We start from the raw sequence: 71,229 nt of genomic DNA, 5'->3' as shown, positions 1-71,229 counted from the left end.
CTGTGAGATAAGTCATATACAACATTTTATCAAATCCATAATGCATTCCAATTATTATCAGTAATATATACACATTCGTCTATAACTCTTGATTCGGACATTCAAGAACTCTAAGCAACAAGACAGCGAGAAATTAAAAAAAAATGCAATATTCAAAGGTCTAACCTCCCGTTCTTGTGAGGAACCACAGCCGCATGCTGGCGAGAAACAGACTGGTGATCAAGCACAAAGTCACAAGTAGGAATCTGCCTCCCAAATATATGCCTTCGCTTGTCCAGATTGATACGATCAAGAACCTCCCCATCCTTCACCACCTCCAAATAGTAAACCCCGGCTCGCGGCTCTATTGCCCAGTCCGGCGGTTGCCAGGTGGACTGGCCGCCACCTAGCTGAGTCACATGCTGAGGTGGCACGGCCGGTTCAGGAACTGCCGGTCTCTGAGCAGCATTTTGTGGGTTTTGATGTTTGAGGGATTTTACGGGAGGTTGGGTATCTGTTTTAGGAGCTGAATTAGTTTTGGAAGCCGAATTGTTGGACACAGAGAAGGGTTCAAGAGATTGAGCTTTCTTGAATCTGTCGAGGCCTCCTCTATACATCTCCGTACAATAAACGAGCTCTTATTATTAGATTTGTTCTATCTCATGCTTCACAAGATTAAGAGCTCCCACCCACATAATTCCTTTCAATATAATAATAACTCGAGTTAGTGCAAAACACTTGCTTTGCTATGTGAGAACACTGACAAGCTGCATTTTGAAAAGAAAAAAAACAAACGACGCAGATTTTATTCATTGACAAACCAAAACACAATTAGTGGGAACAGCTCAGCTAAAAATTCACTACAAAAGTCAAGTTCGAACTTTTGAGATGCAATTTTCAACAGCCAACAGCCTACGAACTACAAACCTACGCTTCAAACAAAAACAAAAACAAAAAAAAAACGTTTTTTTCAGGGAAAAAGGAGTAGTCGCAGACAGATCAAAGTCTACAAACTATAAATCTATGCTCCGTAGCTTAATCATGTACTAAATAGTTTGTAATAAGATTGAGATTAAACAGGGTGCAAATCGAAAACATATCAAATTAGATAGAAAGAAATGAAATTTGTACGAAATCGAGGGGTTTTCGATGGATGAAAAAGAGGAAAGGTACCTGTTTTGAAGTTTGGGGGGACGAGAGCGAGCGCTTCGATTTTAGGGCTTCTATTGAGAGCTCAGGAGGTGGGAGATAGAAGTCCAATTGGTTCTCCATGTCATGTGGGCCCTTTTTTTTTAATTAAAAAAAAGTTATTTGCAATTAAATACCCGAAGTCTGCCCGTTTTCAACATTAATACCCTGAAGTTTCTTTTCCCCCCTCCCTCTTCCGGTGTCTTAAAGTTCAACAAAATTTAATTTAAATACCCTCGTTAATTGTTATAATTCGGAGGAGACTACACACATCAATTTTGGTAGTTAATATAATAAAAGAAGGTTGTCTACTAGGTGGACTCTCCTTCTTCTTTTGCTTCCTTGGCTCCTATTGCAGATGAAGTTCGTGTTGGTCTGACTATTACTGGCTGCTCTAAAGTTTCTTATGTAAGGCGCACTGGTAATGATATTGCTCATTCCCTAGCTAAGTCGGTTGACTGTTTGTCCTCTTGTTTTATGTATGTTCATGTCCCTTTGTTTTTGAGACAGAGTGTTGTTGATGACTTGGCTGGTTAGGTTACCCTATCTGCCTTTTCAAAAAAAAAAGAGCGATTTGATGATTTTGAAATTTCGCGCCAATGGAAGTGAAAGAAGAAACTTATATCATCACAAACCTTAAGGTAATGAAGAAGTCTATTATTAACAGATTACACAGACATAGAAAATTGTTGCTAGCTTTTCAAAAAAAAAAAATTGTTGCTAGCAAATGGAATGAAGGTTTATGTTCTAAGGTACAAGCTAAGCTACGAGAGTTGTGATGAAACTTACTTTTTGTATTCTCTAGTAGCCTCCTTCGGTTATCTTAATTAACAACAACGTCAAAGTTAAATTTTATTGAACCTTGGTGTATTTTTTTGGCAAGAAAACCTTCGGGGTATCAAAGTTAAAAAATGGGTAACTTTGGTTCTCCCTTCAAAAACTTAAATTACGGATCTATACTACAATTGTTGTTAAAATTGCAAATTTTTAAGGGGGTTTTGCTTAAGAATGAGAGAGAAAGAGTGGGGTGGGGGTGGGGGGATAATTAATCTGAAACATATGATCACATTCATCCTCAACTCACTTTTTCTCTCTCCTTCTTAGCCATTAGCGATGGTTAGCAAAACCTTTTTAAAACTAAACCGATTAAAGCAATGAAAACTATAGTTGACAGAAGGTGTAAGTATTTGTACTTACGGTTGCAACAAACCAAACATATATACCTAAAGGTGTTACGTCACGAGTACACGATCAAATTTGTCTGCAGAAGGTGTAAGTATTTGTGCTTAGAATTTTCAAATCCGAATACAAATTCAAATATCACTTTCTGTATTTTGCGAGGTTGATCGAATACTATGGTGTATTTATTTGATTAATAATTTTACTTATGTATGTTAAATTACGTAAGTAAAAAAAGGATATTTTTATTCAAAGTTAGTGTAGAACTTAAACTACAAAATGTAAATGGGGCAAGAATATGACATCATTTTCAAGTAAGAATACGAACTATACGGAATAAAACTTTAAATGAATATTTGCTAATAAATTGAACACACGTCTGATTAAAATCTATTTATTTATGAACCAAGTACAAAAAATTCGAGCCACCAAAACGGACATAACAGACTGGTTAGAGGAACAATTAGCGAACTATTTGTTACTTATTTGGTTCGTTTCCACCCCTAGCTTGTTAGAACATCTACACGTTTTAAGGGCAGCACGTCCATACTGCATACATATAAGACAAACGAGTCGTTAAAGCATGCATTAGAACAGAAACATGAACAGCCCAAAGTTCGGGTACATACACAACATTCCCAAGAAAAATACAAGTCGTGATGTCCTATATCTTCAAGTAATTGAACTTGTTCAAAACAAAGACTAATGAAATTTTACCGATCCTTTTAAAAACACATATCATCCACCGATCCTTTTAAAAACACATATCATCCTCTCTCTCTCTCTCTCTCTCTCTCTCTCTCTCTCTCTCTCTTGCCCCCTATCTATCTATTTTGCTTGCACAAGCTCCTTCTCAACTTCACGAAACATCTCAGTCAGGCAAAGTGTGGTCTGAGACATCACGTTCTTGGCTATCTTCTTCTCATGTTTGCTGCTCCTCAGCCAAGAAACACCTAAGAATACATGAACACTGCATGTTGTCGGTTTCAAGGAGAGACTTTGTACCTGATGTTTCAGTTGAAGCTGCAGGAAACACACAAAAAAAGAAGAAGAAAAATTGTTTCAGGGAGAAATTTGTTTAGATAAAAATAAACTTCTTCTAGAAAAACCAGGAGGTACCATCGTATAGTCAACGTAGTAGCTTCTCATGTACATATTGAAGTTTGTAAATTAGGATGATGTTTTGATACTTCTTTTCATTTAGGCTTCGGATCCTACTTGCCCATAAACTATTAAAGTCTTCAATCTCATGTTACCCTCCAAACTATTTTCAGTCTCACTTTATCCTTCCTTAATTGTCACTTTTAGTACCTAGTTACCACATTTTGTTTTCTATTTTGTGGGTACTCAAATGGATTTATGAGAGGAGACTGATAGTTTAGGGGATAAGGTGGGACCGAACATTGTTCAGAGGGTAAGTAGGTACAAATTTTATGGTTTTGGAGGCAAAGTGGGATTGAAAATAGTTCGGGAATAAGCAAAGACAAATTTATAGTTTAGAGAATGAGTAGGGACTGAAGCGCGTTACTATTTCATGGGTTTTCCTCATGTGTCCTTGAAAATCCTTAAACTATACTGCTAGAAAATCATTCAGTCGTGACAAATATCAAATACAAGACTTTTGTGCTTGGGTATAGAAATGGGCTTCATTATGTACGTATGAAGCGTTCTCAAGGCTCTAATAAATTAATGATAACCAATTAGCTGAAATCAAGTTTCACCGTATCTTCCAGAACCCATTTGTTTCCGTTAGCTGAGCAAGATCTTTGTTGCGTGGAGTTCACTTCCCCTTTATAACCAATCACACTCTTGTCAAGTCTATAACTAACTTGTCGCTGATATACATGGGCCTCGATGGCTTGCCACGGTGCTGGTGAGTAGTCCAAGAAACCTATGCTCTTCATTAGTTTATGTTCCAAAGAGCCTCCTTCGAATATCTCCATCAATGATTTCGCCTGGTGATTGAATCAAAATTAAGACATGTAAATAAATAATCGTTTGGGTTTTTCTCATTGATGCTCTAAAATCTTAATTATTCTGTCCTATGGTTTGTGTTTTGATACAAATCACAAAAATATTTAATTTAAAGTTTATTTCACAAAAGGCCCATGAACTTTGGGGGGTTTTGCACACAACCCCCTGATTTTTTTATCTCGCATAACCACTGAAATTTGGGGTGTCACAAAACCCCCCTGAACTTTAAACTTTTCTCACAGGCACTCTCCCCCAAACCCTCTAACCACCTGTAATTTGCAAATTACTAAAATTTCATTGAGAGAAAAAAAAACGTCGAGTGAGATGAGGGCAGCGTGTTGCCTGTAAATTACAAATGGCTAAATTTGGGGTTTTTCCCTCAAACACATTTTAGTTATATGCAAATAGAGATGGGGATCCGGTGAGAAAAGATTTAAATTCAGGGGATTTTGTGAGACAAGAAAAAGTTCGGATTATGTGTAAAGCCCCCCAAAAGCTTAGGGATGTTTATATACTCACTTCAATTTATTTCAAATAAATCTCAAAATGGCTGAAATACCATAGGTTTTTTAGTGTTATTTATCAATACTTTCAAGTCATTTTGAGGATATTGAGTCGCTTTAGGTAACTTCAAACAACTGAAAAGGTTTTGTAAATTAGCTATGATTTGGTGGGCATATCTTAAAATTCCTAAATGTCTGACAGACAAACTGTTGAGCGGTTGAAGAGCAGAGGAAAACCTCACCGATACAGGAAGTGATAAGGAGAAAATTTCTGACATGTTGGCATTTTCTGCCCCTAAGGAAGACCCACTTTCTTCATTTTGTAGGCTTCCTATATCAGATTCTTCCACAATTTGCATCTTTTGTTCGGGGCTCAACAACCTTGCCTTCCATAAAGCCTTGATAGTCCTATTAAGCAAAAACAGTGGAACTTTAATCAAACTCAAAACCGAGATATGACCTTTGATCATAAAACAGGAAGGAGAGAGCGAAACAAAAGGAATTATTACCTATAAGCACCATTGAAGTAAACAAATGTCTGGAAGCGGAACTTTAATCTGCCTTTCCTATCTACAGACTTTGCTCCATGCCTAGCTTCTTCCCCTCTACCCTTGCAGAGGATGATCATCAGAGAGGGACTGCAACCAGATGCAAAAGACGGTGCTATGTGTTGAATATCTTTTATGTCTTCCCACAGAAAGAAAAACTTAGTCCTGTGACCAAACAGATTCGCATGAAAACCAATAATTCTTGGAGATAGAAAGAGGCGACCCTGAAAAAGAGACAATGGTACAGTATTTGTCATGATCCTTAAAAATGATGTGAATATGTTTAAAATTATCTGAGATTGAATTAAAATTTAGAGGAAAGGAAAATGTCACTACTACCAATTCATCTTGGTAAATTAACCAAAATGGCAAGGTGACTATGAATGATTATATAAATTTACACATTTGTAAATAAGCTATAGGTTTCCAACTATGAATTTCTTTTAATTTGTTTGGTTCGAGAGAACAGATAAATCAGGAAATGATATATTGGCAATGAAGATGGGCCTATTTCATGACTTCAGGGTCGTCAAATTTTCTCATCCCACAGAGAAAACAGCAAAAGAAAAGCAAAGTTTAAGAAGTTACCTGCAAAGGCATTTTACGCTTTAAGTAACAAGTATAGTCACTGATGAGAAATTCTTCTGGTGGGAGCTCAAATAGTTTCTGAAATGCTGCATTTTGTTGAGGTGACCGCAGGTTTATCTACAATTAGTTGACATTAAATTTTTAAAGATAAGTTCACGTAACTAATTTCCAGGGCAGCATGATAAAACACAAAGCATATGTTGGTTTGGTGCTATAATTTCTTACCTTCTTCCCCACTTCTCTTCCCATCTTTGTAAGATACTCTATGACAACTTCATTCCCTCGCGTGTTATCCAAAAATATCCTTAAATGCAACTCACACTTGCTTGCTTGTATACACTTTCCTTGAAGAGGAACCCACACGTTGGCAAGGTCTGATAAATTGGATTTCACAAAGTTGACTTCAGAATAACCAAGAGGAATTGCTTCATCAAAAGGCCCATCAAAATCATAAACTGTCACTTCCATCCTCGATGGAGGATCACATGTGGCATCAAATTCAAATACTTCTGCACTTTAAATAGGAAAATCAAATAACTATTTTTATCCTAAAAGCTAAAATCAAATGAAAGTAGTATAAAAATTTGTGTAGAAGATCACCATTCCACTGAGGATTTGCTGTTTGGAACTTGATTGAGCTGGTTTTTGTTTTACCGTTGCAGGTAAAAACTACATATGGAGAAGAGGACGCTGATTGACCTCTTGTTGGTATGTTACTTCCCTCAATCAAGGCTACAGTTAACACCCAACCATCCCCTTGTGCTTTGACTCCATGGTCCTTGCCTGTTATAAACATATCACTAACACGTCTACAGTTATATGAAATAATCTATAAGCAACAACGTGTCCAAGAGAATAAGTATATTTTTTCTTACAAACTTTTGATATACAATTTCGGTTATTCACAGAGCGACATATGTTAAAGGGATTTTCCAGGTTTATTAACAGAGATACCCCCACTGTATGTATTGGTGGTCAAAAGGTCATCCATTTATAATCCTGAGTAAATTGCATGTCAGATTAAGGGTAAGTTAACATATAGTGAACAAGAAGTAGATGTTACTCCATGAAGCTCATCAATGTGAAAATATATAGACCTGACACATGCTTAAGAAGATCACAATCATCTATACTTGAAGAAGCAGATCCGCAGACGGTGTGTTTTGATTGAGTAGAAAATGTAGGATAGACGGACTTGATACTAATAAGGGCCAAGCTTAGTTATTATGTCAGTTTTACTCAATCAGATACGGGAATTAATCCTGATGTTTGGAAATGAACATGTCGCGTTCAAATCAGCTGCAAACAGATTAATTCATGAGCATATAATGAGATGAAAACTTCTGGTTTACATAGCATGGGTACTTTTGCCATGAAGCCATGTGACATTCCAACATCCATGCTGGGACAACGATACTTCTTTGGACACTCCTTAGATATGGGCATACAATTATGCAATTGTGTCCTCAATTATATAACATATATGTTAATTTAAAAAGCCATCATACACTTCTCGGATATATATCTTACACTTCGCATAACTTCTTTATTAATATCACATATTTGATATATTTTGTTTATTTTGGTTTGTAAATCAATGATGATAGTGGAAAATGCTACAAGATATGGACTCATACAGAATTACATTTAGGTATCTCTACCATTATTTTTTGTAAAACTGAAAAGCAATTTCACGTTCCTTTTCCAAGTCATAACAAAAATGAATTTTAGGCACAAAATAGACATAAACATATGGTTATATGTGTTAGATAATACCAGCCACCCTATATGTGTATAGCCGCCTCCGCTGCCTCCTAACCAGCCTCAACCGCCTCCTAGTGTGCCTACTACTGATTGTATATGTGGGCTACTAATTGTGTATATATAACCTATAAATTTGATCATCAAATATAAGAGTTCTCTTGAATACCAATTTAACATGGTATCAGAGCTCTAGATTCAATCCCTAGCTTCAATCCCTAAATCAATTCCAATCCTACATCGTCAAATCAAATCTAACCACAGAAACACTCATAGCCAGAGGTCTTACCTGTCGCTGTCGCCGCCTCTGATCGTTGTTCACTCGAATCTGATCAACACTACTTATTCAGCCATCGTCATCATCATCTCCAGGCAGCCTCTGAGCTCAACCTTGATCTCATGTCGAACTCCTGACCGACATCCCAACCTCGCTTGAGTGTCGATCTCTCAAGCCTGAGATCTCGCGTCGAACTCTCCCCCTCTTCTTTCGACGACAGCCTCTTCTCCGCCTTCGGCTTCTTGCCAACAGGGGTTTTCTCCGCCTTTAGCTCCTCGTCTGGCTTCTCTGCCACCGGTTTCTTCTCCGCAGGCTTCTTCTCGACCTTTGGCGCCATCGGACGGGATTTTTCTAGGGTTTTGATATTTGGGGGATTATTTGTAGAGTTGGGGGATCTGGGGTTCAGATTCCCCCTCTTCTTTGGTTTGGTTCTGTTCTAGGGTTTCATCTCTCTTTTATTTCAGGCCCATCTTTTATCTAACAAAAAAAACAGGCCCATGGATAAGAAATGACTCTACACCTTTTCACCCCTTAATGTGCAACATACAAATATTGAAAATTACACTGCATGGTCTCTTACAATGTAATATAATCTTTGAGCTTTGACACTTATTTGAAGGATCTCTTCGTTTTCTATCCAAAACTGTTATTGTGCATTCGTTATCTACATCCTCCATATCAGAAGTCACTTCTGTTATTCCACTACTGATGATTCTCAGATCACTTATTCTCAGTGGCTACTGATCAACAGATCAAGGCATATATTGTGCGTTCTGTAGCCATTCCTATTCGGCTCTCTCTTGGACGAACATCTTCATCTCGTGAGCAGTGGCTAGCTCTCAGTCGCATGTTTGTTCAGACTTGTGCTGCTCGTGAGTATCAATTCACCAAGCTCTTTAAAATGCACGTCAGGGTGATCAGTCTATTCAAGATTTCTATTTCTTATTATCAGGCTATTGGGATGAATTACAGATGATGGAGGAACTTATTCCTAAGACGCTTCCAAACTTTGTCATAGCATTTCAAAAAACAATGTGATCGTCAACAGTTATATCACTTTGTCATGCACCTTCACTCTGAGTTCGAAAGCTTACGTAGACACATTCTTCATCGCAGTCCTCTCCCCAGTCTCCGTGAAGCCGTGGCTGAGTTCATGTCTGAAGAGACGCGCCTTCAGATGTTCTCCCCTCTAGTTATTGCATCTCAGTCATTACTCTCATCACATACTGTTCTAGCTACTCCTTAGCAGTTCTCTTTTTATCAGGGTCCTTCTAACAGTACATTGATTCCTCTCGGCAACTCTACTATCGTTATTGTAAGAAGCTGGGTCATCTTATTAATAAATATCGTAAAAGACCGCCTCATCCGACACTCGAGAAGACTCGACCTCTATTTGCTGTTTCGGCTGATGTTAGCCCTACTCCTCAAGGGCCGCAGACTTCTAGCCCTCTCTTTTCTGAGCAATTGTCAGAAATTACTGTATTAATAACCAAGAATCTTAGGCTAAATGGAGCTGCCTCCAGCTCAGATTTTACTGTCTTGTCTACTCATTCTAGTACTTCTACTCCTTGGATATTCGATTCAAGTGCATATCATCATATGACCTTTCATAACCCTGTTCTTACAAATTGTTTACCCGCTCCCTTTATATTATGTATTTATACTGCTGATGACACTCCCCTTGCAGTCTCTCAATTAGGTCTCTCAATTAGGTGATATTACTCCAAATTCTGATAGTTCTACTCGTCTAACATTATCATCTGTTCTTCATATTCCCAAATTATCTATGCAACTTTTATCTATTGGGAAAATTATAGATTCTGGATGTACTATCTTATTTAATGTTAAATCTTGTGTTGTCCAGAATCACACTGGTCAGAAAATTAGGACAGGTCGTAGAGTTAATGAACTTTATCAGTTAGAGTATCTACATCTTTTCACTCCATCCAATATTGGTCATGGGCTCTTTATTTCTGATCTGTGGTACCGTCGCTTGGGTCATATCTCTGGTTCTCGCTTAAAACTTTTATCTGAATCAGGTGTATTAGAAAATTTAAAATTCTCTATTTTATCAAACTGTACTGTGTGTCGATTAGTTAAACAAATTGCTCTATCATTTTCATCCAGTAACAAAATTGCTTTAACCCCATTTAATTGGATTCATTCTAATATCTGGGGACGTGCCCTATTACCATCATTGTTCGGTTATCGATATTATGTCAGTTTTATTAATTACTATTCTCGCTACACCTAGGTATATCTCATGCGTGCTCGTTCTGATATTTTAAATATTTATAAAGACTTTACAAATATGATTCACACCTAGTTTCATAAACGTATAAAGATATTTCGCTCTGATGGTGCCTGTGAATATATCTCTTCGGCAATGTAATCTATTTTAAAATCACATGGCACTCTCTCAGCAGTCTTGTCCACACACTCATAAACAAAATGATGTTGCTAAGAGAAAACATCATCACATTCTCGACACCACTAGAGTTCTTCTGCTATCAGCATATGTAGCTCGATATCACTGGGCAGAAGCACTTCTGGCTGCTGTTTATCTTATCAATATTACTCCATCTTCTGCATTAGTTGACACCTCTCCATATTTTCAACTTTTCAAGTCTCAGTTTCGCTACTCTCTTCTTCGCACTTTTGGATATGTCTGTTTTGCGCTGCTTCCAACTCATGAACGAGATAAACTATCTCCACGCACTACACGATGTATCTTTCTTGGCTATAACACCGTTCATAAGGGGTATCGTTGTTATTAACCTACTACTCGAAGGTTTTGTATGCCCATCATGTGACCTTCTTTGAGAATATTTCCTATTATACTATTTCAGATTCAGATCTCTCCTTTCTTCAACCCCTTTCATTACCTTTCACTACTATACATGTATCAATGGCACTTGTACCTTCGTCCGCTCAACCGACTCCCTCCTTCACTCCAGTGGCATCAAACGATAGTGTTCTTGATTCATGCACACCTCCTGAACATCCGCCGACTACATCCCTTTTGCAACAAGATACTCCTACTGATGTCCCCTCTACATATGTGTCAGCTTCTCCTGATGTGACTCCTCCCCCTCGTCGAAATCCTCCACGAGATCGTCATCTCCCTGCTCTGTATGCTCAATGTGTCACTAGCACATATTCTCCTGAGTTTATCTATTTTCTTGATGTTATTCACTCTATACATGAACTTAACTCATATTCTGAGACAGTTAAGTATCCAGAATGGCAACAAGTAATGAAAAAAGAGTTGGAGGCTTTTCGTCGAACTAATACTTGAGACCTTGTTCCTCTGCCTTTCGGTGTTAAACCGGTAAGCTGCAAATGGATTTATAAGGTCAAGACTCCTCCTCTCGTTACTTCTTGAATCCCTTCGTTACTTCTTGGGATAAAGGATCTTGAATCTCTTCTTTACTTCTTGGGTATTGAGGTTGCTTCCTCCTCTCGTGGCTATCTTCTCTCTCAGTAGAAGTACACTGCAGATATTCTTGAATGTGCTACTCTTAGTGATCCTTCCATTGCTACCACTCCTCTCTTCAAACTGATGGAAATGAACTTGAAGCTTCGACATGATAATGACGATCCCTTACCTCAGCCTACTCGTTATCAAGAACTTGTCGGAGCATTGATTTATCTTTCAGCAACATGTTCGGATATCACCTATGCAGTACACATCTTGAGCCAGTTTGTCAGTAGTCTGACTTCCATTCACTATGCAGTTCTCATTTGGGTTCTTCGATATCTCCGTGGTAGTATAACTTAATCATTATTTTTCCCCTCAGACTCTTCTTTGTCTCTTCGTCAATATTCTGATGCTAGATGGGCTGATGATGCAGACACTTGACGTTCCACTACTGGCTTTTGTATTATTCTGGGTTCATCTCTCATCTCTTGGCGTAGTAAGCGTCAAGCCGTTGTCTCTTGTTCTAGTACAGAGTCTGAGTACAAGGCGTTGGCAGACACCACAATTGAGCTCAAATGGCTCCGCACTCTTCTACGAGATCTCGATATCTTTGTTACTTTCTCTTTCACTTTATACTGTGATAATCAGAGTATCATCTTCATTTCTACAAATCCGACATTTCATGAGCGTACCAAACATATTGAGATGGATTGTCATGTGGTTCGACAGGAGCATGTTGCTGGAAACATTATACTCCCATATGTTCCTTCTAAGGAACAAGTGGCAGATTTATTTACCAAGGCTCAAACTATTTCTGCGTTTCGCTATTTCTTATCCAAACTCTCGGTGTTCGATCCACCGTGAGTTTGAAGGGGGTGTTAGATAATACCAACCACCTTATATGTGTATAGCCACCTCAGCCGGCTCCTAACCCGCCTCAGCCGCCTCCTAGTATGCCTACTACTGATTGTGTATGTGAGCTCCTAATTGTGTATATATAACTTCTAAATATGATCATCAAATATAAGAGTTCTCTTGAATACCAATTTAACAATATGTTTTGTATTATTATGAATAATAATATAGACTCTTGAATGCCTGAGCATGTGTATATGTGCATGTATATGAACTCTCTCTTTATTATCATAATTGTTATTATAATATGAGTGTGTATATAACATGTGTATATCTGCTTATTTTCATTTACACACCAAGGACTATAGTGGAAAATGCTAGAAAATATTGACTCGTACAGAATTAACTTTAAAGTTTAAATATGTCAAACATTTTTTAGAAGTCATAAAAAATGTAACATAGGTCTAAGAATTGGCATACATGTACCATTTTATGTATTATATTATTTTAAACAATAATTTAGAGACTTGAATGCCTGAACATGTGTATACATGCATGTTTATAAACTCTCTTTATTGTCATAATTGTTATTATAATATATGATTGTGTGTGTTCGTGTATTTTATGTGCAGGTGTTTATTCTAATTTCACTTTTGACGTGTTGACACGTCTTATTTTTTTGAAGATTTTCCTATCCCATGTCCTTGTTCATGTCCATGCTACTACGCTTCTAACCGACTATGTTTTCAAATCAGAAATGGATCTAATACCCTATTCCAAACCTAACCAGTGTAAATCCAAAATGTTTATGAATGTTGTATGGATCAAGTTAATCTGATTCATTGAGAAAGGAAACATATCACATGCAACAACAGAGCTTGGAACTAGTATTCATAAAATATCACTTTAATGGAAAGCATAAATAGACCTGAACTAATTAAAAACAAATAAATTTTACATTTGAATCAAAAGTGTATTGCTTCTGTCAATGGATGTTAAATAACTGGGATCCAGAAAGCTGCAAAATGCATTATAGACATTTCATTCTTAAAACTAATATTGTGATGTAGGAAAGTTACGCTATAACCAATGCATTCTTCATCATATGGGCATGAAGTAGAAAGGAAATTTGTCTCAGTAATTCCAAATAGACTGTAACTTTAAAACCGAAGCTATAATGTACACAAGTAGCAAGGCAATTTTGCAAGCAAATATTTTACCTCCTTGCTTCCTGGCATGGAAGAAGCGTCCTATTTTGTTCCAAACATGTTGTCCTTGGAAAATTAAAAGGCCGCACACCACAATTTCCCCAAATGAGTCAGGCAAATCTAGGCCAAAAAACTCAAGCCCCGGACTAGTTTTGGCTACAATGATGTGTATAAGAATATACAGTACTATGATAGTAAAGAAAACGAAACTGACATCTCCAAATGTTTGAAATGACAGCTTCCAAGGTGACTCCTCCTCAGTCTGCAATGAAGCTAATATTTGCTCTTTGTTGGAACCAGTGCTTTCCAAGTCAACTGGTTTAGCATATTGCGAGAGCTTGTCAGTGATCAATGTGAAACTTTCTGTAAGGCCTTGCTTTGCTCCATTTTCAATCATACTCTTCATCATTGTACTTTGAAGAAAATTCATGCGCCAGGAAATTATCAGATGACATGATGGATCTTCTGACGGCAATTCAGGTCCCGGTGTCATACAGTAGAGGATCTCTGTCTTAAAATAGCTACCAAAAGGAGCATCAGGAGTGCTCACGCTGGCTAAAACTGCATATGATTTTCCATCAGCTTTCAAATATATCTGCTCATCTGTAGCTTTCATTGCCTTAACCATTTTTGTTGCAGCCTTTACGTAGGTAATCACTCTTCTCAAATTTTCTCCTTTAACTTCATGTCCCCAAGCCTCAATTTGCACATCGGTAGTCCCCTGGAGCTCTGGAAGTTTTTGACAAAACTCTGAAGTGGGTGAAAAGAGAAGAGAGTTCATTTGCCCTGGTGAAATTGCATAGCATTTGTCAACAAGCACTCCACCGGGTAAGTTCTTAGGCATTTCACCTCCTTGCCCTTTTGATTCCATGACTTTTACCAATTCATCAAATGACACATTTGAGCATTCGCTATTACTTTGCTTCTCACAAGATTTAGTATTTGCTAATGTGTTGTCAATTAATTCTTTTGATGTTTCAATGTCATCAATAGTAGCCGGTGAAGGCCTAGTTCCAATTAAAATTTGGTGTACATGGCCGACAGCTGGAGTTGGCTTTTCTTCATTATCAGGTTTATTACCTTCAACGTCCGAGAATGTAGATGACTGTTCACTGATAGTGGAGAATGAGGAAAAAGTTCCTTCCATACGTTCAGAAGATTTATCCAAATTTAATGTAAGCTCATCTGCAGAGGTACTAGAACAACTTGCTATTGTTTGAGAAGAATTACCATGTAACAAAGATATGCTTAGACAAATTTCTCCTGCCAAAGAAGGCCATATATAAGAAAATGAGATCAAATGGAAAGGTGCAATTAATTTTGGAGAAATGAGAAAACCTACATGTTACCTACTCAAATTTCTTCATAAAGTTTTGAGGAACATAATAGGCATGAATAATACAATTCTGTATGTTGTGGTTATTGTCAAAATTACTGTTATATGATAATACTTTCAATATCATGTTGGCTATATATCACAGAGAATATTGAAGAATTTAAAACAAGATATATTATGATTGATGGGATTGGTGATGGAATAAGAAAATGTAAAAGGTAATAAAAGCAACAAAGGCACACCTTATAAGGACTGTAAAAACTACAGAGCTGATAAGAACTTCAAAACATAAAACTCAATAAAAGATAAATAAGAGACGAGGCTTGCGAGGTAGGATCTAAAGCTTATAAAGAATCATATACGAATAAGGAGTATAGAGAATACGAGGCAGTAAATAAAAAGGTATAGAGAATATGAACTTATGTCATGTTGACTGAATGAGGGGTTATTATTATAAACTTATAAGAATATATAAAATATACATGAGAATAAGAACTTAGAGTCGTGATCGAACAATGTAGAAGCTCTATATGCTTTAAGGACGTCAGGCTTGATAGAACTTTGGATGTTTTCAAGAAAATGAAAACTTTAGAGTTGTGCGACCTGATGAGGTCAATGTAAAAATCATTCTAAGCTTTAGTAGAATCTTCCATATTAATACCATGTGGTTGTCTCTAAACTCATATAATTGAACCACATGCAGCTACCACAAAGTGTAAAACTTTGCTGGAAAGTTGAACAAGCAGAAGCCACATCTCAACTTCATATGTCAAAATACTAGATTGGACAATTTCAAACTTCATACCAGATACGTCTAGAGTTCAAATGGTTTGGTCTCAATATTTATACTACATCATTAAAATTTGATAACAACCAAACTTTTAAAAGTATTAGCTTTTAGATTAAAGTAAGCCAAGTACATAAAATAACTAAACCACACAAATGTAAGCACAAAACAGTTTATCTAAATCCACTCTATAAACAAGTTTACACAGGCTTGTTTAATATGCTGAAATTTTGAATGCAACAAATATTGTATAAAAAGATGTTGCACACAACATTTTTTTTTTGCAGAAAAATTATCTCTAGATCTGTCATTTCAAAATCTGCACTTTGTTGTAGGAAGACCATCCACTACACCAGCTAAATCCTAGTAGTGTTTGTTTAGCTGTAAAAGTTGTTAGATTTCGAACCTTTTTGTTCCAAGAAATGTATTCTCATCTCAAATCAAGTGTTCGTTTATATGAAATTGTAAAATCACTTACAATTTGTGAGTTGGACAGCACTAGCTTAACAACATCGCATTAGTTTTCGATTTCTTATTCTATATCATGGAATTGCACCATTCCAATTTCCTTTTGCAAAATGGGCACACAATACATTTCACAAGTATCATGTTGCTAACCAAATAGTGGAAACAGAAATTTGATTGCAGCATTTACATGTAACATAACACACGCATACGAGTATCTAATTCCGACTAGCTAAGTAAATTATCATCCTAACACTCCAATATAAAGATAACGTGCGCATTAGATTAAACATAGAGGTTTAACAAAAAACTGCGCATCAAATGTAACAAAAATCAATAAGGTAGACCAATTACCACGTACTCTATTCTTTGATGGCTTCCTCTTCGGCTTCAGCTCATACCAAGAAGTTCCAAGGGACAAATTATCGGTTTCCAAGACTTTCGACAACGGAATCTCCAATTCTCCCAGAAACTTGCCATTATTGACATCCATCACAGACACAATGAGCTTCTCTTTAGGTTGAAGATCTCCCACCCAGAAATTGAACTCCTCATCCCATTTCGGATTCAGGGTTTTCTTTATAACCTGAGTTTTTAACTTATGTCTGCCGAGGCGCAATTTCACATGAGGACTGCATAATTGCTCAGGATCAAGAGCTTGAAGGCCACAGGCCTCGATGACATTAATCAAAAGCTGCATTGAGATGAACTATTTGATGGGGGGGCAAAGGCAATTTGTGATTTTTTTTTAGAGGGGGTTAAACTGTAAAAGGAAGAAGGTGAAGGACAAAGTTCTTGAACAAAATTTTAAAATTTTGAGGAATTCAACGAGGATTATACTTTATGAAGGGACATAGATTGGACAGGAGAACCCCAGAATCAAAACACAAATAGGAATAGAGATACAAATAATTAGCACCAAAAAGCCGCTAATTTCTTAAATTTCCTCAACAAAATTTAATTTTTTGAGGAATTCAACGAGGAAGACGACGGACATTAGAAACTAAAACGAAGAAAACTGAAAGAAAAATAATCCAAGAATTTAACAAATGATGGGCAGGGGAATAGATTGGATATGGAGAAACCCACAAAAAATTCAAATGACAAAAGGGGCTAAATAATTAGCAAACAAAAAAAAATTCTAATTTATTTGTAATATAAAAATTCTAATTTCTTTGTAATATCTCATAATTTAGGATGCAAATGGTCTTGAGAGAAGAGAGATTGCAATCAATTGTGGCCTCCATTTTTATGAAATGGAGGACAAAATAAAGGATTCTCCTTTTTTATAGAGAAACCCAATTAAAGAGTAAATAATTCCCATTCTTAGCCTATCGTCATCAACCAGTGATTTTCAAATTAAAAAGGAAAGGAAAAAAAAAAGACTAAAAAGTTCTACTCCTCTCTCTCTCTCTCTCTCAGAGAAGATTTAGCTTTTCACAACATTTACTAAATTTTCAAATGTTCTTCATAAAAAAAATGAGTATATTAAATTACATAAACTTCCCCAGGTTTGCACGACCGGCAGAATATTTAACAGATTTGTACAATTATTTTATTAGTCTACAATCAAATATTAAATAGATGGTAAATAGATTACTAATGTGATATTTTTTTTTTGCATTTCTTACATTTTTCCGATTTAAAAATAATTTTCTAAATTCAAAAAAGATGTTAAAAGTTTTAAAATTTTGGGAGGAAGCGGACATAATTTTTTTTAATAGTTCGGTAAAAAGGAGATAGATAGATAAAAATCCATAAAAACATTAAAAAAAGACTGTCAAGATATTAGTCTATTAAATATTTGACTACCAATTCACAAAATGATCATATTAAAACCATAAATATAGTGAAGAAAACAAATAGGCAAATTGATACTTTAGGGGAAAACTTGAGAGTTCACTAATACTTGTAGAGCTTTTTGGATAGAGGTTAATAGGAGGTAAAGGGAGTGTAGTGGACTCATTAAACTTATTTGGGAACTCAATTTTGATACGAGTTAAGGTAAGCTAATTAATACACAAATACAATTATACCCTTCTATAAAAAGATAGTGCTACACATGTAATGTTATTTATGTAAATTTATATATATTTAGTTATATTTACTTTACTTTATTAGACGTCCTGAACAGGGTGAAATAAGTTCTTACTAATTTCTCAAACAAGTTTTGTATGTTATATTAATTTTCTTTTAACTTATTCTATGTTTTCTTAGCTTCCTTTCACTAGTGGCAAAATCCAAATTGGGCCTTAATGATGAGTTAGTTATTTTGTCTTGCAATTAATAATTTATTCTATGTTCACTTAGCTTCCCTTCGCTAGTGACATCCAAACACGCCCTTAATAATGGGTTAGTTATTTTGTCTTGCAATTAAATACTCTATAGTTCCATCTACTTTGCACGTGTATCCCCTAGTTATATCCAATTTCACTTAAAATTCCTTAAAAGTTTAAAAGCTACGCTTTAGTATCCTTCGCAGTGCAAATGTGAAAATTTCCACCTAAAAAGTTTCATGTGACACTCACATGCTATTTTTAATATTTCCATCCTTATTTTCGTTAAAATCTACTATTAAACCTATCAAAACTCTTTTTAAACCTATCCTGATTAAATTTATAGTATATTTATCAAATAGTAAGAGTTAAAACATTTAAAAATTAGCATGTGAGGGGAAAAAGTTCTCATGTTTGCATAGCTAAGGATACTAAGGTGAAACTTTTTAAAACTTTTAAGGTTTTTAAATGTAACCAAGTACCCTGGTATATATGTGCGGAGTAAGTGAAACTAGAGAGTATTTAAGTGCGATTATGCCTTATAAATGAAACTCTACCCCTTATTTCTTATTTCTAGTCAAATGAACATTAATTTCTTGACGTGATCATCAAATTTAATTGTAACAATCACAAACATGTTTATTTTGTAGAAATTAGAAAAGAAGGGGGAAGTGCCACTTCTAAAATATTGTTAAAACCTTTAAACAAAATTTCTGTTCTTGATGCAAATGTCCAAGAGATTATCTATGATCGTTAAAATTGACCTCAAATTTATTAAAATAAACAATCAAAAGAATTTCAACTATACCATCGAAAAACTTTCTTGCTTAAAGAGGAGAATACCCCTCAACTATCGGAGTTCGTCAAAGTTTTTCAACTATACACATCGAAAAATCTTTCGTCCTGGAGAGAGTTCGTCAAAATTTCCTCAACAATTGGAGTCATTGCCCGCAACCCCCTTGCATACCAAGCTTTTCCCTTATCATGCATAACAATACCGAAGACTATAGAATCGGTTGACTTGTTACTAGGGGTGCTAAACTGTATCCGTATCCGAAAAATATTCAAAACTGTATCCGTTAGGATACGAATATGATTACTCAAATTTATAACTGATAGGATATATGATTGTGAAAATGGTTTTATAATGAAATATCTTTATCAGTATTCGAAGATCCAAATACATATTAGTCACTCTTACAATATTTCAAATATTAGATTATGGATTTATGATTAATTTTCATGATTAAGATATATAATCTTAACTTTTCAATTACAATGAACATATTAACGAACTCTTTTGTATCACATAAAATATGTTTTTTTCATACTATCTAATTTTCTCATATCTATTTTATATCAGCATATATATCCGCTCATATATCCGCATATATATTCGTAACCGTATCCAATTTTAACGGATGTATATTTGTATGCGTATCTGTATTCGAGATAGGTAAATGGATATGCATATGGTAAGCATCATATCCGAGCCGTATCCAATTGAATGGACACCTACTTGTTACATATTTGTAAGTTTTTCTTGATCATAAAAAAATGGCCATTAAGGGCCTGTTTGTTTCGCTCAAATTTGAGCTGAAAGTGACGTAAAAGCCCATTTTGAAAACCGACGACGAAAAATCTGTCAGTTTTTTTCATTTACGATTCGTCTGTCAGTTTTTTTCATTTAAGGATGTTTGGTTCGTTTTGAGCGGCGAAAGAAAAGGGGGCTGAAAGTGGCGATTTGCTGAAAGTTCCTTTCCGTTCCAAAAACCCCGATTTTGGTCGAAAGTGATCAAAGCTCGTTCACCCTAGGTTTTTTATCACCGCGCCGTTCCTTCCCTCCATCTTCTCCCGCCACCTGCTCTTCGCACGTCTTTTTGCTCCTCCAGCTCTCGATCTTCCTCCGTTTTGACCTCTTGCGATCTTGAGATTGTTGTTCTTGAGATCTTGCGGTTGATTTAGGGATTTGAAAGGATATCGCTGTTCTTGAGAGCTTGCGGTTGATTTGGCATTTTGAAATGTCGCTATTCTTGATCTTGCGGTTGATTTGGGGATTTGGACTGACGATCGCTGTTCTTGAGAAAATAGGGCGCTACTCAGGTAAAAAAACCCTAAGGGGGGGGTTAGTCATCTAGAACTTAAAACTGGAACTGAGATAATTTGTGGGATAAATTTTTAAGGTGTTAGTCACATAGAACTAGGAAATATGATATTTTTTTATAGTGTTAGTCAAGTAGAACTTTTGTAGAACTAGAACTGTATTATTTTTTTGGTGCGTTAGTCAAGTAGAATTTTACTAGAATTAGAATTGGGATAATTGGTCATAATTATCCCACAAATTATACTACCTATATATATAACCATAAGTTCTCCTCTCTTAAATTATCCCACACATTGGAAAGAATACAATTGGGAAAAAAAGTGAAACGCCGCCTCCCTCCCTCTTGGTTAGTTTCTCCGCCTAGAAAATTTCTCTGCCATGAAGTCATCCGTTCATTTTTCTGTCTTTACTTTGTTTTTGTGATGATTAGATCTTTTATTATTATCTTCAAGATGTATTACTTTATCGATAGCTTTTTGACGTTAAATTACTTTATTATTATTTGTTTGATCTAAGTTTTCTCTCCACAACAGTGGTTTAGGTTAAGAATATAGTGTTGGTGGGTTAGTGCTAAAGATATGCAGGCTATTTATGCTTTTTTTATAAGTTAGAAAGCAACTTTGCGATCACATTAATTGATGATTAGATGTTGAATGGTTAATGGTGATATCTATTATTATTAAATCGGCTCAGTAAATTGATTGGGATATTTATAGTTCATCTGTCGATCATCTATTTAGCGGCCATGGATGTATTTTATTGCATTATATTTTATAGTTATTACTAGAATTTGCTTATCAATATTATATTATTTTTAATATATAATTATTAACAATAGTAATTTATACCCACCATTACCCCTACTAAATTATCCTACCAAATTATGCAACATCATAATATTATCCATCATTATCCCACCAAATTATCCTACCAAATTATCCCACTTTAAGAATTATCCATCATTGTTTCACTAAATTATCCCAGTGTCAAAATATTATCCTACTTTACCAATTATCCCAGTTCTACTTAAAAAGTTCTAGGTGACTAACCCCCCCTAAACGCCTTATATTTTTGAGATCTTCGGCTCTTCCTCCGATTTGAGCACTGTTTTTTCTCCGATTTCGAGCTCTGACATGTGGATTTGGTTGGTCTGGTTGAGCTGTGATCTGTTTGAGCTCCGATTTTGTGCATTAATTTTGTGCAGCTTAATATATATGCTCTGGTTGCTTGCCTCAACTATTGATCTGAGTTCATGCTAACATGAATATTAGTAGCAATTTCATTTTGGTCTTTGCGTAAAAACAAATTAGTAATTGATGAAGATCGATTATCATGAATGAAGGGCACAGTTTGCAAAAATTACCATGCTTGATCAACCTCGTGTTATAAATTTTAAGAATATTAGTAGCAATTTCGTGGTCTGTTTGACTACGTTATAAATTTTTCCATGCAAATTTATCATGATTGAAGGGCACAGTTTGCATAATAAGAAATTAGTATAGTCGATAAACATTTTATTTCTTTGAATGATGGGAAATGAATCAATTTTTATGGTTAGAAACTCCTTGTCTGCATTCAATTAGTTGATAGGTACATAGTTATGGACTTTCTTGTTCTTGAGCATGGCTTTGGGTTTTGATGAACTGAATACGAACTAAGAAACAAATTGATGATTAATTTGAAGGCAAACATTAAATGTGGTGACAAACTAAAAAACATTTTATTTCTTTGAATGATGGGAAATGAATCAATTTTTATGGTTAGAAACTACTTGTCTGCATTCAATTAGTTGATAGGTACATAGATATGGACTTTCTTGTTCTTGAGCATGGCTTTGGGTTTTGATGAACTGAATACGAACTAAGAAACAAATTGATGATTAATTTGAAGGCAAACATTAAATGTGGTGACAAACTATAAGCTTTAAGTGTGTAAAATCTCCAATAGCTCATTTGAGTGACTTATTAATAGCATTCTTCTCTATATGTACACATATTGTAGTTACCATTCTTCTTGACCTAGGGATAAGAAGAGAAAAATATGTATTTTTAATTGTGGGTCATGGACTAGGCTTGAAGTCATCATATTGAACAATGTGACCTTATTTTGTCTGCATTAGTTTCCAAATATATTTTTAAACCCAAGTCTAATAGCTTTGTCTTTTCATTTTGCTTAGTTTCCAAATATATTTTTAAACCCAAGTCTAATAGCTTTGTCTTTTCATTTTGCAAATAGGACCTTAGCAATATAATTAGACAACCATCTTCATTTATCTAATAGCTTTGTCTTTTCATTTTGCAAATAGGACCTTAGCAATATAATTAGACAACCATCTTCATTTATTGTTACTATCTGCTTTAATATAACGTTTGTATTTTAGATGGATGGTGATCTCGATGAAGAAACCGTAGTTAATATGTGTTCGGGTGCTGTACTATCTGTCTTGGTTATGATTATGGCATTCAGTTGATGCTTGGCCCTTATTTAAATTTTGTGCATGTTTATTGTACTCTTTGCCTTGGTTCCAGCTCTTGGTACTATTATTTGTTGTTGGTCAGCTATGGTTGGCCTTTGGTTTCATGTTGATGCTTGGCCTTTGCTTTAATTTTGAGCATGGTTTCAACCTGCTCTCGGCCTTGGTTTCAGCTCTTGGTTGGCCTTTGGTTGGTATGTATATTTTGTGTTATGATGATAGGCTATTTTTAAGATATGCAGCCAAAGTTTATAGCAACAATATATTGGCGAGGCAATATATTGCAGCCAACATTGTTTTATAAACTTTATGGCGAGGCAGATAATGAAATAATGACATTTTCTGAGCATAACTATTATGTTAGGTGGTAATCTTACCATGATGACCACAATCAAGTTTTCTTAATTTTTTAGTTTGAACCAAACACTAGAAAATGATGTAAAGTACTTTCACTACATATTTTCTTCTTTTTTCAAGTTGAACCAAACACTAGAAAATGATATAAAGTATTTTCACTACATATTTTTGGGCGAAACAAACACAAGAAACATTTTTCAGGAAAATGAAGGAAACACAAGAAAGTGAAGGAAAATCATCTATGGAAAGTGAAGAAAACGAACCAAACAGCCCCTAACAAGCAAAGGATCAATTCTATTGAACACTTCGGCTAGTAATAACATTTGAGAATAGATAGTAATAACATATGAAAATAGCCATTGAAAAAGGGATTAGCTTTTGACAATAAAAGGATGAATATAATTCCAAGTAGAATTCCACTAAATACTCCGTCTTGTTTATGAAATAAGCGAACTCGTAAAGAAAAGGTCTTAATCCAAAAATAGTGTATATAAAGGGTTGTTCGTTTCGCAAAAAAATTTTGAGAAATCAAAGAATAAGAAACCTATTTCCTATAATAATTGTTTTGAAGTTGTTTGGTTGGTTTAAAAAAGAAAGAAATTATAGAAGATGAGATGAGATGAGTTATCACCTTATTATTAGATGATGTGAGTAATTTTTAAAAAAAAATTGTTTTGAGGTTGTTTGGTTGGTTAAAAAACAAGGAAATGAATTGAAGGAATATTATTAGATGATGTTTTAAGGTTGTTTGTGTTTGGTTCATTTTTAAAAGTAAGAAAATAGATGAGATGAGATAAGTTGGAGGTATATTATTGAATGATGTGACACATACTTAAGAAAATCAATTTCTTGTTTTTTTTTTTGAGGAAATAGATGGAAAGGAAAGTTTAATGAGATGAGATGAGTTGTCACAATATTATTGAATGATGTGTGTAATTTTTAAAAATGTAATTAGATAAGATATGATAAGTTGGATGATGTGACACATTTCTTGTGTTTGATTTATTTATAAAGGTAAGAAATAAGATAAGTTGGAAGATAAAAATAATATTTTATTAAATGTTATAGGTGTGTTTTAGGAATAAAAATGGATAAAAATATTATTTTATTGATTTCCTTTTCTTGGTTTTTAAGAAACCAACCAACCAGGCCCTAAAAGGACATCTCATTTTGTGAGTGAGCCATTAAGAACTAGACAACTTTTTGAGTCTATCCTATTTGTTCAATTAAAAAGAACGAACATGACGAGTCATGGTTCAATCGGCTACAGATGACGCTTCATAATCATCAAGCCCCTCCAACATGCTACATAATCAGTGCTACAGCAACTTTAAAAAAAAATTAATGTTAGAGACATACCACCCACCACAACCCCAACCACACTCCCTCCTCTCATTACTACAGTAAACCGGACTTCACATGGGGATTTTAAATTTAGGCCCGGTTTACTGTAGCATTGAGAGGGGGGAGTGTGGTTGGTATTGTGGTGGGTGGTGTGCCCCTATCACCACTATTTATATGTGCTATAGTAATAATGCTATGGTAAATATTAATGTAGTATTTATTGTAACATAAATATTAAATCTTGAATTCTCTCATATTTATATAGAGTAGATGAGGACTTAATTAGCAAAATGAAACGTTTACTATAATTTATTTTACTACACTTTATTTATTAAACACGAATGGATCGGTAGAAAATAAGAAAGCGTGAATGCAGATATAGTTCTACAATTAAGTTTCAAATTCTAAATATAAATTTTTTTTTGAATTAACATAAAAATTTGTACTTTTCACTCGAAAAACAATCATCAAAATAAGAAAAAAGGACGAGGGAATGAGAGGAGCTCAGTGGAAGGAGAAGTCGTATAATTTGGTGGAAAAGGCTCACGGCGACGCCACTGCCCCAACACCGATCCATTTTTAGCTCATCATCGCATCCCATCAATTCCCAAAATTTTATTATTTTCTTAAAAATCGAAAATCACAACAACAAAAAAAAAAATCTTTTGGATAAAAAGAGAACATTTAAAAAAATAAAGAAAATAGAGATCGAATGACTTCAGCGTGTGTAACAACAAGATTAAGATCATCGACGAGTCTCACTGAAATCCGCTAAGATCTAATAGATCAATCATCATCAGCCATCAAAATCTCAATACATAAATTATTCAAAAATAATAAGAAAAACTAAACTCATCATCGCATCATCAAATATCCCCCCCAAAAAAAAAATTGAGATCAGTTGGTTTCAGTGTGTGTAACAACAAAAAATCAGATCACAGACGAATCTCACTGAAATCCGCTAAGATATTAGAGATCAATCATCATCAGCCATCAAAATCTCAACATTTAGATCCAGAAGAACTAGTAAAAATCTAAAGAAATTGAAGGAAAACAAAATTAGGGTTTTAGGTTGGGGAACTTCCGCAGAAATTAGCGGCTTTTGGAGGAGTATATATAGGGGGGGAGGATGAGAATGGAGGGGCGCGTTTAGGGTTAGGGTTTAACATGGGCCGGGCGATTGAACCCGAACGGATCATTTCGGGTCAAAGCGGACCGGCCCGGTTGCAGGATCAACAAGAGGTTTTTTAGATCAGGAGTCTCAAACTCACGTGTGGAAAGTTCTCATTAAGATACGTATTTTTCTAAATTGGTATAATTAACCTTTTGGAGTTACATGATCAACAAGCGGTTTTTTAGATCATCTCAAAATATCATTGTTAATTTAATTTTAGTCGGTCAAAATAAGTATGTCGTCTATCTCAAAAACTCTACTCTTGGGATATATCATCTAATAACATATTACGGACAAATTTTAAAAATCGACTCATTTACAAAAAAAAAAAATATAAAAATTGACCAATTTACAACATATTTGTCAAAATCGATCTAGTTTTATCCGGACGGCTGAAACTGGGTAACAAAACTTCACGGGACTCGGTAAGTTTTTTGGTCAAAATCAACTTAGTTTCAGTCAGATGGTTGAAACTGAGTCGATTTTGACAAATATGTTATAAATTGGTTGATTCTTGTATTTTTTTTTAAATGGGTCAATTTTCAAATTTGTCCGACATATTATCATGGGAGCCTACTTTTACACATGAGAACTTAGCTATACACAAATATACACTCACAAATCTTTGTATATGAAAAGTTCCCACATAGTTATTTATAGAAGTTCACACACAGAGTAAAGAGATGTACTAGTGCTCAACATAGGTTTTAGAAAGCTAATGATTGCTTCATTTGTATTGATATAATTATATTTTTGATAATACAGTTGCGTTATGTTAGTGATAAAACATGGCTGATATACTTTAGAGGGGGTATCTGTAGGCGTCAAAAAATGCTCATATATATCCAAATACAACTCAAGACTGAGAAGAGAACAATGTGCATGCATATGTCAAAATACACTGACAGGCGACATGTATAGGCGCGACAGTCCATGGTGACGCGCGTAAGGCGCGGCAGCCCATGGTGACGCGCGTAAAGCGCGGCAGCCCATGATGACGCGCGTAAGGCGCGACAGCAGAGTGTGACGCGCAAATGGTACAGTAGCCTCTTATGTAAATTGTTGACAGTTTTTAACATCCCTTGGAGGTCCACGTGGCGGCATATCAGAAAGAGAACATGTGCTGACGTGTACAAACAGTTAAACCACGAAAAAAGTGGTTAAAAGTCGTGGGAGGACGGTTGCAAACATGATGGAACGTGGCTGGAACTGTCTCTTTGGCCGCGCCAGTCCACACTGACGCTCCAATAGCCGCGGCAGCATAGACTGACGTGCCCAAAGAGCTTATACCCGATCAGTTATTTTTCCTCCATTTCCACTGTTGTGTACTCCTATCCCTATAAATACTTCCCTAGACACGAAACAAAGGAGGGTGAGCAGATTGGAGCAAAGAAGCTTAAGCTTTTGGTGCATTCGAGCAAGAGAGAGAGTCTTCATCTTTCATAATCAGCTTTTGGTGATTCCTAGAGATCTAAACTCAGACTTGATCTTTGGAAGAGTGAGCATCTTACATCGATAAGATATTCGCTTCAGATTCTTACATCGATAAACGAAGAAAGAATCCCTAAACCCCTTCACAATCTGTGAATCGGTGGTCCACGAGCTAACGCATCCCCGACGCAGGCAAAGATCCCAAGCAAGCAGCGATCCAAACAACGATCCTGCGTTTGTTTCTAAGAAGCTTGTAATTTGATTTTTGTTGTAAAGAGTAGTTTTACAAAGTACGAAGCTCACTCTTTTGCATTCATTGTAATCGATAAACAGTTATAATGAATTCTACAACAGAACTTGTTCCTGACGTAAACAGGTTTTTTCTCAGTTTTTTAATGTTTAATACTAATTACATAGTTAAGTGATTGTATTTAATTGACACTTTAACTCCTTGAAACTCTAATTAAAGAATTAAAAAACATACACTTGTAACACATTAGTCACGTTACCTAGAAAAACACCGCAAACACATATACAAAGAGTGGTACGAAGCAGAAATTAAAGAAAAACAGATAATTGTTCATTACTTTCAAAACAAAGTGAAATGAAAATAGGCAAAAAAAAAAGGTCAACCGCCGTTTAATATCTGATGAGTTGGAACTCCGCATCCACATTCCAACCAAGATGCGGGAACGGATAGCAAATGTTAGCTGAGAGCTCAGCAGTCTGGTCCTGAACCCAACCCGGCCTAGGGCCCGTCTGCTAATCGGGCCTCGGCGGACCCACAGAGAGACATGGGCCTCCCGGCCCAAACGCCACTCCAACGGCTTAACCCGCACGCGCGGTCACTTTGTGCAGTCCCGGTTTAGGTGCCCCTAACGCACCTCCACATCAAAAACAACAAAAAAGAATAAATTAATTTTTTTTGGGGGACATGATCACATCAATTAGGGCTGGGCATATTCGGTTCGGTTCGGTTTTAAGCCCAATCCGTATCCAATCCGAATTTTTCGAATTCTCAAAACTCTCATCCAGATCCAAAGTTTTTCCCCTTCATCCGAATATTTGGTCCAACCGAAATTCGGATCGGTTCGGTTTCGGTTTTGGACCGAATTATTTTCGAAGAACAAAACTTACAGGAAACCAAAACGGAGAGAGGAAAGTAAACTTTGTCACGAATAACCTCCCAAACCTAAATATTTACAATCGACCTCTAGAATATTTTCACCTAACTCCTTGTTCATCCTCTTCTTGCTTTCTGGACGCCTAACTTGCGTAGCATAAAGACTAAAAATGTCAGGAAAAAAGCGGCAGAGATGACTTTGTCTGTTGCCTTCTCTTTCTAACAGTTGCATCCCCGAACAAGAAATAAAATTTCAAAATCAACCGTTGATCAACTGCAAATTAACACGTGTCACTCACTAAATTGTTGCTTTCTATTTTTTAAACAATTTGTAGAGGACAATTGTATACGTGCTTTTTGTTTTCCCTGATTCATGTAGCTGAGCAAGTATCTTTTAGGAGTATAAAGATTAGTGATCAAATCACGATTACGAAGTTGATGTCTAATTATTCAAATAGAGAACAGAACTACATCTAAATTTTTACCTTTCCAAATGAAAATTCGGTTCGGTTTTTTTTCGGGCGGTTCAAGGGTTCAAACCGGATCCAAACCGGTTTAATTCGGTTCGGGCGGTTTAGAGTCTTCTTCTCATCCATTTAATCCGGTTCGGTTAACCGGCCCGCTTATTCGGGCGGTTTTTTCGGTTGAACCGGTTTTTTTCGGTTTTTGCCCACCCCTAACATCAATCAGTCAACTGGCAGAGTGTAAACAAAGCCAAAACCTCCCTTGTTCTCACATGGCTACCCCATTTCCAACCTGTCATCCTCCTTCCAAAATCTCCATCACCCAATTTTTTTTTTTTTTTTAAAACCAAAAAGAATAATAGTAAAAAAAATCCCAACTTGCTTCAATTGGCCTCTCCCTCTCTCTCTCACGCACACAACAAAGGACCAAGAACAACAGAGACACCACCCAAAATCACAATACTTTTCTCCTCTCAGCGAAGTGGGCAACTTTTTGAGATGTTCTCTGGTTTGATCCAGCGACAAGAATCCTCGATTCCAGCCCAGGACGAGATTCATGGTGGGCCCAGCTTGGTTCTGACGGCGGATCCGAAGCCCAGGCTCCGGTGGACGGCGGATCTCCACGAGCGGTTCGTCGACGCCGTTGCCCAGCTCGGGGGGCCTGAGAGTTTGTACCCCCGCGCCTTTTTTGCATTTTCTGATAGCTTTAGCTTAAAGATGACGTTTTGGGAAATGGGTGCGGGCTAGTTTCCGGATTTGTTGGCAGTTGGTGTAAAATCGATGTTCTTGTCATAATTTATTGGTTCTGCGATTCTGTTGCGTGCAATGCAATGTGGTTTTCTTTGATATTGTTACTTTAGAGCGTTTACCCTCAATTTAAGATCTTTTGCTGTAAATTTAATGTTATTTTTTTTTGAAATGGGTTCTTTTTTTTTTCCTTCTTCTTCTTTATTGTTGAACTGATGGTTTAAAAGGCTTTCTATTCATTTTGCTTTTATTTCCTGTAGCAACTGTAAAAAATTGCTTGTCTTTCATATCCATATTTTGCCCTCACTTTTGATAGGTTCAATAGAACATGTGGCATGCAATCTAGAACTGGGTATATTTGTGAATTATGAAGTATTTCATTGTCAAATTTGGATAGATTTTAGTTTTTTTAACTGGTTGCAGCCACTATTTTATTTACTGTCGTAAATTGTTTTGCTCTTAAATGCGCTTTCCTTGATGCAGATGTAGTTCCATTTCTGATTGCCTGTGATTGCTTGAGACTTTCCTTCCTTCTTGTCTGATGAGTTGACTTTTGTTTGATGAGTTTAGATTTTAAGTTTCTTCTTTTTATTTTTGTTTTTGCCCCTAATAAAGTTATATTAGAATTAAGGATAAGATACAATGTGTTTTTCTTGTTAGTCCATTTTATTTCTGCAAATTTTTGCTATGGGTGATTTCGACCTTTCAAATATTTAGAAATCACTCCAACATGCCAATGTGCTCTATGGATTTCGACCTTTCAAGTATATAATTTTTGTTGCAGAAGCTACACCAAAAACCATCATGCGAACAATGGGCGTGAAAGGGCTCACTCTCTTTCACCTCAAGAGTCATCTGCAGGTGGTTACATACTTTGATTTATAAACTTCTGGTGTAGCATCCCATTGTTAGTAGCATTTTAGCTATCTTGATTAATCGTTCGCCCGTGTCTAATAAACTTTTCAAGTGTTAGACATAGTTCTTACTGATTAGTCTTTTAAACTTGTACAGAAATACAGATTAGGCAAACAGTCAGGCAAAGAGATGTCAGAGCAATCCAAAGATGGTACAACCACAAACCTCAATTCTCTACATGTCCCATTTTTGATCTTTTTTTTGGGTTGGGGGGGGTAGTTGTGGTGTATTTGATTTGTCTCTTGGCCGGATGTTGAGCACAAAACGTGAACTTCCTGATCAACAGTGAATGTACTAATCCTTTATATCTCTAGTTCGCAAGCTGAATTTTACTAAATCCGTTCAAAAGAATATGTTCCAGCTTCCTTTTTGCGTTAGAGTAATAGCATAATTAAGGTTCTATTTTCAATCAAAAATTCAACTTACGGAAGGATGCTCTGATTCAAGCTTCTGTCTTTTATTTCTTGCCTAAATGATATATCATGAAGCAGCAAGAGATTAGTAACTAGTACTATTTGTGCACTATTTATAGAAATATGACAGGGAGAAAACATGCACTCCAGATGTTCTTCTACCTATATGACATAGATGCTTGCTTTATTTCTTCATACATCATTGATGTTGTTTGGCTTTGTTGAGCCTTATACTTGCTTTCCTGTTTTTTTTTTTTTGTTCTAAATTTCAGCTTCCTACCTTTTGGAAACGCCAAGCAGCAGTGCCTTGTCTCCGAGATTGCCTACTCCTGATGCAAATGAGTAAGATCACACTTCTGAAAATTGAACTTAGGTCTTTACTTAATTCTTTCCTAGTGTAGTTTATGTTACATACCTAAGAACATTACCTAATGTTTGAATGCCTATAGGGGCCAAGAAGTCAAAGAAGCGCTAAGAGCTCAAATGGAAGTTCAGCGACGGCTTCATGAACAAGTGGAGGTATTTCTGTGGTTTTTATATTTTTTTGGCTGGAGTAACGTCTGAATCTAGAATCTTTTGATATTTATACTCTTAGTGAGTTAGTGAATGGTGCATGAATATGCAACTTGGACTAACTTCATTCCCTTTTTAAATATCACTAGAATCTCTCTCTTATATAGCATGTGAATAATTGAGGTCAATGCATGCATGGGTCTCCTCAGAGAGTAAACCGGTACATTTTTTGTGCTTAAGGGAACATCTAGGAGCTTCAAAAGCCTGAGAAAGAGGGGTAGCCATCTAGGGTTGCTAGCGTGTATGTCAATGTATTAGTGACTTAATTATTGGAGAATGTGGTGGAGGATTTGAAGTGGATTGATTTGATATGTGTACTCTTCCAAGATGTGACACGTAACTGAATTATTTCAATCATTGTGATGCCATCCTTATATTATTTTAAGTGATAAGCATTCATAGATATATCCATTTTCCAAATTCCGAGTAATGATAGTCAACTGCTGGTGAATTTAGAAAAATACTCTATGTATGGCTCAAAATCAACCTCATGATTTGATTTGTGAGCTGCTCCATTGAGTCAAAACCTAAAATGCACTGGAGTGATATACAAGGAGGCAAGCAAAGTAGTAAGGAAGACCAAGCAGAAAATCATTCAGAGTGCTAACATCAGTGGGTTTGTCCTTTCAGCATGAGATAACTGCTACAGTTTTGATCTACTATTTTCATTTCCCTGGTTTAGGCTCATCAAAGTGACTTGCTTTGTATTTGATTTATCCCCTGCTTCTGGATTAGTTATATGCAAGGGTTGAGAATCTCATGATCTCCTCTCTGTATTCCATCCTACTCCTTGTCCTTGTCCTGATATAGTTCTATATAGGTTTCCCTTGGACACTTTCAACATGTATAAAATATAACGTTTGCTTCCCTGTAATTCTTTTTTGCCCCATATGCAATGAAAAGATTAGAAAAATACATTGTCAGCATCCCAGCAATTAAATCTTGCTGATGCATGTCAATAATAGGCAGATGACGATCTAAGGGTCAGTGGGTTATAATCTACTCCACATACTGACAGGGGCGGATCCAGGATTTTAGTTCTGGGGGGGCCGCGTACAAAAGATAGATAAAAAAATTTCTCTAACTAAAAGGAATTCGACGTTCCTTAAAATTTTTAAAGTCTTCAATGATATCATCAATGCTCAGACTTTTAGCAATTTCTCTTTTAATAAACACCATTAATACGTCGGAGAGGAAAGTATCCTCCATTTTGCTTCGAAGCCTAGTTTTGACGATATTCATAGCTGAGAATGATCGTTCTGCAGTAGCAGTAGAAACTGGAAGAGTAAGCACAAGTACGATCACTCTAAAAATGAGGTCGTATGTAGCAGATTTATTAGTCTTTACCAACCATTGACACAACTCAGAAATGGTTGAAAGAGTTTTGAAGTCTGACCCTTTGACTACATTATGCTCATAATGTTTCAGTTGCATCTTCAAACTCTCTTTTTCTTCACTTGTAAAATCTTGTGCATAAAACTTGACAATAATGCTCTTTTCTTGAATGAATCCATTAGTGTCCACAAACCACAACACAATAGACATTTGCTCTTTTTTTTTACTCATCACGGGCTTCATTAACAATAATGTAATACTTGGCAACTCCAATTTCTTCACGAATTGCATTTTTCAATCTCACTGAAAACACATGAAGTATTTGTTTTTGAATATCATGACTTGTATATTTGGCATTTTTGGGAGCTTTCGCAATTGCCTTTGAAAATTCGTCATTCTCCATGGCCAGCACATCCAAAAATTCAAGAAAATTGCCACGATTGGACGAACTAGATTTCTCATCGTGGCCTCTAAACGGAATCCCTTGGAGTGCAAGCAATCGCACCACAAGTATGTGAGCTCTTAACCGAAGACGATTTGTTGCAACTTGTTCAGCATTGAAGTTGTCGAATCGCCTTGATATATGTTGCGGTTGGTTCATCAAATCCTCACATGCCTTTTCAGCATTACGATGGAGTGAAGATACATTATCTTTTCCTATTTCAATGAAACCCCCTTTATTAATCCCTTAAGAATAACCCCCTTTATTAATAAACCCCCTTAAGAATAACCATTCGCTAAATACCTCTTCATAAATTTCCAATTTCAATGAAACCCCCTTTATTAATCTTGTTGCTGCTCATGGTAATGTATTTATTATTAATATATACATAAAATCCCTCAAATAATTAATATTCACAAACTAATTTTTTTCCCCAAATTAGGAATAGAGCACCCTAATTCCCCCCCCCCCCCCCCCCCCCCCGGGCCTTGGGGAATAGATCATCCTAATTTTTTTCCCAAATTTTGGGGGGGCCGTGGCCCCCCCGGACTGTATGTAGATCCTCCCCTGCATACTGAGCTTTATTAAGTGCCAGGTTCATGCGAATGAATCCTACAATATAGCTGTCAAAGCTGAAGGCGACATCAGATCTGAGTGTCATCTTATGAAATATATCTTTAAAGTGACGTGCATTATGATATTTATATTTAAATTGCTGTAGAAGTAAGGAAAATTTCAACCTCTCATTGTGATATTAAAATAAATATGTTAACAGTAGCTTTCATTACCAATTGGCTAGCTCCACGTTAGAATGGAGGGAACGGAGAAAGGTAGTTCTGCTTATGTGATCCTCGTTCCTTTCATTTCAGCCCTCATATTTTTTGCATTCCATTCCGAGTTATGGAGCTTAGAGAACAAGTTTATGAATAAACTTTTGTGAAATCAGGGTATGTCCCCTTGGTCATTCACTACTATAATCATAGCAGAGAGGTGCTTTCAATCTAGCTTAACTTTTCATTTGTCTTTGATGGCAGAGAGACTTGGAGGTCAGTATACTTTCTGAACATGGCTCTCTTCTTTTATGTTAATATATGATTGTGCTTATGAGCTATCTAAGGCAGAAGCACGGGGATAAATTTTGAACCCTGGTGATTCTTAGTGAGAATCTATCCACTATCTGATAATTGTCAGGCAAACTCCTCACTTATTTACTTATTCTACATTAATGCTTATTTAACTAAATGATGAAAGGAGGGCTAGAGATAGGCCTACAAGCACTGGATTGTAAGCAGTTAAGAAAGATATGATATATGATGATGATTGACTTAATGGAGGATATAGCTCGCAGCGAAACTAAATGGAAGAGTAGGATTCATGTCAATGACCTCGAAAATTTGGGATAAAGGCTTTGCTGCTGTTGTGCATTAATGCTTATTTGCCATAGTTTACTCAAAATTATTTATTCTTGGCTATCTATCAGGTCCAAAAACACGTGCAAATCCGAATGGATGCATATCACAAGTACATTGACTCCTTATTGGATAAAGCATGCAAGATTGCCCACGAGCAAATCTCTTCCTCGGGCTTGAACAGTCCATTGATGTGCTCATCTTCTGTACCTCTCAGCCCATCTTCATTGCATCAAATAACGGTTGGTGGTATCACTCTTCAGTCTCCCGAATCCAAGTCTTCTCTGTCTTCCATTGGTGAAGGTCAATTCTTCTACCAGAAGTCCCCTGAACTAAAAAGGAAGCTTACATAATTTTTTTTGTCGGGTTAATTGCACATAGACCCCCTGTAGTGTTGCTGTCTTGCACCTACTGACCCTTGTAGTTTCACTGCTGCAGCTAGACCCCCTAGTCAGCTCTAGCTTAAAGTTTTTTGTGACCCCCTAGCCAGCTCTGGTTGGGTCTATCGACCGCCTGCAGGTGCGGGGGTAGCAAGTGCAAACAATGATATTACAGAGGGTCCATGTGCATATTGAACCCCCCCCCCCCCCGCCCCCCCCCCCCCTATTTGTCATAACCTTATCCCTGTACTAAAAAAGGAAAGTTGGGTAGTATTTTTCTTGTGATGAGAGTTCCTCACATGAAATTGGTTATGCGGTGGCTTTGTCATTGGTTATGTATGTATGTACTATCTTCAGCCAAACAAGATTCTGCCTTAGTTATGCTCCCTTCTACCAAACAAGATTCTTGTTTGTGTTATTTGCTTTTTCGTGGCATTTGTTGGGAATTTAATGTTTATTTCCTCCTTTCTGTTGAAAAAGTGGAAACATTTGTTGTGATCAGACATTTCAAACTTTTTGAAACCATGCAAATGTTTACGTTGTCGGCCTAAATCTCTGCCATTCACCATGTCCATGAAGCTTGAATTGTGGGGAATCCTTCAATGTGTCTTATCACTGCACGATCACTTAAGAGCATCTCCAACTAAAAATGGTGTAGTTTTTACATCAAGTTGGTGTAGTTTTTATATCAAATCACTATTTCATCTTCAACCCATTACACAAAATTTACACCAAAAAGAATATTTCTTTTATTATTCTTATCTTTTAACATTTTTATCTATTTAAAACATTTAACAAATTATATAATTATATAATACATTACATATAATTAATTATAATAATGTGTAAGTTTTTTTATGTCCTAATTTAATGTTGTATTATTTTTATCTAAATGTAAATTTGATTTATATTTTCATTTAGTATTTCCAAATTTTAAGTGTTTGAATTAAATTATCTATTTTTTCTTTTTGAATTTTATTTAAATAATTATTTTATACTATAATTTTATTATAAAAGTTAAAAAAATAAATGAATAAACTAAGGTTAATGAATGATATAATAGGATACAATAGCTATTTTTAATTTGTTATTACATAGTTTAACGGTAAAATTGGAAAAAAAAACTCTAAAGCTACAATGTTGCACTATTCTTGGCGTAACACTGTAGCACATCATCAAAATAGCGCAAGGTTTAGCGCTCGGTTGGATGGTGAATTGGCGTTGGGTTTGCGTCAACTTGGGAAAATAGCGTAGGGTTAGGGATGGTTTCTTTCTTTCTTTTTGTTTTTTTGAAAAGGTGGGGGTGGTTTCTTTGTTTTTATAATCGTGGGTTCTTTATTCCCAATACATTTGTAAATACTCAAAATAAAAATAACCTAATTTATTTATCTTTTTCTTTTACATGCTGTGTATCTTTTTCTTCAACAAACAATGGTCATGAGAATTTTTTTAATATTTACTTTTAATTTATTTATATGAATTATATTCTTCCATTCTGTTTTATTAAAAGCTATCTTCTATACTAAAGTATTTATTATCATATTTTAAAAAAATCTTTTAGATTAAACTTTTTCCACACCTACCTCTAAACGTATTTGCTCTGTTAAATTATGTTTAACTTGTGCAATTAGTAACTTTTATTGCGTGTGACTAAACCAGCTTAATTGATTCCTTATTTTATACTCAAAATGCACGTTTTTCTTGCACTATCTTTTACGTGTATATCAACAAATCTCCTGGAACATTCTTATTTATGCTACATTCACCTTTGCACATGTTATTATTTCTTAATTCTACAATGTCCTAATCCGTAAAATGTTTTTTTGACTTATAATCAATTTTACATAACAATTGTTACATCCTAAAAATCACAAGTTTAATAAACCCTAAAATTTGGCCACATGTCAGTCGAATGAGTCAGATCATATAACAAAAGGTTCCCACCCAAATATAACATTGCTCGACCAATCAAGTTGGCCTCTCCAATAGTCCTAGTCAGATTGGACTCTGGCAGAGAGTATTAGTCTAGATGCAAGGAAGAAAATGTTTGACTGCCTCGTCAGCACTACCTGCATTAAATGTATGGTTAGGTGTTATGATGACTCCTCAGATGACGCCCATAACCCTGCCAGACCGCTACCTAGTCGCCATCGCATTAAATGCATGATCATATTGTAATAATGGCTCCTCAGTCGTCGTCCATACTTTATCGTGCTGCCTCTATCACATTAAATGTAGTGTGGGCAGCCTCTCATGCTCGGCTAACAGACTGTTAATATGTGTATAGTGGAAGTAACATGTTAATTCTACGGGTTGGGCTCTTTCCTATAAATAGAGGCCCCCTTCACCATTTTAAGGTCTGATCTATCTCAACTCTAAATTGAATCCTACATTTCTCTTCACACTGAGTTTATCAGTCACTAAGGCACGCTAGAGGAAATATCCTCCGGAGCCTCAAATGTGATACTTGCACAAGAATCTGCTTCTTCCAATTTATAAGTCATCAGAGGAGATTGAGAAAGGAGAATTCGAAAATAAAACCTTTTCAAAAAATAATTAACAAAATTGACCCTCTTGTAAAAATATTAGAAAAATCGACCTCCAACCAAAAAGAGGCATATTTTACAAAATATTAACTTTAAAATACATGGGACAAGTAGAAACATGTAAATAGTTCTCGTTAATTAATCCTTAACCATTTTAACACAAAGTATATAGGACTACAATTTCAGATTAATCATAATTAGTGACCACTAATTACATGAGACTACTAGGCCCATGTATTTTAGAGTTGATATTTAACAAAACCAACATCTTTTTGGCCAGTTAAGATGACGTCACTAAATAGAGATCGATTTTGCTAAATATTTTTATTAAAAAAAAATCGATTTTGCTTATTTAACAAAATGACCTTTAAAAAAAAAATCTCTGAACGAGAAACCCTAATCTTCTTTAATATCACTCTATCCATAAATTAACTTGCGGACATAAACAATAATCAATAGTATATCTTGAAATAGGATACATTTTTGAAGAAAAAAACAATCTTGTATTATGATTATTGGATCTAAAAATATAACTTGACTAACAATGAAACCAACCCCTCTAAAATGTGAGATTCAAGTCAAAATTAACTTTACTCAACTTACGGTTCCCATTATTAGCCAGAAAAATATCAAAAGCGAGAGCGTAGTTTGTTCATGTAAAGTTAGTTTACGCCGACTTTTTGCCGAACTTTTCGGAAACGTTCGGTAAAAATTCCGTCCTGTTTCTAACAGTAACGGAATATTAGGCCAGAACGGCCGTCAGGATTTGATTCCGGGCACTTTGGGCAGCTCAAATCTCCTACCCGTCGGCATCTTTGAATAATTGTCCTGTTTTTATATTTGTCCTTCATATTATTGAAATTGGTATTTGGTCACCCAATTCATCGTATAAGACACTAAATTTGTTCTGGATTCTGGTGAATTTAAGGGTTATTTGGTTATGGTTGAGTTAGCAAACAAGGGAAATTGGTTGACTTGTAGTGAAAATACACCCATTTCGACAAACCCAAAACCATTTCCTAAACTAAGACAAACTATTTGAGTTAGATATCCTTGTAGCGTCAATGCTGGGCGGATGCACATTTCCCGACTGGTGTCATAAATGCTCAATCTCATGAAAACATACCAACAACCCTTTACCTATAGAAATATATATAAGTTATTACTGTAAATGCTTTGTGGATTTGAGCAAATGTTTCATTAAACTTTAATTTTGTCTTTTAAGTTTACATCTATTAGACTATAATATTATAATTTTTAATCTTTACTATAATTTCTGAGCTTTGATTTAATGTAATATTATAGATTTTTGATATGATACTTGAGCGTTGTAGTTTTGATGTAGAGGCGTAACTCTCATGAATAGGGGACTAAATAGCAATTTAGATGATATGAGGGACCCATTTAAAAATATAAAAATCGCAACGTACCGATACCTGAAAAGCATTTTCTCTCTCCTCTATCCTTTCTCTCTCTATTGAGTAACGGAGACACGAAGCTCTCTGATTGGGCGCTGCGCGTGCGATCCGACGAATATCTGTAGGTAATAAACCAAAATAGTTACAGTAATTCCAATTTCTTTTTTTTTAAACTGAAAAAAAAAATTGAATTTTGCAGGTTTTTTTCCCTTGCCTTTTAACAGTCAAATCAGCTACCCATCTCAGTGGACCTCAGCGAATCCTTGTCCCCAAAGCGGTTTCGGGGAAAATTTGTGATTTTGCGATCTGGGTATCTCTCCATTTATTCTGTTAATCTCTTTTTAGTTCAAATTTCGTAAAATTTCTACGATTTTAGAAGGTTTTTTTTGTTGTTTTAGCATTATTTTGATGGGTTTTTTAAGAAATTTCTGACGCATTGTTTGGATTTCTTTGTCCACGAAAACTACAGTGCGATTAGATGACATTTTGATATATTTACCATTAATGAATAATACAACTCTGAGCTGTTACAGAGCTGATCTTCATCTAGGGCTTTCTTTAAGACTTACCCATGTCACTTTTTCCCCCCCTTGAATGGTAAGCTAAGCTAAGGGATTACTGTAGATGGTGATATTTGTGGTTAAATTTGTTCTGTGGAGTTCTAATTAGATTGATAGTTACTCCTTTAGCTTTACCATTTTAATTGCAGTCACTTGTAGTTCTCTGGTTCTACTAATGGATAGCAAAAGCCTTCAAGCTTTCACAATCAGTGGGCTGAGCTGTTCTTTGTGTCTCTGAGTGCGGTGCAATAAATGGATGCTTACTGATCCAGCTTCTGTTATTGAATTTCATTTTTGATGTATAGTTTCCAGCACCCAGTTCTTGAAGTTTTTGCATATAAAATGGGGCTAGCTCAGATTTTCTTCATCAGGGTTAACCTTGAATATTTCAGGATGAGCCATTGGATTAGTCATTGTTTGGTTAGTCCTAAAGTAATTGCTGGCAATTTGGTTATTAGATCAAGTGGGTTGGAGTTGAGTGTATATATATTCAAAAGGACACATTGAGTGAATCTGTGGTATATAATATTCTAGATGTGCAGAGAGATTTAATAGATCACATGGACATAAACTGTCAATTGTTAAGAGCGTGGCAGGACCAAGAGCATTTATTGAAGTTCCATGTGAAATGGCCATAGAGGAGGCATGGCCCAAATTTTGAGAGCACACTTTGTAACTTATTTCATCAAAAGCACAACATATGGTGCTTGAGATTGTACAAGCTAAAACTAGAGTTACAAAAACCATCACATGCATTTGAGTTTTGAGTTTTGACTTATGCGTTGATTCTACTAGCAATTTACATCATTTGATTATACACAGTTCACATATATCCCTAGTTTAGCCACAAACAATACCTCTATATAAATCATGATGTTCCCCAACAAGGAGTCCAAGATTAGTTTTCACACTCTTGAGGAGCTGATTCCTGAAGTTTGTCACGAAGATTAAGGTTTAAAGATGATACATCTGATCCTTCATAATGGGTAGTTTCAGCTTCCGATTCATATTCTTGCTTGCCATACTTATAGTCTGCGATTTATCAAACTTAAAGATAAAGGATATATAATTTGTTAGATTGGCCATTACAAAGTTTCTTCCACAATGAGGTATTGGCTTCTGGACTACTTATCTTGCGTACATACATTTTTTGCATCTTTGGCTTCTTAATTACATGTGTGCTTCAGGACTGGAAAGAAGTGTCTGTAAGCCTTCATAATTGGATCTTCCTTTCTCTGTCTAGGGGTTTGCATGAAGTTATGCACTTAATTCAATTCTCTTCAACTCTTCAAATACCCACATTATTATTTTCTTTCTGAAGTAAATCGACCATGTGAAAAGAGCACTGGTTTTACAAATTGGTACAATAAGGTCTTTCGAAGTTATAGGCAGACAATTTTAGTATCTATCTTAATAACATATATTTTTTTCCTTCTAGATATCTTGTACGTTCAGCAACAAGTCCTACAACTGAGAGATAATGCAGAATGCTTTTAAGATGGAAATATGTAATTGTTCCTTCGGCTGTTCATATTTTGTACTCCAAAACTTGCATTTATAAATTCTTCTATCTGCGCTTTCCATAACCTGGTGATTCCCTTTCATGTCTTTGGCCATGACAATATACAGACAGTGCTATATAATTAGCAATGGGGAAATAGGAGAAAGACATGGTTAGAGGAGACGAGGGGTGCTATTCAAGTTGTGGAGCTTACATATGTATGCAAATATGAATTATGGAAGGAGCTGGAGATAAAGTGCATTCTTCTTTTTAGTATTAAAAGAAAACTCAAAATGTTCAATATGCATTCATTCTTCGCATTGGATGGATATGGAAATCACGAACTGCAAGAAAATTTGTTCTCCAAATTTTGCCAATGTTTCAAACTTGTGACAATTGATTCCAAAGCTTAGGAATGAGCTCAACCTGAATCAGTTGTAGTCTTTGTGAATTATCATTTATCATCAACTTTTTGATGATGAGATGATGGTATCTCTTCATTGTTTAATAATAAAAAGACTAGTCAATTGTCACTAAAGAGACATCAATATTGATTATCATTAAATAGACATGGACAGTCATTATCATTAAAGAGACATTACTATTGATGGTTGGGTGATTATACTAAACTGTTTGTGTAACTTCTTAACCTTTCCTTGGAGTTGTGCTTTCCCTCAATCCGAAATCCTTACCAGTTGTGCATCCACAAATCTTTCAGGGGCTCAGTCAAGTGCTTTAGTAATTCTGCCTACATACTCGCTTGAATGTTCTTCTACTTTGGAAAATCCTTGAGATCCTATCACTTGGCTTCGAGATTGTCTCTATCATTTGAAGACTGGCTACTATACAACTCAAACCAGGGATGATTAGATGATGATTCATACCTTAACACCAAAATTATTTAACTGTCTAAAAGCTAAAAATCATACATTCCTTTAATCCTTGCGTGGCAATTGGAGCTAAAATGTGTGACTTTCAATTCATTAGTATTTTGATTGTCAGAGGTCATGTCGGACAACAAATTCCATATCAGATGACAGATATCAAGGATATTTAGTAGACATCTGAGTGTCATATTGGATAATTTATACATATCATATATGCCCAAATAAAATCTACACATATGAAAATGTCAGACCATGTAAATATATATGTTGCGGGGGGGGGGGGGGGGTGGCGGTTATAAGAGGCTAAGGAAGAGTACAACACTTAAAAGCAGTCGAGCGAGAGGCAGCGACCGATCAAGAAAGAGGAGAGGCTTACCTGTTGCTACATTGAGTTGAGGGTGAAGTGGTAACAGGTAGTCAATAGTGAAGAGAATTAAAATTCAAAAAAAGGTGACAGGAAGTGTTGAGGCTTAATTGAGCTCTAAGTGCCCCATTCCAAGGGTTGTAGAATCTGGGTTCCACATGACTCGCTTCATAAATTAATTTCCCTTTGTATTGTACCTAATGAATAACAACAAACATGGCTAACACGTTCACATAAAGCCTGAAGTTAGTTGTTAACTGCGAGTGAAACTGAATGAGCAGTACTTTTGTTATTTTCTTTGCTGGATGGACGCTTACATAAAGCCTCAAGTTAGTTGTTAAGCACGGGTGAAACTGAATGAGTCATACTTTTGTTATTTTCTTTGTTGGATGGGATTTATATTTTTAATCATACATGACCTGCAAGACCATAGCTCATTCTAATGCACAACTGATACTATTAACCCTTTCTTTGCACAGATAATGAAAAATGTATCAACCAAAACCTGTTTCCAGTCTAGGCCCGAATCACGGAAATTCACTTGCTCGGGACTCACAATTAGAACTGAGTGACAACATGATGAGTCCTAACAGTGGGTCCCCCAACACCAATAACCCTAATATGGCATCGAGGCAGCGCTTGAGGTGGACACATGAGCTTCATGAACGGTTTGTTGATGCTGTGACTCAGCTTGGTGGACCAGACAGTGAGTATATCCTGTTTCGACCTTACTGTTTAAAATTGATGTTTAAGATATCATGATTATGTGTTAAGTGATTTATCTATAAATTTTCAGGTAAAAAAGTCGCCAGTGTAATAATCCTTTCCATATTATACTTTTTTCCGAGGATAGAATTATTGACAATAATGCTAACAGGCTGGGTTTATCATTTTTGAGACCCCATCCTTTTCCTCAAAAAAAAAAAAAGAATTATTGACAATACATGTTTGCCTAGTATAGTTTTTATTATGTAAGGAATTTGATTAAGCTGAAAACCCCAATCATAGAACAAAGCTCGTGACCGTTGCTATTCCTATCACTTAACGTACTTTCCTATAAGAGGTAAAGATGCACTGAAATCCTTTATGCCAAAGTTCTTATTGGGCTAAATGACTCCTTAAAGTTCTTATTAGGCTAAATGAATCCTTTCTTTTCACTCAAATCCATTGAGGGTAGTCTCCCATACCAAATTGTCATCTGTCATTATCTTCAAGACAAGATGCAGTTATTGAAGCTTATTTTTATGTAAGAATGTAAACTGTGTTATCAAATTTGAATTCTACTTAAAATTTTCCTAATATATCTAATTAACTTTATGCAGAGGATAGTGAAAATGTTTATAGCCTTTTTAGTTGGGAAGGTGCTTTGTCAGCAATTTGCTTCCTGCATGTATTTAATTTTCTCATTTCAACTGGAAACTCCTACTGTAATCCTTTTATTAAGCCAAATTTTATCAAGTATAGAGATAGATATTTTTAGTTCCAAGTTACAGCCTATATAATCTTGACTAGGTAACATGTGCCTAGCATTTACCTTGCTTATAGTTTGTTTATAAAAAGGAAATATGGTGTCCAAAATATACACAGTGGCATATTCTGCTTCATTTGGCTTTCACATTATCACTAATTAAAAAAATGTTCCCATGATACAGGAGCTACACCTAAAGGCGTCCTCAGAGTCATGGGTGTGCAAGGATTAACTATATACCATGTCAAGAGTCACTTGCAGGTACCGGCTTCCTATCTCTTGTCTTTCTCCTTCATCATTTCGTTAATCTTGCTTTTCATTTAATTATCTAAGTCTATCTCTATGGTGTTTCTAGAAATATCGTCTTGCAAAATACATACCAGAGTCTTCGTCCGATGGTAATTGTTTCAGTACTTTATGATTAGAAACTCATCTGGCATTTCCTTGTAGATTCTGAAGCATATTTCTTTGTACCCAAAGCTATAGCATAACCCGTCCTTTGATGAATCGTGATTGTTGTGCCATCATTTTAGGTTCAAAAGGTGAAAAGAAAGATCCTGGAGACATGATTTCTGGAATTGAAAACTCCTCGTAAGTATGATATATTTGAGTGCATTTTTTGATACAAATAAGCACTTCGGAAGTAAACTTGAGAGTGTGGAAAGTAAAAAAAAAAGTCTGTATTTTCACACTCGTTATATTATAACTCCAAACTTAGACCACCAAAGACTAAAAATGTAATTACATAAAACCTAACCTAAGCGTTACGCGTCATGCTGAATAGATCTAAGTTGCTACCAAGCTTTCTAAATAGGCACCACTTGTTGCTACACCAAAATAATCTTGTTTAGTATTTCACATTTCATCGTTATGTGATGGCAAATTGTTTAGGTTTATGGTCTGGGATTTTTTGAACCCAACTAATTTCAACAGAATATTGAACGTTTTGATTTTCTCTTATTTACGTTTATAATAGATCGGTATTGATACTACTAGCGACGTTATATTATTTAGTTGTTTCTGATTTTATCCATCATTTCATCGCCACCACCACTAAACTACTACCAACTTTCTAGGATATGAAGCTGTTGACAAAAAAGTTAATTTTGAGGGGGGAAAAGAAATAATGGGAAGGATTCAAACTCATGACTTATAGGATGCGATACTTTGACCCCACATAAGCAAAAACAACCAAACTATGAAGTTGACAAAATCAATCTGGACCACTAGCCCCATGCATGCAAGGTCACATTACAGGGTTGAAATGACAAAGAACAAGCATATGAGGCCTAGATGGTCACACACACACAAGATGTTTATTTTGTTTGAGAAACTAGTTTAATTTGTATTTTGTGCAGACAATAGATTGTTTTATCATATACATGAAATTAACTGAAAGACGGGGTTATCCACATGTATTATGCAATCAAGTCAACTAACGGTTTAAAGTTTACGGAACAATTTGGTACAGGAATTAAGTGGGGAAGCACTTTCTGATCTCTCTCTCTGTCTCTCTCTCGCTCTCTCTCGCTCTCACTTTCTCACATATTCTTATTTCGTGATGAGTTACGGCGACATTGCATACTAGTATACTACTATTTCTTTTCTGTGTAGGGGGATGCAAATAACTGAAGCATTGAAACTGCAGATGGAGGTGCAAAAGAGACTGCAGGAACAACTGGAGGCAAGTTTCTATTTGATTTATGTTTCTTTTACATTTTATTAATAGTTAAGCCTCATGGTCAATCTTATCAAATAAAGCAGTAATTAGCTATCCCAACATATCTTTGTATGGATCGTTTAACAATTAGCCTAAGTAAATGAAGAAAACAAAGCTTCTTTGTGTTCCACATTGAAATTTCAATAAAGTGCAAAGTTCAACTGCATTAATACAGAAGTCGCATGAAGATAGCGTGGAAGTTGGGTATGTTAATCTGCATGTTTGAAGAGGCTAGTAGAAATGAAATAAAACTTATTAGAATAGGAGATGTTATTTTGGACATCCACAAATTGAGCAGTGAGTAGGTCAAACATCTTGGAGTAATTAATTTGAAAAATCGGGTCACTGGAAGATCCAAACAAGCGAGAAGAAAGATTTTGCTAAGAAACCAGGCTTCCAAAGATACTTAAAAATTTCAATTTTAGGATATGAAAGAAGTGGATATTGAAAGCTTTATACTTGTTCAATTAGCTTAAGTGGAAAAACAAGCTACTTAGACTAAAAATTAGGCCCCCCAAACATCCCCAAATTGCTTTCTTAAAGCTAATAACAAAGTTAGGGGTATAACTGTACAAGTGACTACACCGCCAAAGTACATGAGGTGTATCATCATTTAACCCTTTGTTTTTATTATCTCTTACATGCATTCTGACATAGCTCTACCTCAAAAAATTTCAAACAGGTCCAAAGACAGCTGCAACTAAGAATAGAAGCTCAAGGCAAGTACCTCAAGAAAATCATCGAAGAACAACAGCGTCTAAGTGGCACTCTCACTGAAACTCCTGACAGAAACACCACTCCCGCCCCAATATCTGACCCCTCGACTCCCGCCCCAATCTCCGAATCTCCCATCCAAGAAAAACCCACTTCTGCTACTGCCATCTTCAAGAATGAATCCTTCACATCTCATCATGAGCCATTAACTCCAGATTCTACTGCTAGAAATGGCTCATCATGTGAGAGCACAATGCATGAAAGACCTATAAAGAGGCAGCGGAGCAATGGAAAGGGCGATTTGGTTCTTGGACATCATATACTTGAGTCAAGCTCTGGCTCGGATTTCCAGCAACCTTCCTATGATGATTGATTATGACTTATGCTTAGAGGAGATGCTTGTTCTGTTTAGAGATGTATAATTTATAAGCATTTGATGCTTGTAAAATGTTAACCATTGTTAGGAGCATCAATGTGTTGTAACATGATTAAGATTTTAAGAGTGTCTTTATTGTAGCATTTTAATATTCGGTGAACTTGAGCAATGTGAACTTGGCCTTGATGGTTGAAGTTCAGTAAAACTATGAGATGTATAATTTTATAAGCCTTTGATGCTATGATAATTGATTATAGCATTTGAGCAATGTTACGCTTAGGGGAAATGCTTGTTTTATTTAGAGTTGTATAATTGATAAGCATTTAACGCCCGCTGAATGTTACTTATTTGTTAGGAGGATCAATGTGTTTTAACATGATTAAGATTTTTAAGAGTCTTTATCGTAACATTTAAATGTAAATAGATTATTTGCATGAAGTCTAGTAAAACTATGAGGTCTATCATTTATAAGCATTTGTTACTATGATGATTGATTATTTGCATGAAGTAATGTATGACTTGTGCTTAGAGAAGACACTTGTTCTATTTAAATTAAGATTTATGATTGATAAGCAGTTGATGTTTGTAGAATGTCACTTATTTTGTTAGGAGGATTACTGTGTTGTAACATGATTATGATTTTAAGAGCATCTTCATTGCAGATTTTAACATTCAGTGGACTTTGAGCAGTGTAAACCTGGTCTTGATGGTTGAAGCTCAGCAACTAAAAGAATTGTTGATTGTAATGTACTCACCTCTATGAATCACTCTCATTCATGCATTCAGCGTTATGATATGTTCACTAAATTCATAATATGATTATTCTGATCTATGATATATAGACTGAATAAATGAAAGTTTCTATTTGTCTTCCAACAAAAACAAAATACCCTGTTAACCCAATACTCGAAAAAAATTAAGTACAGATACAAATGCAATAGATCAGCAAATGTCTTCTACCAAGCTTTTCTATGCTTGAACTCTGAATTCGCAATATCTTATTTTTTTTCCAAGGATTAATTGCTGATAGACCCCCTACACTATTGCCCAATTGTGGACAGACCCCTCTGTAGTTCCATTGTTGCCGATAGACACCCGGTACTATCACCCAATTGCGGATAGACCCCCTAAGTGAATTCCTTTGACAACCACAGGAGGTCCAGCCGCAACTGGGGGTGATAACACAGGGACTATATCCACAATTAACTCTTTTTTCAGTGGGAATCTGATAATATGAAAAATGCACAAATTATCATATTAACTGACAAAAATGGCAATAACAAAAACTTTAGTCCCAAACAGATGCCAGAATGGGCATAAGAGCATATGACATATATGGATCAAAACCAACAAAATGATGCAAAATAGGAAAGATTCAATCACCATCATGAATTAGTGCCTTCTGATCACAATGCCTCTCTCATGTTTTTTCTCAAACATTCATAAATTCAAGCCAAAAGCAATACACCTCTAAGAGAGAGAATAAAGGGAATCACAGAGGTACTAACGCTGACATTGAGATTCTCTGGTTCTTCGTAAGCTAGCATAAGAAGTCTCAGCTTTCTTGATCTATTTACATGACATATACCCCCCCAAATATCAAAATTGCGGTTAGAGAGAAATAAAGACGCAAATATCGTCACGGGAATGTCATACGTGGCTAACTCTTTATACTTCGAAGGGCCAAAGTTCAAAAAAGTTTGTAAAGCCAAAAAAAAGGACATAAGAACTCAATGAACTCATTCTTCATCTTCATCGTCGTCTTCATTTTCGTCGATCCCCACCCAACGAGTAAAAGCAAACAGAAACTCCTTGAAGGTGACTGTTCCATTTTTATCCCAGTCCATCTCTTCTGTTAAAAGCCAAAAAAACAGTAGACTGTTAGTCAGATTCGGTAGCTGAATGTCCGTAATTTCTATGAATGAAGAATATTCTATCGGCTCAAACTAATGTTGACAATTCAACATAGGCTAAATCCTTCAGGATCCATTAAAATCTAAACATAATAGTCATTCGTCAGTCAAATTCAATTGTGACGAACGAGGAATAGAGGAGAACTAATAGTCCAAGTATGCTCTAAAGATATGTATGCATGTACGGATACTGACGAACGAGGAATAGAGGAGAACTAATAGTCATTTGTCAGTCAAATTCAATTGTTGAATGTCGATAATTTACATGAATTCAGAATATTACCACAGCTCAAACTAACCTCAACAATTCATTATAACCTAAATCCATCACAACCCATTAAAATCTTAAATATACAAGTATGCTCTAAGGATACGTATGCATGCACAAATAGTGATGCACGAGGAAGAGACAGGAGAACAAACAGTGACTGTTAGGCAAATTCAATCACTGAATGTTGATCATTTATATGAATGCAGAATTTTACAATGATTCAAACCTCTCTTAACAATTCATTAGAAGCTAAATATTTCACAATCCATTAACATCTAAGATATTTGGATGCAAGTATGCTCTAAAGATATGTATGCATGCACGTATATTGATGCACGAGGAGGAAGAGAGAGGAGAACTAACCAAATCTTTTCATGGCTATGCGTCCAGAAGACCGTTCACCTGTTGTAGTCTCATTAATAGCTTGTACCATCTCGGTCCTGCTAACATATCCATCCCTGTTCTTGTCCAAGAATACAAAAGTATTAACCAAAGTCTCGAATGTTGCTTGAAGATCTGGAAACCCCATCTGATATTTCTATCAATCTGGTCAAGGAATAATACACAGTCACAGTTGCCTGCAAAATATTCATAGCAGATTGCAACTATAGCCCAGTGGAACCAAAATTAAGCAAATAAACAAAAAATCATATCAGAAAACGAAAATTAGTCTTTTTTATGTATTTAAGAGGTGCCCTCCTTTTGGTTTAAGAGTCACATTTTTAGAAAGCTAAAAATGCCATCACACCTGGGGGGAAAAACTACGGAAATGGCCTACACACTTGAAAAAAAAATTTCAATGGGTGTTATTCATACAAAGCAGATCCTTTATGGAAAATATATTATTTCCAAGAAATTTCCTAAAATGATATGTAGCATGTTTCACAACTCAATTACACCAAGTTGTATCCCAAAATTATTATGCTCCATCAGCTTATCAAGTAACAACTGTGCAATTCAATTAGTATTGTTAAGGATACTTCTTGAGCAGCACTCGGTTCCTTGAGGAGATAAACGAGGCAAATAAGAACAATGAACTCATTAAAATTTATTCCCATATCTTCATTCATATCGCACGCTTCAAAGAGATCATCTGTCTCGTCTTCTGAAAAATTGATCTCCAGTTTCTTGAAACAATGATGCAATTCTTGTTTATCTATTGTGCCATTGGAATCTTCATCTGTAGGGATGTTAAAGAAATTAGTTTGCTGTTAAAAAGTGAACAGAAAAGCTGCAACTTAATTAAGCGAAAAAGATCCATCGGATATAATTTAAAATTGTAAATAACCGCTACCAATTATAAATTAACAAGAGGACTTCACAAGACCCCTTAATTTTCAGTCGAGATATGTTTTAAGGGGCAAATATCAGAAATAATTATAAGCACCATCCATTTGGATCATGATCCGTCCAAGGATGATCCACCATGAAGTTCTCATAATGGTTATCAGGAGAGCAAAGTTCTACTTGCTTGATAATGTTTGCATAAATGCAAGTAGATTCTAGAGACATTAGAACCCCCCTGTTGGGGATGCACAATCCCCCTGATGCGATCTGGAAATAGAGATTTAGGAGAGAAGAGAGAAAATCAAACAATCTCAAACACACAAGATTTACGTGGTTCGCTTCTCAATGTGAGAAACTACGTCCACGGCCGCCGCAGGAGAAAAATTCACTATTTTTCAGTCTTTTTTACATCATGCCCTAATCAACCCTTTTATAGACTTAAGGGTTTAACAACTAAAACAGGAAACAGATCTTTTTACATCATGCCCTAATCAACCCTTTTATAGACTTAAGGGTTTAACAACTAAAACAGGAAACAGATTAAAACAGGTTAAAATTCGAATCTGGGCCGAAACCCGACTCCGGTCAACCGCCGCACCACATCCGATCGACCGCGATGCTGATCGAAATCTGCCTGGCTCTCTGGACTTTTGGCGATCGACCGCAGCGCCATGCTCGGTCGACCGCGACGAAGCCAAAAAACTGGGTTGCTCTCTGGACTTTGAGCGGTCGACCGCAGCGCCATGCTCGGTCGACCGCAACGAGCTTGTGCACGACGTCGGTCGACCGCCGCGCCATGGCCGGTCGACCGCGATGCAGAAAACTGTCTCCTTCGTCGTTTTTGCTTGAACTTCTCCATCGTCGATCATGTTCCTCCTGTTCCAACTTTGTTCCTCCTCTCTTCTGAAGTATAGGGCATGCTTGATAGTTAGGCTTCACATATCCTAACAATCTCCCACTTGGAGACTAACTATCAATCTCTTTCAGCTCTCTCGGCGGCGACGGCCTCCGTATCATCAAGTGTTGAGGCCAACTGAAGTTGAGCACAACTTCAGTTTCTCTGTAGTGACAACCTTGGTAAGCATATCAGCTGGGTTCTTGCTTCCTTGAATCTTCACAAGTTCCAACATGTCCTCGTCCAACGCTGATCTTATGAAGTGGTAGCGGACCTGTATGTGTTTGGTCCTTGCATGAAAAGCAGGATTCTTCGCCAAATAAATTACGCTCTGGCTATCACAATGTAAGACACTCTTCTCACTCTTCTGTCCCAGCTCCTCCAAGAAACCCTGCAACCATATCATCTCCTTGCTTGCCTCTGTCACAGCAACATATTCAGCCTCTGTCGTTGATAAAGCAACGATCTTCTGCAACTGAGAAATCCAACTAATAGCTGTAGAGCCCAAAGTGAATACGTATCCTGTAGTGCTTCTTCTCTGGTCTATCTCACCAGCATAGTCTGCATCAACAAAACCCTGCAGGACTAACTTGCCTCTCCTGAAGCATAAGCAATCTTCTATAGTACCTCGCAGGTATCTCAGAATCCACTTTACTGCTTCCCAGTGCTGCTCTCCTGGATCTGACATAAATCTGCTCACAGCTCCCACTGCATGAGCAATGTCGGGTCTCGTGCATACCATGGCGTACATAAGGCTTCCAATGGCTGAAGCATATGGAACATTAGCCATGTATTCTTTCTCTTCATCAGTCTCAGGACACTGCTCCTTAGTCAGTTTGAAGTGACTAGCTAACAGTGTGCTAACGGCCTTAGCACCACTCATCCCGAATCTCTCAAGCACCCGTCTAATGTACTCGGACTGAGATAGCCGCAGTGTGCCCAAGAGTTTATCTCTACTGATCTTCATTCCCAATATCTGCTTCGCTGCGCCTAGATCCTTCATGTCGAACTCACTCGACAGTTGCTTCTTCAGCTTCTTGATCTCTGTCATATCTGAACCGGCTACTAGCATGTCGTCGACATATAAAAGCAGGATGATGTAACTGTTGTCAAACTCCTTGACAAAGCAACATTGATCAGCATTGCACCTGGAGTAACCATTCCTGTGCATGAATCCATCAAACTTTTTGTACCATTGCCTTGGAGCTTGTTTTAGGCCGTACAAGCTCTTCTTCAATCTGCATACCATCTTCTCTTTTCCCTTCTGAGTAAACCCCTCTGGCTGCTGCATATATATCTCTTCCTCTAGATCACCGTAGAGAAAAGCTGTCTTTACATCTAGCTGCTCGAGATGTAGATCTTCAGCTGCAACAATACTCAGGACTGTTCTGATGGTAGTTAGTTTGACTACTGGAGAGAAGATCTCTGTGTAATCAACTCATTCTCTCTGCTGAAATCCTTTAACCACAAATTTGGCCTTGTATCTCTTGGAACCACCATGTTCCTCTTTGATTCTGTACACCCATTTATTGCTCAAGGCCTTTTTCCCCGTTGGTAGCTTCGCAAGTTCCCATGTCTTGTTGGTGTTCAAGGATTTTATTTCATCTTTCATGACGAGCTCCCACTTGCTTGCATCATCCACTCGAAGGGCCTCATCATAACTTTCTGGCTCTACACCGTCACTCAATAATATGTAGATAAGATGAGCTCTGGGCTGTAGTGATGGGTACTTCGGATTAGGCTTGGGGACTCTAGCTGACCGCCTCAACTCTCTGACGGGCGAAACAGGCTCTCCATCTTTATCTGCCCCCTCTGAAGTAGTCTCATCCATCAACTCTTCTTCTTCATCAGAACTAGCTTCGGGATTGCCTCCATCTGAGGCATCTTCTGACTCGAAGTATGTAGGATCTCGCTGTGTCGAACTAGTGGACTGAACGACATCACGGTCTTTATAGAGGACTGTTTCATTAAAGACCACATCCCTGCTTCTGATGATTTTCTTGTTTTGCTCATCCCAGAAATTGTAGCCAAACTCATCACCGCCATAGCCAACAAAGAAACATTTCAGATACTTAGGATCAAGTTTGTTTTTTGCATGATCACTCAGATGAACATAAGAAACACAACCAAATACTCTCAGGTGAGAAAGGTTTACCTGCTTTCCACTCCATACTTCTTCAGGTATTTTGTGCTCCAAAGGCACTGATGGCCCCCGGTTGATCAAGTAGGCAGCTGTGTTGACTGCTTCTGCCCAGAATTGCTTTGGAAAACCTGCTTGTAACCGTATACTTCTAGCTCTCTCAGTCAACGTTCTGTTCATCCGTTCTGCTATGCCATTCTGCTGGGGTGTACCTGGCACTGTCCTCTCTAATCTAATGCCGCTGTCATAACAGAACTTCTTGAACTCTGAGTCTTCATACTCGCCGCCGTTGTCAGAACGAAGCTTCTTGATCTTCAAACCGGTCTCGTTCTCAACCATAGCCTTCCATCTCTTGAAGACTTCAAACACTTCTGATTTGTGTTTCATGAAATAGACCCAAGTCTTCCTCGAGTGATCATCTATGAAGGTCACAAAGTATAACCTTCCGCCGGTGGATGGTATTGATGCTGGACCCCACACGTCTGTGTGAACTAACTCAAGCTTCTCTTCTTTAGGGGTTCTGCCAACCCTTTTGAAGCTTATTCTCTTTTGTTTTCCAAGAATGCAGCTTTCACATAAATCAATATCAGTCGATCTCAAACCTGGTAACTTCCCATTCGATTGCATAACCTTTAGGCCTTTGCTACTCATGTGACCTAGCCTCTGGTGCCACAAATTTAGGTCTTACTTACTTTCAGCCACTGCAATGGAACCACATGCATCTATTGTCATATAGAGAGAACCTGTCTTCGTACCACGGGCAACAACCATGGATCCCTTTGTAACCTTCCACGTATCACATGCGAAGGTTGTTACATATCCCTCTTTCGCCAATTGTCCTATGGAAATCAAATTTTTCCTCAAACTAGGAACATGTCTCACATCGCTCAGCTTCCATATAGACCTATTGAGCTTGATCTGCACGACTCCTTTGCCAACGATATCACAGGGCTGATCATCACCAAGATAGACCTTTCCTAGGTTTTCTGAAACATAGTTCTCAAATAAATCTCTATTTGAGGTAGCATTAAATGAAGCTCCTGAATCCAGCACCCACGATTCAGTTTTGCTCTCCAACGAACAGATTAGGGCATCATCTGATTCTCCTGAGGCCACGTTCGCTTCAGTCTTGTTCTCCTTGTCCTTCTTGGGTTCTCGACACTGATTCTCATAGTGGCCAAACTTGCTATACTTCCAACAATCGATCTCCTTCTTGCCCTTGCGGTTCCTGGACTTTGGCCTTCCGTTCCTCGAGTTAGATCTTCCTCGGCTACTCCCTCTATTTCTGTTTCTGTTTCTTCCTCTGCCCTCAAGATTCAACGCCGACCCTGAATTAGAAATCCCTTCCTCTTGTCTTCTTATTTCCTCAGTCATAATCATGTCCACCACCTCTGAAAACTTTAGTTTTGATTTGTCACATGATCCGCTGATCGAGATAACGGTACCCTTCCAACTGTCGGGCAATTGACCAAGTATCAAGATGGCTTGGATTTCATCGTCAAACTGAATATTGACTGAGTTTAGTTGATCCGTGATCTCATTAAACTCGTTCAGGTGTTCCTTGAATTTCTGGCTCTCGGACATCCTCAAGTTAAACAACTTTTTAATGAGATGTACCTTATTCGCCGCAGAGGGTTGCTCATACATACTAGACAACGCCGCCATGAGATCCGTCGTCGTATTCTGATTCTTGATGTTGAACGCTACTGATTTAGACAAGGTCAACCTGATTGCTCCAAGGGCCTTTCGATCCAATAGCTTCCAATCCGCATCTTTCATATCCGCCGGCTTCTCTCCCAATGGTAGGTATAAATCCTTCTGATAGAGGTAGTCCTCCATCTGCATCTTCCAGAACCCGAAGTTTGTTCCATCAAACTTCTCAATCTTGGATGTTTCCTTCTCAGATCCCATGTCTCTGACCTCAAATCGCTCGTGCCGAACCTGGTCGCTCTGATACCACTTGTTGGGGATGCACAACCCCCCTGATGCGATTTGGAAATAGAGATTTAGGAGAGAAGAGAGAAAATCAAACAATCTCAAACACACAAGATTTACGTGGTTCGCTTCTCAATGTGAGAAACTACGTCCACGACCGCCGCAGGAGAAAAATTCACTATTTTTCAGTCTTTTTTACATCATGCCCTAATCAACCCTTTTATAGACTTAAGGGTTTAACAACTAAAACAGGAAACAGATCAAAACAGGTTAAAATTCGAATCTGGGCCGAAACCCGACTCCGGTCGACCGCCGCACCACATCCGGTCGACCGCGATGCTGATCGAAATCTGCCTGGCTCTCTGGACTTTTGGCGATCGACCGCAGCGCCATGCTCGGTCGACCGCGACGAAGCCAAAAATCTGGGTTGCTCTCTGGACTTTGAGCGGTCGACCGCAGCGCCACATGCGGTCGACCGCGATGAGCTCCTGGCCTGTGCACCCAGCTGTGCACATAGGCGGTCGACCGCCGCGCCCCTCGGCTACTCCCTCTATTTCTGTTTCTGTTTCTTCCTCTGCCCTCAAGGTTCAACGCCGACCCTGAATTAGAAATCCCTTCCTCTTGTCTTCTTATTTCCTCAGTCATAATCATGTCCACCACCTCTGAAAACTTCAGCTTTGATTTGCCACATGATCCGCTGATCGAGATAACGGTACCCTTCCAACTGTCGGGCAATTGACCAAGTATCAAGAGGGCTTGGATTTCATCATCAAACTGAATATTGACCGAATTTAATTGATCTGTGATCTCGTTAAACTCGTTCAGGTGTTCCTTGAATTTCTGGCTCTCGGACATCCTCAAATTAAACAACTTTTTAATGAGATGTACCTTATTCGCCGCAGAGGGCTGCTCATACATACTGGACAACGCCGCCATGAGATCCGCCGTCGTATTCTGATTCTTGATGTTGAACGCTACTGATTTAGACAAGGTCAACCTGATCGCTCCAAGGGCCTTTCGATCCAATAGCTTCCAATCCGCATCTTTCATATCCGTCGGCTTCTCTCCCAATGGTAGGTATAAATCCTTCTGATAGAGGTAGTCCTCCATCTGCATCTTCCAGAACCCGAAGTTTGTTCCATCAAACTTCTCAATCTTGGATGTTTCCTTCTCAGATCCCATTGTCTCTGACCTCAAATCGCTCGCGCCGAACCTGGTCGCTCTGATACCACTTGTTGGGGATGCACAACCCCCCTGATGCGATTTGGAAATAGAGATTTAGGAGAGAAGAGAGAAAATCAAACAATCTCAAACACACAAGATTTACGTGGTTCGCTTCTTAATGTGAGAAACTACGTCCACGGCCGCCGCAGGAGAAAAATTCACTATTTTTCAGTCTTTTTTACATCATGCCCTAATCAACCCTTTTATAGACTTAAGGGTTTAACAACTAAAACAGGAAACAGATCAAAACAGGTTAAAATTCGAATCTGGGCCGAAACCCGACTCCGGTCGACCGCCGCACCACATCCGGTCGACCGCGATGCTGATCGAAATCTGCCTGGCTCTCTGGCGGTCGACCGCAGCGCCATGCTCGGTCGACCGCGACGAAGCCAAAAAACTGGGTTGCTCTCTGGACTTTGAACGGTCGACCGCAGCGCCATGCTCGGTCGACCGCGACGAGTTTCTGGCCTGTGCACCCAGCTGTGCACATAGGCGGTCGACCGCCGCACCCTGCTCGGTCGACCGCGATGCAGAAAAATGTCTTCTTCGTCGTTTTGCTTGAACTACGCCATCGTCGATCCTGTTCATCCTGTTCCAACTTTGTTCCTCTTCTCTTCTAAAGTATAGGGCATGCTTGATAGTTAGGCTTCACATATCCTAACACCCCGCCTCCCCTTTTCTTAACCATTCTAAATTTGAAAAGAACCAACTTTCGTTGAAAGGGGACTAAACTCAAACATATGACTACAAGTGGTAAATTTTTTTTAATTAAGATAGATAGTAAACCAGCGCCATATACAATAACAATTATGACCTCCTCATAACTGATCATATTTCCCTTTCTCATTTCCACCAAGTTAGTTATCCGATAAAACTCCCGCGAAACAGAGAGCTGAATACAATTTATGCAAATGAGTGAAAACTACTAACCAAATTCCTGGAAGATGGTTTTGCACTTCCTTAAGCTTTCATCGATTTTTGGAAATTTCAAAATAATGCTGTTGAATGACTTCATGGAAGTCCCTTTTAACGCCCTTTCTCGCATTGCTTCAACCATCTTTGCTTCAAGCTTTGACACTAGCACACTCTGCTCGGTTGAGCCACTTGTTCCAAGTACACCACCCATTTTGATACAGCGAAGATGTTAAGCAAGATACAGGACACCTCTTAACCTGCAAAAATTGATATAACTTGAGATTTATGTAAGAGATTACTGGCACAAAAACTGATAGTCACATGAAATACAGAGAATAAATTCTTGTGAAAAGGCGAGACGACTATTGAAAACGCTAAGATAGTAGGATATTCTGGTCCTGGTTCACCTCCAGCCTAGCTTATGTTTTACTTACAGAAACCAAAAAACTCAGTTCAATGTGAAAGTGTAAATTTCCACTTCACATGTCTGTTTCTTAAGGGAAACTTAGTTGTAAACAATGACGAAATGTATTTAACGAAGACAACGATCATCAATGGCTGCAGCAAAGCGACTAGGAGAGCATACCAACCACACAAAATTAACAGAAACAAATGATATCTGGAGACACATTCACTGCTGGGTTGCGATTTAACTACTCGTCGTAGCAACTGACGATTTCTTACTCTAAATCGGAGCAGATCTAAGTTACACACTCTTTGCTGATCATCTGAAGATGTAGTGAGGAGAAGAAGAGCATACATTTTGACCTGCTATTTTCTCTTCATTATGTCGAAAAGCCAATCCAAATTATGGGCAAAAAAAGTTCTGTCACCTTGGCAGTTGATTCTCATACAGACCCTACCTACTAGATAAAATTAACAACGACCGAAGACGATAAAATTGCCCATTATTATTATTCATGAAATAAACAAACTTTATCTGTATAGATTGGATTAAGCATAATGACGACAACAACAGCACACCAGCAATTAATTTCTCATAGAACTGAGAGGGACTAGAGGACACAAGCATTAGGCTACACATGCACATATTTATATATTTATATATATATAAAAAAAGGCATCTTGCGAGAGTTTGTCACTAATCACGCAATCGAAATATTTTCGTTGATTGATTCTTTCCCATTTTCTACCAAGGGGAATTGGAGAACAAAAGAACATCATATCAGAATCAACAAAAAAAAAAAAAAATTAGGAAAATGAAACAAATACATCCAAACAACAAACACCCAGATAAACTCAGACAGATCAGAGGACACCAATGTCAAAAAGGTTGGAACTTGCCTTTGTTTTATGATTGATTGATTGCATCAGACAAAAACCAACAAAATAACCAATAAATTTGAAGCTACAAGTGTCAGAAGAAATGGGGGAAAGTGGAGAGGGGGATGGAAAAGTTTTATTATGATTATAATTATAATTATAATTTTATTTAAAAGAAAAGCTAAATAAAGATTGATTTGGTTTTGCTTAGATCTCGATTAAGGCTTTAGGAGACGTGATTAATGCTGAGGTTAACACGTGTGTGGGGGATTAAAGGCCTAGTTTGTAAAGTTGTGGACATAAATAATGTTGAATAATTAGATCTCATTAATGATTTCAGATCATACCCCATTTTGATTCAACTATTCAAGTGGACTTTTATCATTTGCTTGACAAAAAATATCTCATGAATTCTGATAATAACAAAAAAGATCTCATGAATTATCATTTCACAGCCCTTAACTTATAGTATCAAAATAATCTGAATTTAAAATTCATACATCACATGAAATGGACTCTATAGAAAAATTACTACTCCATGAGCTCAAAATTATAGAGATTTTTACATTTATACGCCTTTAATCATGCGCTCTTAGCATGTGTATATAAAAAATGTATCCTAGTTCTCAATATTTGCAAAACTCCCCCCTAAATTATCACCTGTAAAAAACACTTCCAAATCAATAAAAAAAAATGGATATAATGAGTAAGAATTTGAGCAGCTTGTTGATATTTTCTCATGAACAAATTTGGCTATTCAAAGTTATACTAGTGATGTAGGACGCTTAGCAGATAATTTCATGGAGGATTCGGAGAATCATGAGCTACACATATATTGACTTTTGCAAATAAACAATCATATTTTTAATCCGGAAGACGAATTCTAACATATTATATATGTAAATCGTCTATCTCGACGAGACGGAGCCAACCAGATTGTCAGATTTTTAAAATCTCATCAGTAATACCCAGTTTTGACTGAAATCCAAAAATAATCAGCTTCTAGTTTATTTTTAGTAATAAAATTTCAGTAATACCCAGTTTTGACTGAAATCCAAAAATAATCAGCTTCTAGTTTATTTTTAGTAATAAAATTAGAGTTTATTTAGAATAGGAAATAAATTTAATATTAGAGTCCAATTAGATTAGAAAACAAATTCAATTTTGGTTCATGATTTATTTCCTCTATTATAGGAAGTCTTTTTAGGATAGAATTTGATACTTTCTATTTCTTTGTAATTCTAGTCTTATTAAGAGTCTTATTTATTTTTCTATTTAAGAAGAATCATGTAACCCTAAAGGAGAATAATAACTTTTGATAAATAAAGTTTCGCTTTTTAATATTTTCTTCGTGAATTCAAAGATTGTTCTTTGTGGATTCAGATAACGTCATTGGTGTATTCCGAGGCTACTACTTCCGTGTTGTGTCAATTGGTATCAGAGCTTTGTTCCTCCGATCGATGGCAGGCGATGAAACCCTTTTTTCTCGAACCGAGTTCGACGTGCTGAAGACCGATGTTAATCAGATGAAGACTGTTATAGAACGACTTGCATCGAGAGTGGAGCGTCTGAATATGCGAGGAGTTCAAAATGGCGTTGATGGTCGCCAACGATGTGATCCGACTCCACATGATGAATTCAATAGTGATGACTATGAAGCCTCATGCCACGGTTATGATCGCAGAGACCACTAAAGTTAGGAAAATTATGACACTAGAAGATAAAAAAAATACCATCCTTCAACGGAAAGCTTCATGCTGATGATTTTCTTAATTGTATTGATGAAGTGGATAAGTATTTTGAGTATAAGATAATCCCAGAAGATTAAAAAGTTAAATTAGTGACCTACAGGTTTAAAAAAAAGACATCTGCATAGTGGGATGAAGTACTAATAAATCAATACCATCAAGGGAAGGATCCGGTTTGAACGTGGGTAAAGATGAAGAAATTATTGAGAGACCGTTTCTTACCTTTTAACTACAAGCAATGTCAGTTGTCTTAAAAAGATTCTTTTACCTTAGCCGCTACGATCCGTCTAGCGAAGAAGGTGGAGCGAGAACTTGAGCAGAGCGGCATACAATCTTTATCATGGATGTTTTAGAGAGTTATCAAACTAGTTATGATTATCGAAAAATTAAGAAACCTCAATTCATCTCTGAGAAAGAGCATGGATTTGTGAAGAGCACCGAGGAAGAACCAATAAAGACTTCATCAATTATGTCAATACTAGAACCGAAGGCATTTAAGACAAAGATTGCTAAGGAGAAGGCTTCTCTAGTGACAAACAACAAGACGCTCACCCCTGAAAAGGAAGATTTTGCCACCATCAAGATTCATCCTGAGGTTCCTGATGTTGATAATGATATGTTAATAAAGATGAATATTCTACATGATATCGTGAGTGATGTTACACATATTGATATTGTCCCAATGGAGGAGAAGGATAAAATAGAGAACGAGGCAATTGATGGTATGTGTGCATTGTTTGGTAGAGAGCTTGAGATAAAGGAGATGAAAGAATTATGTATGAAGTATGAGGAAGAAAATTATTTTTTGGAAGCAATAGTCATCAATAATTTTAACAATGATGAGATGATACCATCAACACTAGAATATGGGAAACAACAAGGAAAATATTTGGAGGAGTTTTTCATATCGACTACAGAGCCACATGCTGCCAGTTACATACATATGTCATAAAAAAGATTCATACACAAGTTTGATACAAAAGAAATCCTAATAGAGGAGGTAAAAGAACAAACGAAGAAAATTAATACTAAATACAACGTGGATGCTGATCGTTGCAAATGAAGAAAATTATTTATCAATGAATCTATTATTCTAACAAATATAAGCTCGGGGTAGAGCTTCTTTCAACAAGGGGTGACTGATATAGGACGTTTAAAGGACAATTTCATGGAGGATTCGGAGAATCACAAACTACACATATTATTGACTTCTACAAATAAACAATCATATTTTTTAATCCAGAAGGCGAATTCTGATATATTATATATGTAAATTGTATATCTCGACGAGGCGGAGCCAACCAGATTGTTAGATTTTTAAAATCTCATCAGTAATATCCAGTTTTGGCTGAAATCCAAAAATAACCAGCTTTTAGTTTATTTTTAGTAATAAATTTGGAGTCTATTTAGATTAGGAAATAAATTTAATATTAGAGTCCAATTAAATTAGGAAACAAATTCACTTTTGATTCATGATTTGTTTCCTCTATTATAGGGAGTCTTTTTAGGATATAATTTGATACTTTTTATTTTTTTTGTAATTCTAGTCTTAATATGAGTATTATTTATTTTTCTATTTAAGAAGAGTCATGTAACCCCAAAGGGGAATAATAACTTTTGAACCCCAAAGGGGAATAGTAACTTTTGATCAATAAATTTCCTTTTTTTGATATTTTCTTCGTGGATTCGAAGATTGCTCTTTTTGGATTCAGAGAACGCCCTTGATGGATTCCGAGACTATTACTTCCTCGCTGTGTCAACTAGACAAAAAAGAATAGCAAATATGTGCACCGATGGTCAAAAAGGCAATGAAAATTGAAAATAATAATAAATAAATAAAAATGATAAAAGAGCGACCCTTTCGGGGCTTAATAGTTTATCAATTCTTTTTCGTAATATGTTTAAAAAGGTGGAATAGAACAGGTTCAGGGGTTATGCAAATCCCCTCAAAGCTCTGGGGTGTTGTGAATAAAATTAGTTAAGCGGCGCTTTCTGCAAGCTGTCCGAAGTACAAGGGGTTTCTTTATGAAATTAAAACCATTAAAATAACCCTCATATAATCCCTATTTTACCCTCCACAGAGACCCCGCGTAATCCCCACGCATCACAGAATAAAGCCCCATTGCGGAATCTACCTGCCTCTCACCACATTCTTTTCGCACCCGTCCACTGACTAGTGGACCCCACAAAGGGTTGACTCAGTTTCAACACCGCATTCGTACCCTTCCAGATTCTTCTTTTTCCAATCCGACGGCTCACCAAATTTACAAAAATAAATAAAAAAAAGTTAAAACCACCGAAAAAATAAAATCTATAAATAAAGACCCTTGCCCCCTTTCATAAACGAATCCGTGTTCGATTTCTTTTTGCTGTGAAGAGAAAGGAGAGAAACCTAAACCCCAATAATTTGGTACTCCTCCTCTCTCAAATCGATCTGATTAATTTCTAGGGTTTCCTTAAATTGTTTTTTTTTTTTGGATTTTGTTGATTTCTAGCGTGAAAAGGAGCGATCTTGTGTTGTTTGGGTTCAGGTTCTTGCCTTGATTGTTGGCGATGGCGTCGAAGAGGATTCTGAAGGAGTTGAAGGATCTGCAGAAGGATCCTCCGACTTCATGCAGTGCAGGTTTGTTTATTACTTTTTGATTTTTTTAGTTTAATCTTTGAATATTTATTGTTAACAGTGCTTTAAGTGCTTTCATTTTAGTGAAAAATACAATTTTTTTCGTTTTTTTTTATTTTTGTTGGCTAATCGTTAGAATATGCGAAGGGAATACTATTGCTTGGGGAAAAAAAAAGTGTCGCATAGCTTTATCATTATATAAATGTGTATGCAAATATTTGGCATCTAGTTTTAGTGTCATTTTCTCTATTTTCTTTGTCCCAATCTTAAAACATGACACCAAATAGAGTGTCAAAACCCGGCCTATAACATATTAGAGTTTCACTTGTACCTGATGAAGGAATGCATATTGTTATAAATGGTTGTAGAATAGAATGCTCAAAAAAAAAAAAATTGACTCTACTACTATTTGATGTCATGGTTGTATTGAAATTCCTTATGATCTCTCCCGCACATTTCTTTTTTGGCTGCCAACACATACTTAGACCAGAGGCAATGATAGAGAGTTATGTTCTTACTATTAACTACTGGTTAGACTTAATTTTTGGTTGGATTGTTTGGCATTGCATAATTAAATTTAGAGTTGTCAATGGTGAGAAAGGTCTTGTGTGCGCGGATGCAGTCCAATCTTTGATAAAAGAAGAACAATAGAGATCACATTGACTATATGTTGAGTCCTAGGCTATATATCATCTTGCACCTGTGTTTATTTAGCCTAAATTTAACTGTAAGGAGGGATTAGTAGTCAGACAAGTAAAACAAAGGTTTGGTAGAGGTTTATAATGTTTATAAGTACCAGTCTCATGCTGGTTATATGCTTGTAGTGACAGTGGTTCATTGTTCATAAGGCCCTGTATCAAGTATGCCTCAATAGCTTAAGAAGTTAAATTTTCATTACTAAGAGGTAAACATGGGATCATAGTTTTCCACCCTGCAGGTAAAAAGGTTCGAGATACGATTTTTCTTTTAAACGGGAAAATTAATTAATTTTTTGAGGTTGAAACGAAGGAAAAATGGATTCACGGAAAAAGTAGTTTATATGCATTTTTGGCTAATTTAAGATGGAGTACACGAATTTATGTCGTCTAACAATATTCATATGCGTCCAAAAGTAGATATGCTATGCATACATGCTGACACATAAATTCTCCCATATGTATGTACATCACTCTGTTGGTTGTTTAGTCTGACTGGTATGTTGGTTAAATAAGGTGGTTTCTTGCAATGTTGTGGATGATGTTTTCTTTTATGAATTTATGTTCACTATGCTGCATTTTGGATCATCTATTAAAGTATGCTCTCTTTGTGTTGAAATAATGAAATGTTTGGTGTTAAATTATATATATATATAAGCACAAGTTTTTGTGCTTGGTAGGGAGGTGACATATTCCCCTCCGCTCATTGAAATCGGGGCCCACATTCATATGGGTTGGAGAGTGGTTGGGAATTGGAACGAGTGGATGGGAATAATGCACACCTCACTACCAAGCACAAAATTTTTACTTGGTACCAAGCATACCCATTTTTGACATATTCCCATCCACTCATTGAAATCGGGGCTCACATTCACATGGGTTGGGGAGTGGTTGGGAATTAGAATGAATGGATGGTATTTTGTGCTTGGTACCAAACATACCCATTTTTCTCATATATATATAAGCACAATATTTGTGTTTGGTATGCCTGGTACCAAGCACAAATATTGTGCTTATATAATATATGAGAAAAATGAGTATGTTTGGTACAAAGCACAAATTTTATGCTTGGTAGTAAGGTGTCCTATTCCCATCCACTCATTCCAATTCTCAACCACTCCCCAATCCATGTGAATGTGGACCCTGATTTCAATAAGTGGAGGGAATATGTCACCTCACTACCAAGCACAAAAACTTGTGCTTGGTACTAAGCATACCCATTTCTCTCTCTCTCTCTCTCTCTATATATATATATATATATATGCCTTAAAAACATGATTCCTGGAGAAGAAAAGAAAGGTGTTTGATTTCTTAAATTTTGTTTCTTTGTGAAATGTGACAACTGAAGGAATATTCTTGTTGATTTTAACTGATTTGTTTGCAGCATTTCCAAGTTCTCTGAAAAAAAATTATAATATATGATCCAAAAATATTTGGTGAAATTTAACTTCACAATATATTTGTTGATGTCAAAATTTTCTAATGTTCTATGAACTGTTTTCTTTTTCTTCCCTGAAGAATAGGATTCATGTAATGTAGCCAACCCCAAACACTTGGTTTTATTGTTGTTGTATGAACTTTTTTTCCTCTTATCTTTTAGGTCCTGTTGGGGAAGACATGTTCCATTGGCAAGCGACCATTATGGGACCCACAGATAGCCCCTTTGCTGGTGGCGTTTTTCTGGTGACAATTCACTTTCCACCGGACTATCCCTTCAAGCCCCCAAAGGTACCACCTCTTATTCCAGTTAGGGAAATGTACTTTGCATTCTAATGTCTATTACTGTAATTGAACCTCTTAGCAGGCATCTTGTAAACAGTGCTATAAAATACTATGGGTATCTTTACTGTCTATTCAGTTTTGAGCGGCTGTTACTCTGGAAGGAAGATCAGGCTTATCCTGCTACTATGCTATTTGCTATCAAACTAGCTCAACATAATATTTAAAAATAGTCAGCTTTATGGGTTGTTTATGGCATCAGTGGCATTAGGAGTAGCAGAATTTTATGCTTGACAGTCACAACTGTTTTGTGGTCATTATATTTAAGCTTCTCAGGTTTTGAACATGTGCAATAAAAAAATATAGATGCCTTAAAAACATGATTCCTGGAAAAGAAAGGTGTTTGATTTCTTAAATTTTGTTTCTTTGTGAAATGTGACAACTGAAGGAATATTCTTGTTGATTTTAACTGATTTGTTTGCAGCATTTCCAAGTTCTCTGAAAAAAAATTATAATATATGATCCAAAAATATTTGGTGAAATTTAACTTCACAATATATTTGTTGATGTCAAAATTTTCTAATGTTCTATGAACTGTTTTCTTTTTCTTCCCTGAAGAATAGGATTCATGTAATGTAGCCAACCCCAAACACTTGGTTTTATTGTTGTTGTATGAACTTTTTTTCCTCTTATCTTTTAGGTCCTGTTGGGGAAGACATGTTCCATTGGCAAGCGACCATTATGGGACCCACAGATAGCCCCTTTGCTGGTGGCGTTTTTCTGGTGACAATTCACTTTCCACCGGACTATCCCTTCAAGCCCCCAAAGGTACCACCTCTTATTCCAGTTAGGGAAATGTACTTTGCATTCTAATGTCTATTACTGTAATTGAACCTCTTAGCAGGCATCTTGTAAACAGTGCTATAAAATACTATGGGTATCTTTACTGTCTATTCAGTTTTGAGCGGCTGTTACTCTGGAAGGAAGATCAGGCTTATCCTGCTACTATGCTATTTGCTATCAAACTAGCTCAACATAATATTTAAAAATAGTCAGCTTTATGGGTTGTTTATGGCATCAGTGGCATTAGGAGTAGCAGAATTTTATGCTTGACAGTCACAACTGTTTTGTGGTCATTATATTTAAGCTTCTCAGGTTTTGAACATGTGCAATGATTAGATTTGGAGTTGGCTACAAGGTCTTACCTAATTTCATATCTTAGGATGCTACTAGTGCAACATCAAAACTCACTACGGTTTAACCCTCTTCCTTCTTCCTTTATACTCTTTCCTTTTCTGCTCGACTTTAGGCCGGCCTTGTTCTAAGTAGCTGGTGGTTGCTTGTCGAGAGCTGTGTGTGTATGTTCTTCAGCCAGTCATCCTCAGGTTGATATCATTTGCAGTTGTTATCAAACAAGTTTATTACCATGAACTAATTAATGTATGAAAACAACATAATATCATGAATCAGTACTTATGGGTTTTCTGAGTCTGGTTTATACATCTCTCAATTATTTTTTGGAGACACTTTGCTTCTTTAGCAGTCCAATTTTGAGGCTATTTTGTTCATCTTGTTGTCCAACAATTACATTGCTTTAAAAGAAACCAAAAAATGATTGAACTTTCCTTATCCAAAATGGTAATCATGCACATTGATAACCTTGTGCAACCTTCTTTGTTATGCTGTAACATCTTTATTCTTCTTTCAGCCATCTCACCTCCCTGTCTGGTAGGTGAGTAAAAGAAGAAAATATGTTTCTTGTTGTCTTTTGATTTTTGGGCACTCAAAAGGATATTTCATTTCCATTGTTACTAGTGCTCAGTTATTTCTTGTTTTGTTGCGTTGTTGCAACCATTATATTTATCTTTGTAAATAATGAAGTATTGAAGTTTAAATATTCTTTTCTTTGAAATAACACTTATTCTTCTTGATTTTTTTCTACCAGTCTAGAATACTTTATGGTATTTTTTGTTTTCTGGCTTGAGCCTTGTGACCAATACGTGTCTATGATCATGCTTCATGTAATTGCAATTTGTTAAACTTTTTGTCGTCTGTATGCAGGTCTCTTTCCGCACTAGGGTTTTCCACCCAAACATCAACAGCAACGGCAGCATTTGCCTGGACATTCTCAAAGAGCAATGGAGCCCTGCCCTGACAATCTCCAAGGTATTATCATCATTATTATTATTATTATTATTTGTTTGTTTGTTAAACAAATACTATTCTTGTTCACCTCCCCGTTTACAGATTCGCTCTCAACTCTTGTTTCTCTTAAATAGGTTTTACTATCCATTTGCTCCCTGCTCACCGATCCCAATCCTGATGACCCTTTGGTGCCTGAGATTGCTCATATGTACAAGACTGACAGGGCCAAGTACGAATCTACAGCTCGCTCATGGACGCAGAAGTATGCCATGGGCTGAACTTGGCGTGGCGCCCTGCTGCTTTTGTCCCTAAATCAGTAAATAATGATAATACTCTGGTTTAAAAGATAAAAACTGGCTTAAGTCCTGGTTCTTTGTTCTTCCTTCTCCCTTTGTGCTTCTATGGCACCCTGTACTGTCAATCGTGTGGTTCGTTATTGCACTAGAACCTAATATTTAAGGACTGCTGGAACTCTCGGTAATTCTAGTAAATGCTGATATATGATAGTCTATCCGCAGTTGGCTGATTTATGGTATGAGAGTTTATCTGCAATTTACCTGAGTAAATATTTGTAGTTATATTTTTTTGAACAAAATTTCGAATTAAACCCATTTAAATTTTTTTATTATAAAAATCGACTCAATCCATTTTTTATTATCAAAACCGACCCATTTCGGGTCACGTCAGCAGCGTGACCACGAAATGGGTCGGTTTTCTTAAATGACGCCGCTAAATAGTTGGGGCTGTCAACCCCGACTATTTAGTTATGTCGGGGTTTCCAACCTCAACTATATAGGTAAGGGCAAGCTAAAATAGTTGGGGTTTCCAACCTCGACTAGGCCCCTCTCTAATTGGTCGGGGTTGGCAACCTCGACCATTTGGTAGAGAGGCAGGGGTTGTTTATTATGCTACGACAAAATGCTCGGGTTTGGGAACCCCGACCGTTTTGTGTTCGTGCACAAAATGGTCGGGGTTCCCAACCCCGACCATTACCCCGACCGTTTTGTGTTCGTGCACAAAATGGTCGGGGTTCCCAACCCCGACCATTTGGCAGACTCTTTCAGCTGAAAACAGCCGGAAATACGAACTCCACTGGAAATTCAAACTCCTGCTGTTACATATCAATCCACAATTTAATCACAATCACAATAACACACATACCAATCAATAATCTCAAATAAAAATCCATAATCAATCGGATACATACCATGCAATTCACATACTAATAATCAATACTCAATCGAATACATAATATTTAGTTTCAAACGCAAACATCCTATCAATACTCAATCAGATACATAATATTCAGTTTCAATCGGATACAACTCCCTTTCCTCTCCCTCTCCCCCTCCCCCTCCCTCTCCCCCTGACACGTTCACCTTCGACGTGAGCTCGGATCAGTTCCTCGTCCGGTTGTGTGTGAAGTTGGGAGTGCATGACATCCTCATCGACTCGAACCGACTGTGAACATTCGGCTTGGGCCTGTTGTGAGCCGCCAGCTTCATCATGTGCACCGCTTGAGCCTGCCTCCGTGTGTCCTCGGAACCGGTGACGACCGTACTCAATTGGTCGCTCATCACGTCCATCTCGTCTTGCATTACGCGTCCTTTGAAGAGCGGACCGAATCTTTTTGATCATGCGAAGGAACGTGTTCCTCGGCCCTGGCTCGGTAGTTGTTCGGATTGCATCATGCGCCATAGTAGAAAGTTCTTCGAGCTCTTGTACCTATACGATAAAAACCCCAAGAAAGCTATTATGATTTGGATGATAATAAAATAAAACTCACAAGGTAACTGTATATTTTGCTTATACACTTACCAACTCTCTCTCAACTGGGCCTCTTGGTATGTATTCCTTAGGGGCTTTGTTCTCCTGAAATATCCACCGGCGAGTAATCCCCCAATACCACCACAAATACACACCTAGGTCAGGTGCGTCAACCCTCTCCATCACTAAATGTTCTTCCCTGTTATCCTACCTCCCGATGTAAGCACTGTGAATATGTTCCCAATCTTGACGATGTGCACCTTTTCTGGGATTTCTCTCTATTACCTCCACAGGGCCCGGGATATGTTGTTGTAGCCCAAATTGTCGGAGCACACGGTCGGGCATGTGCATCTCGACAATCTCAAAACATATGATCGGGACGCGAGCACGCCACACATCCGGCTCTTCTGTGCATATATCTGGTAGTGACTCTAAAACTTGTTCATATGGCATCCACTTGACCTATAAAAAGATAAAGTAAAGCAGATTTCAGTAATAAATGATGTAATGATTGAAAATTTTTAGATATTATGATTTAATACCCGTTCGTCCTCCATTTGATCGAGCTCGTTCCTATAGAAGTTTTCATGGCCCTTTGGTGAGGTATGCCATGATCTAGATACATTCCATCTAATTTATATACAATGAGTTAGTATAAATTAAAATAAATGTATAAAATTACATGTAATCATATATTTTTTAAAATAAATTAGTAATACCTGCAGCCTAACGGAATACTACCATCGAGAGCACGTGCCTCTCTCAAATCTGGGCAATAATGCAATCTCTCCCAAGACCATATCTGTAGCAGAGTGAGACAACCCTTGAATTCTTTGTTTTGAACAAATCATGTCTCCTGGCTAAAGCGGCGAGGAAATTGTTGAAAGAGTTAGCAAATGGCCTGACAGGCACGCCGTTCTGCCATCGGATCACGGCCCTCAGACGAATATCTGGGACGAGGTTCTGTGGCTTGGTACTACTACGGCCGCGCCTAGTAGGTCGCTCGGTACCTACGAAAAAAATGAAATTTAGGCGAAATATAAATCAATCAATATCGATAATAAAAATTAAAATATTAACATATAAACTATAAAAATCTATACACACCTTTCAATTCGAGGCATCTACGCCTTCATAAAATTGTTTCTCAACCATTCAAGTTTGATCCTTCCACCCCTCATGTGAGGAACTTGACCCAACAATTCTTCACACTTGTTTGACCAGTTGAAGTCGTCGCTACCTGTGACAGCATCTCCATCCACTCGGAGTCCAAGCAAAACCCCTACTACCGCTGCTGTGCGATAAGTCGCAAATCATGATAAGCATCCCAATCCTCCTTCACCTTGGCCGGGTCGTAGGCTCGCTGATCCGGAATAGAATCTGGCGGTAGTGGCGCAGCTTCTACAGCTGTGCTATATGGCTCATATCGGCGCTCCTCCAATACATCTGCAGCCTGAGGAGGCGACGGCGGAACATAATATTGGACATGTGGATCGGTCAACTCCCAGCTCGAGTGTGCACGAGTGTGATCAACGATAGTATTGCTCGGGGCCTGCATATAATAAACAGTGTAAATGTTCAGTAACAACCAATAACTTAGAACAATCCTTGAATGAAAATGTAATTTATAACTATCAATCTAATTACCTCCCCAGTGTCAATCTTCGCGGATCGATATCGAGGTTGGTCATAAAGGACCTCATACGTCAATGACCCCGCCTCCATAGCTGCACATATGATGATATAAATGAAGCACATATGATGATATAATGAAGTAGAATATAATGAAGTATAAACGAAGTTGAATAATTAACAAAGAATAGAATAATTATACCCATTAATTGCTATTTATTTGGATTGGTGGGACAGTGAGATCTCCTGTGGCCCGGTTGTCTACAATATCCACATCTATTTGTTTTTGGAACTCCTTCCCGACCTCCATCCATCGTAGACTTTATGCGTGTTGATCTCGGGCGTCCGGCTTGCCTCTTAAATTCAGGAGGTAACACATGCGACTCGTTATAGGGTGGCCAGTAACGACTATCTACAATGGGATGAAAAAACTGACTGTATGAATCTCTATAGTAC

The 71,229-nt window shown here is 36.9% G+C and overlaps 6 protein-coding genes across 16 annotated transcripts in view; 3 read left to right on the top strand and 3 right to left on the bottom strand.

Annotated features, from left to right (window-relative positions):
• Positions 1-1,238, bottom strand: part of LOC109819400 (nuclear inhibitor of protein phosphatase 1) — a 5,409-nt gene extending 4,171 nt beyond the window's left edge. Inside the window, exons 1-2 of one of the 2 annotated variants that reach the window (XM_020385147.1) lie at positions 1,153-1,238; positions 166-679 (exon numbers count right to left, since the gene is read on the bottom strand). In XM_020385147.1, the coding sequence (XP_020240736.1) occupies positions 166-596 (431 nt within the window). In that variant the 5' untranslated portion in view covers positions 597-679; positions 1,153-1,238. Of the gene's footprint in view, positions 1-165; positions 747-1,152 lie in introns of both variants that reach the window. The other variant, XM_020385212.1, reaches the window with a different exon arrangement.
• On the bottom strand, positions 3,175-17,303 carry LOC109841840 (C2 and GRAM domain-containing protein At1g03370-like). Its single transcript, XM_020410777.1, has 9 exons — positions 16,424-17,303; positions 13,494-14,744; positions 6,560-6,742; positions 6,185-6,468; positions 5,960-6,076; positions 5,333-5,595; positions 5,066-5,231; positions 4,068-4,301; positions 3,175-3,369 (listed from the first exon to the last, which is right to left on the bottom strand). Exons 1-9 carry the CDS (start codon positions 16,767-16,769, stop codon positions 3,175-3,177), a joined length of 3,039 nt encoding a protein of 1,012 aa, XP_020266366.1. The 5' UTR covers positions 16,770-17,303.
• Positions 29,130-35,034, top strand: LOC109851569 (protein PHR1-LIKE 2-like). Its single transcript, XM_020421808.1, has 6 exons — positions 29,130-29,482; positions 30,347-30,423; positions 30,574-30,628; positions 31,163-31,232; positions 31,340-31,409; positions 34,721-35,034. The coding sequence occupies exons 1-6, from the start codon at positions 29,314-29,316 to the stop codon at positions 35,000-35,002; spliced, it is 723 nt and encodes a 240-aa protein (XP_020277397.1). The 5' UTR covers positions 29,130-29,313; the 3' UTR covers positions 35,003-35,034.
• Positions 39,052-46,811, top strand: LOC109851359 (myb family transcription factor PHL7-like). Of its 4 annotated transcripts, none has more exons than XM_020421472.1 (8): positions 39,052-39,118; positions 39,193-39,303; positions 42,785-43,011; positions 43,958-44,034; positions 44,129-44,171; positions 44,307-44,364; positions 45,388-45,457; positions 46,176-46,811. In XM_020421472.1, the coding sequence occupies exons 3-8, from the start codon at positions 42,795-42,797 to the stop codon at positions 46,578-46,580; spliced, it is 870 nt and encodes a 289-aa protein (XP_020277061.1). In that variant the 5' UTR covers positions 39,052-39,118; positions 39,193-39,303; positions 42,785-42,794; the 3' UTR covers positions 46,581-46,811. The 4 variants fall into 4 exon arrangements, with proteins under 4 accessions (XP_020277061.1, XP_020277141.1, XP_020277288.1 ...); XM_020421552.1 differs by having other exon boundaries at positions 39,058-39,114; XM_020421699.1 differs by lacking the exons at positions 39,052-39,118; positions 39,193-39,303 and adding an exon at positions 39,353-39,372.
• On the bottom strand, positions 47,958-58,555 carry LOC109851019 (probable calcium-binding protein CML21). Of its 5 annotated transcripts, none has more exons than XM_020421209.1 (5): positions 58,472-58,555; positions 57,179-57,422; positions 49,748-49,947; positions 49,131-49,305; positions 47,958-48,435 (listed from the first exon to the last, which is right to left on the bottom strand). In XM_020421209.1, exons 2-5 carry the CDS (start codon positions 57,372-57,374, stop codon positions 48,323-48,325), a joined length of 684 nt encoding a protein of 227 aa, XP_020276798.1. In that variant the 5' UTR covers positions 57,375-57,422; positions 58,472-58,555; the 3' UTR covers positions 47,958-48,322. The 5 variants fall into 5 exon arrangements, with proteins under 5 accessions (XP_020276798.1, XP_020276824.1, XP_020276891.1 ...); XM_020421235.1 differs by lacking the exon at positions 58,472-58,555 and adding an exon at positions 57,924-57,968 and having other exon boundaries at positions 57,179-57,420; XM_020421302.1 differs by lacking the exon at positions 58,472-58,555 and adding an exon at positions 57,598-57,641 and having other exon boundaries at positions 57,179-57,420.
• Positions 62,477-67,909, top strand: LOC109850825 (ubiquitin-conjugating enzyme E2-17 kDa-like). Of its 3 annotated transcripts, none has more exons than XM_020420921.1 (5): positions 62,477-62,605; positions 62,727-62,818; positions 65,111-65,238; positions 67,291-67,395; positions 67,509-67,909. In XM_020420921.1, exons 2-5 carry the CDS (start codon positions 62,749-62,751, stop codon positions 67,650-67,652), a joined length of 447 nt encoding a protein of 148 aa, XP_020276510.1. In that variant the 5' UTR covers positions 62,477-62,605; positions 62,727-62,748; the 3' UTR covers positions 67,653-67,909. The 3 variants fall into 3 exon arrangements, with proteins under 3 accessions (XP_020276510.1, XP_020276572.1, XP_020276641.1); XM_020420983.1 differs by having other exon boundaries at positions 62,525-62,605; positions 62,691-62,818; XM_020421052.1 differs by lacking the exons at positions 62,477-62,605; positions 62,727-62,818; positions 65,111-65,238 and adding an exon at positions 65,862-66,057.

Source organism: Asparagus officinalis, chromosome 1 (genome assembly GCF_001876935.1).
Source record: "Asparagus officinalis chromosome 1, Aspof.V1, whole genome shotgun sequence".
NCBI lineage: Eukaryota > Viridiplantae > Streptophyta > Magnoliopsida > Asparagales > Asparagaceae > Asparagus > Asparagus officinalis.
The sequence above is the reverse complement of the archived record's forward strand: the minus strand, read 5'-3'. Positions and strand labels throughout refer to the sequence as shown.

Coding starts and splice junctions, on each gene's coding strand:
- LOC109850825 (XM_020420921.1), top strand. CDS start 62,749: ATGGCGTCGAAGAGGATTCTGAAGGAGTTGAAGGATCTGCAGAAGGAT. Junction 62,819..65,110: donor TCCGACTTCATGCAGTGCAG/GTTTGTTTATTA, acceptor CTTATCTTTTAG/GTCCTGTTGGGGAAGACATG. Junction 67,396..67,508: donor CTGCCCTGACAATCTCCAAG/GTATTATCATCA, acceptor TCTCTTAAATAG/GTTTTACTATCCATTTGCTC.
- LOC109851019 (XM_020421209.1), bottom strand. CDS start 57,374: ATGGGTGGTGTACTTGGAACAAGTGGCTCAACCGAGCAGAGTGTGCTA. Junction 49,948..57,178: donor AACCATCTTCCAGGAATTTG/GTTAGTAGTTTT, acceptor ACATCCCTACAG/ATGAAGATTCCAATGGCACA. Junction 49,306..49,747: donor AACCGAGTGCTGCTCAAGAA/GTATCCTTAACA, acceptor CCAGATTGATAG/AAATATCAGATGGGGTTTCC.
- LOC109851569 (XM_020421808.1), top strand. CDS start 29,314: ATGTTCTCTGGTTTGATCCAGCGACAAGAATCCTCGATTCCAGCCCAG. Junction 30,629..31,162: donor GTCAGAGCAATCCAAAGATG/GTACAACCACAA, acceptor TCTAAATTTCAG/CTTCCTACCTTTTGGAAACG. Junction 31,410..34,720: donor GGCTTCATGAACAAGTGGAG/GTATTTCTGTGG, acceptor GCTATCTATCAG/GTCCAAAAACACGTGCAAAT.
- LOC109851359 (XM_020421472.1), top strand. CDS start 42,795: ATGTATCAACCAAAACCTGTTTCCAGTCTAGGCCCGAATCACGGAAAT. Junction 44,365..45,387: donor TCTGGAATTGAAAACTCCTC/GTAAGTATGATA, acceptor TTTTCTGTGTAG/GGGGATGCAAATAACTGAAG. Junction 45,458..46,175: donor GACTGCAGGAACAACTGGAG/GCAAGTTTCTAT, acceptor AATTTCAAACAG/GTCCAAAGACAGCTGCAACT.
- LOC109841840 (XM_020410777.1), bottom strand. CDS start 16,769: ATGCAGCTTTTGATTAATGTCATCGAGGCCTGTGGCCTTCAAGCTCTT. Junction 4,302..5,065: donor CCTTATCACTTCCTGTATCG/GTGAGGTTTTCC, acceptor TTCAATCACCAG/GCGAAATCATTGATGGAGAT. Junction 3,370..4,067: donor AATGGGTTCTGGAAGATACG/GTGAAACTTGAT, acceptor TGTTTCCTGCAG/CTTCAACTGAAACATCAGGT.